Consider the following 59,096-nt stretch of genomic DNA (forward strand, 5'->3'; position numbering starts at 1 on the left):
AATGTTGTTCACTTGTCCATGAGTTAATAATACCAACAAAAATTATACTTGGGCCAACAGCTTCCTAATTCTCATAGAAATAAAATAGATCCCCTACTCTGTTGAAGAGATACGTAAGTAGATCCCGAACGTGTAGTTGATGTCTGACAATTTATTCTTGCACGAAGTGAAAGTCGATAGCTATGTGTTTTATCTATGAGTGGAATACTAGATTAGCACATAGATAAGTGGCTCCAACATTGTCATAATATATTATACGAGTAGATATGATGTTAATGCTAAATTCTTTGAAAAGATTCATGACCCAATTGAGTTCTGCAACAGCGGTGGCTATGACATAATATTCAGCTTCAGTTGTAGAACGTGCAGCTATCTTTTGCTTTTTAGAGCTTCAACTGATTGGATTAGATCCAAGGAAGAGAATATACCCCGACGTGGATGTTCTGTCATCAAAATTTCCTACCCAATCAGCATCGGCAAAGGCGTGGAGATTAAGGGGGGAGTGTTTGCAGAAAAAGAGGCCATGATTGATAGTCCCGTGAAGATACCGTAAGATTCGTTTGATTGCAGACCAATGCATAGTAAATGGTCGATGCATAAACTGGGATAGTTTATTGACCGCAAATGAGATATTTGGATGAGTGAGAGATAAGTACTGTAAGGAGCCAAGGACTTGACGGTATTGAGTTGGGTCTGTAGTAGGGCTTCCATCACAAAGTTTGAGTGACTCGCCAATAGACAAAGTTTGTGCCACCTACTCCATCACATATACATCATTGGGGTACACCATCAATCTCGAAAAGTCTTTACGTCCCGTCATGTTATTTTTATAGAAACTATATTTTCATTTCACAACCCAACCCTGAGTCTCCTACTATGCCACAAACTTTTTGGGATACACCATCAAGCTGTCGTCTATCTCATTAATCGTATGCTCACTCCAGTCCTTAAGTATGAGTCATCATTTGAAAAATTATTTCATAAATCCTCGAACCTTCAAAAACTTAAAGTGTTTGGTTGTCTATGTTATCCATGGTTGCGTCCATATGCCTCACGTAAGATAACATCAAAATATAAACCTTGCGTTTTCATTGGATACTCCCTTGATCATAATGCCTTTTGATGCTATAAACCCCTTGAAGTTATTTACACTGATGTTTAGGGCCCCGCTCTAATTACTTCCTTTGACAAATTCAGATTTTATATTATTTTCGTAGACTATTTCATCAAATACACATGGTTATACCCTCTTCACCATAAATCTGAAGTTTCAATAGTCTTTACCAACTTTCGATGATTGGTCGAGAACTTCTTTCAGTCTAAAATTAAGATTGTTTACTTTGATGGTGGCGACAAATATCAAGCCCTCACATCTTGCTTATCTGATTGTGGTATACAACACCTCAAGTTACCTCCACACACTCCTCAACTCATCGGCTCTGCTAGTTGAAATTGGTCTCACTCCTCCACTCATTTTTATTTCTCAATTCGACGAACAGAATCATATCTCAATTGAATTCTTTCTTAATTCCTTTAAGTAATAAAAGTCATACATATTAATTGGATTAGATCTGGGAAGATCTCATCAAATTCCCTCCCAATTATTAATTACATTGGATTAGAACCTAAATTTAGAGTTGACATGTCTTCCCAAGAGAGGATATATAGCAGTTGCTCACCATAGGCCAAAGAAGGAGATGCTAAGAACCCACACTCACTCCATGCAAGATTTGAACCCCAAAAATATAAATTGTATAACGTTATTATTTATTATGATGGATATATATATAATTGATCCCTTACCTACCCAAGTGCTAACTATATGCCTTGTGAAGCTTGTGTGAAGAGTGATGTCAAGACATGGAGCAGTTTGTGTGAAGCTTGTGAGCTTATCACTCATGGGAGCATTAATTGAAGGCTGCAATGTCGGGTGGAAAGAAGAATAAATGGAAACAAGTAGAGATTGCCTTTGAATTCGAAATGACCCAAACACAATTATGATGATGTTTTTGTATGTATGTATGTGAAGAAAAGAGAAATATCGAGTGAAACAATGATCAAGAAAGAAAGAGGTTTTTTCTCTTAATAAATAGCTGCTTTTTTTTTCTTTTAAGAATTCTTAGGTGTAACCATATATGCCTTCAACTCAAGAATAATCATAGAATTTGGATAATTTTGATCTTCCAATCTACTGCACACTTCAAATAAGGTTGGGGTAGAGTATAGTGAATCTATTTGATGACATGTCCAAAAATCTATCTACGATCCTCTTTCGATGCTCGAGTTGGTAGAGACGACGATAGTATAGTACTAAAAAGAGAATAATATGCATGTTGATGATGATAGTAATCGTCGATCCACCTTAGAATATTCTCTACAATCGTAAGATCGATTAGTAGTACATACACATAGGACATTAGTGATGATGGTGTACCAGATATACTCATCAAAGATATACTCATCGAAAAATTAGAATAGAATTTGTTGTCATGGTGATTTTGTCTTGATTGACTACGACTACCATAGTACAGTAGCAATGTGTGGTGTTGGTGAGTGAGCTCGACGATGAAGAATGTTGGTGTAGTGCCACTTTCTCAAAGTTTGAACTTCTCGCTTGTAAGGCCCGATTGGAAGGAAATATGTCGCATTCGCTTGATGAATCGGTCATAAACAACAGCTCATGAGCACCCAAATCACAGTCATGTGTCCAATCGGGCTTGGTGGAATGAATGGCGATGGAGAGGATTGAACATCACTTTGAAAAGGAAGATTAGGTTTGAGTGGCACAAAAAGAAAGTTGGTTTTAGAATTCCTATATTTTTAGGATGACATATTAAATATTTATTTCAAGGTGGATTATGATTAACCTCTTATCTCCGAATCATATGTGTGTAAAGATGTCGTAATTGAGGTGCTTCTAAAGGGAAAACGTTAAGTTGCCACTTACATAAAAACTGAGGTCGTAAGATGTTTCCCAATCTTATCTCTTTAATATCCAAATTAGTAGTCCGAAGTAAATAAATATGTAAAAAATGATCTATGCTATAAGAAAATTTTATACTTAATTATAGAGAGACGAAATATTATGTGAAGAGGGCATCCTTAATTATCTCTAATAATCTATCTTTATCCTTTTGTCCACACAACTATTCCTCGAAATTTTTGACGTACACAAAGGATCAAAACTCAAGATATAATTTTATCCATTATATTTGATGATTATCTCCATGAATGTAAAAAAAAAAAAACCAAATCATGTAAATATTATATTATCTTCTCTGATCTGAGTCTTATCGCTGATTTCTGAATTTTCTGCTTTGGTTCGAAGGTCTTTTTCTTCTCTCGAACACTGGCTCGCTCTCGAATATCGAGGAGGATGGCGGTGTTAGATTGTTTGGTCACTGTTTAAGCGGATAATTGAAAGGATAATGTTAGAATAAGTAGTTTCGCCTGTGGAGAAAGAAGCAAAATACAAATGAACGCCACCGACACACTTCATCATCCCCATGGCGGCCGCAGTGCGTGCATGGCCCGCTACAGCTTTGAGAAGGAGACTTTTTTGGCGTCGCCACCAGTGGTTGCATGCACCAACTGCCACGAGATGAGCTCCGACAAAGAACAAGGACAGCTATTATCTGCGTTTGTATATATGCAGATGGTTGCAAACGATAGGTATCAGCACATGAAAAGACGAATAAAGTGATGGCTAACTTTAACGACCAAGTCAATCTTAGATCAATGTCTTTCTTCTTCTTCAATATTCATAAAGACCTTCAATCTTAGGTCTTTTTTGTCGTCTGCTATAAGGTGGAAGACATGAAGAAGCATGTCACTCTGTCTAGATGAGGAGACTCCAGGGTGTCTCGGAGATATACCGATCTTTTAAGTCTCTTCCCACACTTCAACTTATATCTTTATGGCTTCATTTTTAGATAATTTTTTTATCTAAAATATTTTAATATTTTCTCTCTCATCACATGAACAATAATATATATGATTGTGATGATATCGGTGATGTTCGGATCAACCCGATTCAATTTAAACCGAGGTGTGTAAAAAGTTCAATATGGTCGAAGGTTTAAACGCTTCCATTATGAATGAGGGAGGCTCGTCGACTACGAGGTGTATAAAAAATTTAATGTGGTCAAAGGTTCAAACGCTTTTGTTATAGACGAGAGAGACTCATCGACTACGAGGTATGTAAAAAGTTCAATGTCATTGAAGGTTCAAACACTTCCTTTATGGATGAGAGACTCGTCCTAGTCGACTTATACAAAGACCAATAGTAAACAATAATTGATCTCGATTATCATATCCAGCTTTTTATAGTAGGCAAATCAAATGATTCATTTGACCTATTATTTTGGACTACGTTTGAAATATATTTCGACATTGATTGTATTGTCACGTGTCGAGTTGCGACGGGAGTAAATATTTTTTTTATTAATATACATAACCACGAAGAACTTGGAAAATTTTAAATGTGTTACATACACGTCTATGAAAAGAAAAAGATTGATAACGTCTTGTCGTCGGCTAGCTCATGCGGTTAGCTAGTCATTTAAAGCGTTCGTCCCAACACATCTCGTCTCGCCACCAATCATGCACGATGACGAAAATTATTTCTCATCTTTTCTTTGATATGTTAATTTCTATACGATCATGACTCAAAAAAAAAAAGAAAAGAAAAAGGAAGTGATGAGACAAGACAGATCACCTAAAGATGCCTTCATCCTCTTCCACGGGTCATCTTTGTATAGATTAAGTGATATCTCGGACTCAAGACATGCTAAGATTTGTTCTCAAGAGGCTTTCACTGTTGATCCTTACTATATTATATTAAATCTCAAAATAAAATTCTTAATTTAGTAAAGAACTCCAAGTTTTTCTTCTCCTACGACATTTCGTAATTCAATTATCGTGAGTCGTTTATGTTTTCTAAATTTATTTTAAATATTTACTGACTTGAACGTCGAAGACATGTTGAAAGCTCGGAACTTGGCCTTCTATCTCCTCCTCCACCGCCTAAAAGTACTAGTAGTTAGAAGGACCACCATCAATTATTTGTGAAGAAGAGAAAAGAATGGTTCCTTGAGCTACAAGATAAGAGCAATGGCCTCGGTAGGCCACGTTCCCTCTCGTCGACTATGAGAGCGACTCTACCTCGTGTGTCTTCGTTTTCACTATAAATCTAATTTTGACGTTCATTTACTCTCCACATTGATCTTTGATTCCAATTAGTTGCAACTCACCAGTGTTTTGGTAGTTGTTCATAAGTCAAGTAGTTGACGAAAGATTCCTTGTTAATGTTGAGGCATATGATTAACCTATGTGATCTCTTCATAAATCTTTTCTTAGGTCTTCACTGAAAGATTATATCTATCCATATATATATATATATATAATGTAGTCTATATAAGGGGCAGCAAGTGAAGCTTATGTTAGCGGAAAAGAAGACTGGCAGTAGAGGAAGCCTCATTTGGAAAGGGGGACGCGACCAGAGATGATGAAGCGGAGCTTTCTTCTCCTGTTGGCCGTAGCGATAGCTCTTGGAAGTTGTGCGAGAGACCAAGCTGAAGGCTTGAAGAAGGGCTTCTACAAGAAGAGTTGCCCTCAGGCTGAGGAAACCGTTCGGAGCATCATATGGAATCACGTCTCGAGCAACTCGGAGCTGCCTGCAAAGTTGCTGAGGCTGTTCTTCCATGACTGCTTCGTCAGGGTACGTACGAGTAAGTTTTGTTCGAGGAAAGGGAGAGGTCGGCAAATAACATGCATGCGCATTCGCATTCTCGATGACAGGGTTGTGATGCCTCCATCTTGATCGAGTCGACCTCCGACAATGTTGCCGAAAAGGACGCAGGCCCGAACCTATCGCTAGCAGGCTTCGATGTCATCGAAGAGGTGAAGACGGCATTGGAGACGGCATGCCCGGGGACGGTCTCGTGCGCAGATATAGTTGCATTGGCGGCGAGGGACTCTGTCTCCTTCCAAGTACTGTTCCTGAGCTAAAACTACAGTGGTTGTGGTCATCGATGGTGGCGCTCACGGATGCATACATTTGCAGTTCAACAAGCTTCTGTGGAAGGTGAAGACCGGGAGGAGGGACGGCACAATCTCCCGGCGATCGGAGGCCCTCTCCGACCTCCCTTCGCCGGCCTCAAACTTCTCGGTGCTGGCCGGGCAATTCGCGAACAAAGGCCTCCACGTCAAGGATCTCGTCGTCTTGTCAGGTATAGTTGGGTCGACCATAGGCCGATCCCGTAGTAAATTCGAGTCGGCGTCACGCGTCTACTGCTTCATGCACTGTGCGAGGTAAACAACGGTTGTTGATAACGTTCGCTGTGACGAGGACGACCGCTGGCGTCGTGCAATCATACACAAGAAGCACTGTGGCATGATTCATGGCGGCCGGTGGTCGTTGGGCTGTCTCATCGACGAAACCGGGTTCCGTCGTGCAAGCAGTGCCGAGGGGAATAGCCAAAATTATTTTGGATCTGTAGCGGCGTCGCTTGATACGACGACAGCTTGTGGGGGGTGCAACGTGGGCTCGCCGAGCGACTAGACTATGTCGACATTGCTTTTACTGTTGTTGCTTTAACGAAGGGGAGGAGGAAGGAAGAAGAAGAGGAAGGGTACTAGCAATTCGTGTTGAAAACCTACTTTGACTGCAGGTGCACACACCATCGGGGTCGGGCACTGCAACCTGTTCAGCCAGAGGCTGTACAACTTCACCGGGCAGAACGCGGAGAACGACACCGACCCGTCGCTGGACCCGACCTACGCGGCGTTGTTGAAGACCAAGTGCAGGAGCGTGGCGGACAACACCACGACGGTGGAGATGGACCCGGGGAGCAGCACCGACTTCGACAACCACTACTACGCCAACCTGCAGGAGAAGAAGGGGCTGTTCGTGTCCGACGCCGCACTCCTCACGAACCAGCGGTCGGCCAAGCTGGTGGGCAAGCTGCTGCACCCGGGAGACTTCTTCGACGACTTCAAGAACTCGATAACCAGGATGGGAGCCATCGGCGTGCTCACCGGCACCGACGGGGAGATCAGGAACAAGTGTAGCGTCGTCAACTCCTGAAACCTGATGTCACTTTCTCATGAACAAGTGTAGCTGTTATCTACTCGTTGGATGTCGTAATTGATAAGATGGTTGTTTAATAACGTTAAGATGGGTCATTACACATTTCTAACTTAAATAGGAGATCAGAATTTCTATGTTACCGAAACAATACGTTGGTTGACGACATCCTCATGCACTGAGTATACATACACAAATCGATCGATCAAAAACTTCACATGTACAAGAAGGAATTTACCAGTAGTGTGTTTTGTTGTAACTCTACTTTTACAAACATAACAAGATTGATTGGTAGCTTACCGATGATGTACAGGAGGATTATTTCGAAGGTGATATGACAAATTACATTACCGGAGGAGGGAGGAACAATACTAGTACAACATTGCACACTAGGCAAAAGCGATGAGGTAGAAATTTCTCCTGTTTAAGGTCGGTGCTTCATATGTAAGCAAGAGAACTCCTGTCATTAGCAGACTGTGGCCGGCCTCGAGTGGGCGTAGGCGGTCTCTGAATATTGAGCTCCTGCAAAAACATTGTATCCAAAGATGAAGGTTGGTGGGTCAATCCAAGGAACATCTTTTTTATCCGAAAAAACAAAAGCTGATAGAAATAGAATATCAAACATGTTCTGGTAAAATGGAATAGACTGTTGTGTCCGAGCTAAATTTTTCTTTTTTAACTACACCTTTTGCAATTTCAGATTGTTTCTAAATCTTCTTATATCAGAAAAAAAAAGTTATAAATAAGTAATTTATCACGAAAACAAAATAGAATATTGAACATGTTTTTAAATCTTCTTATATCAGAAAACTCTGAAATTATGTTCTATATTGAACATATCGAACATGATATCAGAGTGTTCCTCCTTTGGCCTAAATGGTATACAAGGTAAAACACAAAAGTATCATGATGGCACTATTGATAAGGGCCGAAGAATAACTTCACACAAAGATGATTCATATTCATGTGATGTGACCGTTAGTTCTGACCTGCATCCATGTGTCCTCTACGGCATGCTCAGGTGAAGACTCGGGTGACTGAAGCGGTGGTGGAAGCGGATGAATCAACTTGGGAACTACCACTAACCCCCTTCCAACAACGAGTATTGCCCCAGCATTATTTGCCGTACCTGATGCAAGTTACATCGCAGTGAAAAAGCAGTATTTACGAATGCATTGTAACAGAAGGAAAGACGATGACAACATTACCACAATAATTAGTTGCTGAAAACAACGTGATTAACTGTCCCTGAGCAAACCGTTCGAAACCATCCATCACACATTCATGAGCTCTTATGATGAGCTGTAATTTGTTTCTCTTACAGAATTCAGTGACTCGGTCAGGCTGCAAGTTCAAAGGACTTCACGATTACTTCTAGGCAGCTACAAAAAGATAAAAGTAGAGCCTAAACATAATCGATCCATTCAAAACAATGTTGCTATAGGCAAGCAAGTGAATGGGGCACAGAAACAGACTTGAGACAATGTATACTATCATGTGCTATGTATATCATCACATGAATAAAATGAGAATAAAAGTAGACAGCATCCTTGAGTGCATTTTACAATTACTTGTGAATCTTGCAACCATTGTCATCAAGTCAAAATTAGCATTGTTGAACTGGCTGCACACAGATAATCTGGAGTAAGGGCCACATTCACATGGGTTTGTCATTTATAAGTCTGTCACCTAACTTCTATGTGTCAGAACCATTTCACAAGTATCTGAGTCACAAAAAAAATACAGGCAACCATGGATTGCCACGGGACATGTTTCTTATTACCATGATTTTCTTTTCTCATCCCTTTTGCCTATAAATATACAATTGTGTTAAAATTAAGCTTATCTCTGGACGTAACAATGTAGAACTTATTATCACTGTTCAAGTCAATGGCATGCGAATCCTCCATAATATAACATGGGAACTGGCTAAATTGTGTTCCCAAAGGCTGATGTGAAGTGTAAAGGCATAATGTAAATTTAGCAATGAGCAGTTGTTTTTGTAGTTTGGTAAGTTTGCATCAAGTCTGGTTAATACCCAGAAAAGTGAAAGGAAAAAGGAGGGAAGGCCACACTAAACATATTCATAATGTTTGAAAGTCAAAAAGCAAGACTTCAAAAAAAAAAAACAGAAAATTGCATATGTTTGCTTTAAGCTAAGACCAAATTCTCAGGCGTTTTTAACTCCAGTTTCTAGGTAGTATCCGATGTTTTTAACTCCAGTTTCTAGGTAGTTTCTTAGCATGAAGCAACCATAGTGATAGTTAAGCATGTAAAGCAATTTATAGGACATCAACTAATGATTGGTAAATTATGCATCAAGCATCACAATTTAAGAGTAACCTTGTAGTCATTCAATAAGCAAGCAGTCTCATAAAAAATGATATATAAATATACCCCAAAAGTGACCAGGCCAGGTCCCCTGGCATTTGGTCTCAAACCCTCTATGCTATCATTCTCTGTGGGATCAGACCTGAAAATTGAACGATCATCAGTATAAATTTTCAAAGGTGTGACAGATATGATGTAAATAGGAGTTGCATAGGACTTAAGTACCAAAGAAGGTCCATTAGAATAATAGATCCAACATCCATGGTAATGGGCCTTTCAAGCTTCTCTATCTGCTCGACAGAGTTTATAGACCTCCCAATACCACCATGCATACAGATAATCTTCTTCTCTATGAGAGCAGCAAGTGGAAGGTAGTTGAAAAGTTGATTAAATCGAGTCCATGCCCATATCCCATCATTTTCCCCCTGAAAAACTATCTAATTAGCAATTTCTGATCATACAACCATGAAGGTATTTATAGTCATTTATCTTCCTACCATTCTCTCAATGCATTCAAGACGAAAACCAAAAAGAGCGTTGATGTCAGCTGCTTCATGGTTTCCTCGGATCAGATGGACATTCTCCGGATACTCTATCTGTATCCATTTGTTAAGTTTTATTGCAAAATTTAGAAAGGTGCATATGATAAGAAATTTCAAGAGCCAGAACTTACTTTCAGTGCAAGTAGCAATGTTATTGTTTCCAAGCTATGCTGACCTCGGTCCACATAATCCCCCAAAAACAGATAGTCTATGTACCTGAAATACAAAATGACCATAGATACAGAAAAGCACAAAGCCACTGCCTATTATCACAGCACAAAAAATATATAGGCAAGTATTCCGGTCTGCATGATTAAATTTCTATTAGTCAATATATGACGAGGAATAAAAGTCCCATGTCCTGCTTGATCTAGAATGTGAGTTCTCAAAAGAGTTATTGAGGGATTAGAATCAAGAAATGGTCATTTTGCGTGTAGTCGCTCTTCGACATAGCTAAGAGCTGTATGAAACAACTAACGTAAAGGTACAGTCATCCAAGGCCACAAAAACCTAATAATTTTCAGATGGCTGACCACTTTTGCTCAAAATGATTTTATTGAACTATGCTAAATAAATAAAGAATCCATTCCCTGCATTGAAGATTTGATGGTGCCACAAACAAACTAGAGTTACTAGATAACCTGCAACACCTTCCGGTGTGCAATATGGCTTTACCACATTAAAAAAATAGCATGTCAGAGAATGACAAGAGGGAGCAAAAGGCAAAAGTTGCCTAGTGATGCAGTTAAAACACCAGCTGCATAAGCTTGGTCTTCTTGACGGTGATATAGAGAAGGTTTTTCTTAATTAAAGAAAAATTAATGCTTTCAGTAAAGAAGCATACAGCAACATTTCCGAATCATCAATATTCACACATTAGCCAGACCACCAATAATCCATTTAAAATGCATAATTATTATTAGTTTATTATGATCAAAAACCAATAAGCTTTCAGGATCAGATATGTAGCCGAAATCGACTAATCAAGTTCCTTCTACTCATTATGTTTTGATCATGATACCTAATTGTATTTGTTAGTCTCTTGGTGATTCAGATAATCTCTTATCAAAGAAGGCCAGCTAAATTGGTTTCCCAATCCCAAGGAAAATAAACACCCTGAGATACTGCCAGGTCAAATTTTTGTTAAATGTATAGAACTGTTTTGTTATATTTTTCATGCTTTTCCTGTCACTTTTTACCTATTCTTTTTCTTTTTCATCCTGGTCACCACCAATCTCAGCATACTAAAGATGTCATTCATTCCAAGATACCAGTCTGCATGCTGACTGGAACTCTGATTGTATCAAGATCCGCTATTCTAGTCTCAGCCTATCCTAAGATAAGAAAATTTTGAAAATAGAAAATATATTTATGTAAAAACCATGATATGACGTTTCATGTATCGGACCCGAGCTGATCCCTGGCCGGACTAGCATGGGTTTGGTATGTGCCAATGTATCACACTTGGTACACAGATGTGCTGTGAAACTTTTTTAAGATCCGAGTATATAAGGTGTTGGAAGGCATGTGCCATGGTCCGTGCCGCCAATCTGATAGACTGCCAAACTGATACATACTTGTTCGGACAAAATGTACAACCATGATAACCACTACTAAATTTGTCATAAATTCCATCAAGGTTTTACTCAATATGTACCACTAGTTTCTAACCTTCCTTTCAGCACATATACTCTTACCTGATCTACTTGCAATACCACTTTATGAAATTAACATAATAAGCTTTTATATAATATCCTGCTTCAAACAGACCTATTTTAATGAAAATATTAACAAAAGAAAAAGAAAACAGCATATCAACAAGTCAATTTTTGAGTCTTACGTTATGTCTCCCGCAGTCGAGGGAAAACCATACTCATCAAATAGTCTCATAAGATCACCAAACTGACCATGAAGATCACCAAATACTTTAATTGGAGCTTTCAGCGGCAAGACTGTTGGTTCTTGCCTAAATATCTGCTCAGCAGCATGACAAAGTTCACCAACTTCATAGGAATCAAGAAAAAATCTTCTGTTAGCAGGGGCTTTCCAACATCTTGGCCTGAGCAAAAAGGATATTATCTGCAACAAGATACCTTACATTAAACATTTCTGCTACAACTCCAGAAAGAATAGCTAAGTCACATGCTTGCCTTCTTATGCAAGCCTTGTGGAGATTTCTGCCTATTCAAGAACTTTTTTGCTGAGTATGACTGTTCACCATTTGTAGGATGCACTCTTCTACTCTCATTCTCGAACTGGTCCAATGAAAGCTGCCTTATAAGCCCTCCTAGGCTGCCAACAGTTTCCTTAGCAACCACCACCTGAAATGCCAGAATATTAATGATCACAGATTCATAAAAATGGGTGAGAACTGAAAAGTTGGCAAAAAAAAAAAACATACCGCTCGAGAGTGCAACCGTACATCTGGCTCAAGAGAATAAGCAACATCTGAGGAATCCTCTGCATTTGAGAATTCATCATTGACTTGAGATTCTGACTCTTTGTCATCTGAGAGGCTTTCAATTGATGCTTCCTTTGCAGCTCGCCAGACAGCACTGACAGCTTCAGCTTCAGCAGCAGAAGCTTCAGTGAGCAAGTCAATAGATTTCTGATCCACACTGACAATAAAATCAAGACCCATATCAGCCTTCAGAACTTTCCTCAAGTTCAGCAAATATATAAAACGATATAAAGAAAATGAACTGAAAACTGAAAAACCTCAAACTGGCAGACGAAGCCATCCCTGATTTGTTATCCAATTCTTGTTCGACAGACTGTGAATCCGAATTAACACTTTGATTAGGTTTTTTATTTACAGCAGGGACCCTATCAGAATTGTACATGGAGGAACTAATTTCAGATTGCAAAGGAGAATTTTCTGCTACAAGAAAATCACCAAGTAGCATATCTGCAAAAAGGTCAACACTACAATTTCAGAGGTTAAGAAAAAAAGTAACAAAATTCAGAAGTGAAATAAATTTATTCAAAAATAATAATAAATTGATTCATGAAGAAGACACATAGCATCTCTCAGTTAATTATCATTGTCAGCATGACCAACAGAAAAATGCTTATGCATTCAAAGCTCAAATGCTTGTATCATCTCAAAAGCAATCACGTTCACTGATAAAAATATATTTTGTTCCTGATAGGGAGGCAGTGTTTATAGCAGTACCAAAATGTATATTGTGCTTTTGGAATTTGATTGATTACACTAAGTGAGAGAGAGAGCGAGAGAGTGAGAGAGAAAGAGATATCAACAGCTTGACAGCTGTTGATGATACAAGAGGGGAGAGGGGAAAAAGGTTAAAGAAGTCTTGATACCAGGCGGAAGGCATACCACCCAACACACTTGTTTGTATTGGTCATATTTCAACCAGACTGCCCGGCACATTAAGTTTACCAGGCTATAAACGCTATTCCAAGGTAGACCAAGCAAAATTACCCAGTCTAGACCAAGCAAAATTACACAGTCTGTGTACCACTCATGGCTCAAACCAGTAAAAGCCTGACACATACTTACCGCTACAGCTGTTTTTCTTTAAACCTTGATGGTGATCTTATGAATAATATCTCTATGCTAGACATGCTAATGAATATAGAACTGCAACAATAAAGTGAATAAAGTCAATGAACTTTAGCTTGGATATTCATGCACTCCAGAATTCTTCCCATGCAGCTATTAGAACAGCCAGCAACATGAAGCAAGAAAAATCGCTTGTGACTGATAATGCCTTATGATAAGTCATGCAAGCAATATGTTCACGATGTAATATAATAAGCCATCAATCAGTTTTGTATTCAATTCACAATGACCAAATTATTGGACTAAATAACAAGAGACCAGACCTTTCCTAGAGTCCAATAAGAATACAGCCAAGACCGGAGTAATAGAGAAGTTATACCCATAGCTTTGTTCCAACCAAGCAACCTTGCATGTTCACTTCTACAAGTAAGCATTAAGAATTGGAAACACCAGTTATGGTCTAAAATCTAGACTAGATGAGTGACAGTCATTTACGAGTATCATATCTGCAAAATATCTCTCCATCTTAGTTGCATACATATAACCACAGTTGAGTCATATTCTGCATTCGCAAAAGCCAATATTAAAGGTAAAGTTGACAATCATTGTAAGTTGCTTCTTTTATACCATAAACCTAAACACTATATTAGCAAGAAAATCATTGAGAGTTAAAAAGGGTAAATCAATTTATAATAAGGGTACAAAGATAATCATATGATCTCATATCAGGGGAACGAAAAGGCCTGCTACAATTGCTTGATCTAATGCAATATAAGCTACTAAGCATAAAAAAGTAATAACCAGTTCCTTGTACAATTAAGCGTTACAATTTACCTCCCCTAAGGCCACCATAGACGTATATTTGAGTGCCAACAGAGGCTGATGCATGGCGACACCTACGCAGAAGTTCCAAGGAACCATCCCGATCAGTTGGTGACTTGTGAGTGCGAGCGGACGTTACAATTCCATTTCGGTCCAACCACACCCCAGCAGCAGTGTCCAGAACTTCAACCAGAAATGTGGTTACACAATATTTTTGGATAAAATAAGCAGTACACAACTTGCAGCAAATGGTTGTTAAGGCTTACCTGCAATAGCACCTTCACCTTCAATATTTCGCCCTCCCTTGAGAGCACCTCCCGTAACATGCAAACGAGCCCCTACAAAAACCTGTAACTTGGACAGTCACTTTAACTGAAAGTGTACTACAAGAATTTTAAATTACTGCTAGAAGTATCTTTTTGTAAATATGCGTGATCAAGAAGCAAGCAGCAAAACATACTATGGAAAAGCAATCACTCCAAACTCATAAAGCCAGTAGCCGTACCATGTGCTAAAATTCTCCCATATAGAAATAGGTAACACCAGAAGAAGTTTAAATGTTTTACATAGTATACATAAGAATTGTAATGCATCTGATAAGACCACTTACCGCTGCATGCTGATACCTTGGAGATGGTGACACACCAGGAGCTAGAGTCCACTCCCATTGGCCATTTGTATGCATAAGCAGTCCATAAGCATCGGACAGAGACTGCAAGCACAGTAAGCAGGTTTATTCAGTAGATATCCTGGAGAAGGCCTTTAGAACTCCCACTTATACACTTGGTATTTCGTATCAGAAACCTCGCAAAACTTAAAAACAAAAGCATAAAGAACAGAACAAAAGGTGGTTAAAGAACATCTAAAACTTGGCTGGATTAACAATATCATTTATACTTCAAATTTTAGTTAGCCAAGAAGTAGTACAACAACAAGAAACAATTATTTTTTAGTATATGGGGCTGGCTACATGGTTCATTTTCCACCATTGCGCCCTATTAGGGCAATGTCACTGCTTAATATAAAGCTAGAAAAATCTTTCCATATCATGGCTAGCCACAACTTCTTTGGCCTTCCTCTACCTATCTGGACGCCACTTATCTGAATTTGGTCAGCTAAATGAAAGAAAGTCAATTCTACAAGGCAACAGCTAATATACACATCCTGACAGAATGCAATTACAATCTTAATGTGTCAAGAATTTGTGTGCATTTTGTGAACTCACCTTGTGCTTAAGAGCTAGACCATGTTTGTCTCCTTCAGGTTGAAGACAACAATCCTCGTTACTGTAAGACTAAACAACGTGGTTCGGTGAACAAGGCTCCTGCTATTGTGGGTCAATGTTTAGAGCTTTAACCTTAGAATTGGAGGCTATTCCCATGAGTCAAACTCTTGACACCCAAATCACAAAGGAATGTCATTATCATGGCTGTCTGACTTCAATTTAAAAATCATGTAACAAAAGATGCATTATATTCAACACCAAGAAGCAGACACTGACACGGGACATGGGCACGACACGATACAGACATGGCAACACATCATTTTTAAAAAAAATTAGGACACGGACATGTCGAGAACACGTGTATTTTTTAATATATATATAATATTTGATTAACATGGGTTTTGTAGTATTTATACTTAAACGTTATAAACTAATATTTGCTGAAATTTTAGATCCAAAAGTCTCATATCAGGGTTTAAAGATCAGTTGATATTTTTGTTGGAATTTGGATCCCTATTTGGGACTTTCTTAGAACCCCACAATTAAAATATCCCATGCTAACTTTAGCTAATGCTCATTTTAAGATGCAAAAATATATTTGGTAGTGATCTGTGAGCTTGGATATATGATTAATGTTACATGAATTGCCTACTGCTACATGTTAGTTCTTGATAAACCTCTAGACATTACATTTCTGCTTGAAATTAATCATAGGTATAATAAAAACTTTTATGTGGTTAATAAGAAGTGAAGGAAAATGTAATTGTATATTCAGCTGTAGATAACATATTTTTTCTATTAGAATTAATAACAACCACCGAAGCATGATTTTATAATCAATTAAGAGAAAATATTAATTAAAGCATAGTAATATAGGGTCCTTCAATTAAAAGTTTATTTTAAAAATAAATCAAAAAATTATTAACTAATTAAGATCTTAGTTTAGAATTGATTAATAATTTAATTTATTTCTAGAGTCCTAATTACTTTAACTAAAATACAAAGTGCAAACCTGCAAGATTTCTTAGCATTGAGGGGAAACACGCCACCATGCATCCCATCATGGTTTGGGGGGGAGCACACCACCATGCATCCAATCATGGTTTTGGGGGAAGCATGCCACCATGCATCCCACCATGGTTTGAATCAGCATTGTACCTTGCGACACAGGAGAAACCTGACCTAAATCTGGGAAAGTTGAAGATGGGCAAACTGTGAAGGATGGGTCTGGGTCAGCATCGTGCCTTGCGATGACGTTCGCCGGTGAGGATGAAGGGTGGGTCAAGCGATAGAAAGGTGACGTCGTTTGCTGGTGAGGAAGAAGGGTGAGTCCAGCAATAGAAGGTGAGGAAGAAGGCTTTGCGAGTGAGCCGAGATGTCGCCGAGGACCTGAGGGCGAGGGACGGTAGCTTACATTGGACACAGGTGGGCTCGGGGCACTGGGCAGAGCTGCAGCAGTGTCGTCAGTGCCCCTCCCCGAAGCTGATGGCCCTCACGTGAGGGCCATGCATGCTCAGCGACACACGTGAGCAGCACGCATGAAAGGGCGCAGAAGGCCCACCAAATTGGCGTGTCCATGCTTCTTAGATTCAATAACAAATCTCGTGCTGGTGGCTTAGTAGCGCTTGAAAACAAGGACTCAGTAGCCATCAAGTTTTGTAATGATCAAGGTTTGCCGTACCGGACTGTACCGCCTGGTACGGCGGTACATACCAGTCCGACAGGCCAACGGTACGCAGACCACCCCGTACCGTACCGAGTACTGTAGCAGTGTACAGTAACACTAACAGTGTACAGTGCTCGGTACACGTGAGTGTACCGCTCGGTACACCTGGGTGTACCGAGCGGTATACCGTACCGTACCGTACTGGTACCGAGCACGGGTCGAAACGCCGGTACGGTACGGCGAACCTTGGTAATGATCAACTATAGACATGATACAAGCTATTTGTTTCCAACTTTCGGAGTTCAGACACAAACATTACCACCATATTCACAATTAAGGGATATGTCATAAGATAGTTTTGGCCTGTTTTATTCTGTTATTGTTTCTTACCAGCCCTTTTATTTTAAGTAAAAAAACAAATTGAATATACCAAGGCTGACGCTGTTCAGGCATATGATTGTGACCAACTCTTAATACAAGACTACAAAAAACAAAGCCTGGCTTTCACAAGAATGACTAAGTAGCATACAAATTATATCAGAAGAAAGCCCACAGGTTACGAGGTATATAGTTCATGAGTATAACCACATCTATGTGAGAAAAGAAGTCAATCAAACCAAAGAAGAATTTAGTAGACACCTTTTTGTTAACTGACATACTTGAGTTATTTGTGAAGAATGCTGATCAGTAGAAGGAACCATAAAGGCATAAATTATAACAAAAGAAAAGAATAAAGCAGTTTGTACCATCCCTGAAGAATCTCTTCCACCACAAAGCAAAAGCATGCCATCAGAACGTGCACTTGCAGTGGCATACCTGTGAAACAGCATAATGAATGGAAAACAAAACCAAATGTCACAATAGTCAAGCTAAACTACAATATCCCAACTTCACATGGCATTCACACTTTGGAATTTCCATCACATGTCAAAATGATTTAATAAAGTACAAACTGCATAAGTAATAAAAAAGTCAACACTACTTATTAGTTGCAAACTCATATAGTTGACAAAAGTATAAATGAACTATAGAGTATAGACCAATAACAAAGTGGTATATAAAATGGTATTGCTAAGTTACCACAGAATCTACTCAGAATAAATCAAAAAATAATATCCTTCAAATATTAACAATAGAATCATGTATGCACACAACTTCAAAAGAGAATGTCCACAAAATTAAAATTTTAAAAAATACATTTATCCTTCCTTTATCCAGAGCCATGCTGCACCTTTCACAAGTAAAATCATTGAATGATGCCCAAAATAGTTATTGCTCAAAAAGAACCTAACAAACTTTGCAAATAACAAAGAGAAAATGGACCCACTGCCTTCACTTTCCAACTAATACTACCAAAGGAAGCAAAATCTCACATTCGAGCTGAAGGTCTGTCGCCTTCAGGGTTTAGTTTTTGCCATCTGTAGGGTTTCTGTGCAGTGTCCAAAGCCCATGCATCAGAGAGAACTCTCTTGCCTGAACAAAAGAACCAAATTTCAATTAAACAAAATATTAATGAATAACCAGTAATGACTCAATCTTCTTCCTGTTGCAAAGCACCCAAAGAAAGACTTAAGTAGAAAACATAGTAGATGCTTATTAAAGAAAGCATTAATAAATGCAAATGAAAGATGCAAAAGAATTCCAAAATCTGACCCAATCTGCAGGTGTGGCCTTGAGATGACCAAAGAAAGATCAGTAGATGCAAACCTCAATAGTAGAATTTAGACAAAGTTTGCACCATCACTTAAGGACATTTAGGTATATATTATCATTGATGCGTTCCTCAACCATTCTAAATCACTCACTTTTAGCAATTACATCTAGGATGCTAGATGAGACATTTATAGCTTCTATCAAGCACTAATATGATCAACGTATATCAAGTGGAACAAGACAAATCCCTCTTCACTGTTATGCAATGCAAGAATGTCAATAGGTCAATATATGTGAATTTATGGCCAAATTTGAGGTATGTGATTGAAAATAAATTTTTTTTCTATTTATTGTGCTAAAGTTAGCAAGAATTGAAGAACAGAATTCCGAGAAAGAAGTTAAACACGAAAAATAAAGAAAAAAGTGACATCCATTTCGAAATTGTTAAGATGCATCAATTAAGTTTTCAACTACAGAGGTCAACCATGATTTTTCTCATGCTGCACATAGGGCTGTAACCATGAGACAAGGAAGACAAACCAAAAGTCTATTAAGAAGCTAATTTACAAAAGAAAACATATGATTACATAATTAGGCATGTTAGGCCCTTGTTTGTTTGGCAAGTGTTTCATTTGTATCCTTTCAAACTCTCTTGCCAGAACCACCAATAAAACTGAACACTTAGAAATCGACAGACAACTTTATGTTTTTCACTAATTCTCAATAATTCATTTGCACTCTTGTACCACATAATCGTTAAGCTGATTGAGCATAATATTACGGTTCAAAGAAACAAACTCACCATCATTGCCACTGATTGTAACAAGATAACGCTGAGCTACCAAGTCCATGGTATGGCCATAGCGAGGACCTGGCCCGGGTCCTTGAACAACCACCCTGCAACAGACCACAACAGCGCATTATACAGACACTACTTGTTTGACACCCTCATACGTAAACCAGAAAAGGCTCGTAAAAGACTGACAAAGGACAGTTTGATCTTCACCTGTGCCACTTGAACTTATCATTTGTCAGGTCAAGAACATAGAGATCATCCGTCGAGTGCCCGGCAGGTCCAATGCCACCCTAGTAGAACCAATCACCAGCTATTTGTTTCAGATAAAGAAAATTGAAGAACACTCAAAGCCCAATAATTCACGATTGGTACGTTCCTGTCCAAATCTTGTTACCTGGAAAACAACCATTGTCCCAACCACTGCAGCGGCATGCGCAGCCCTCGGAGAAGGCGGCTCTCCCACGGGATGAATCCTGCCAGTCGAAAAAGAGGATTGCTGCATTCGCATCAACAAAATCAACTTGTAACCGGAGATCATCGACGACGATAAAGAGAAGTCCACACCTGGTCCATTTTCTGGTATTAACGTCATACGAGTGAACGGAATTCGTGACTCCCGCGAGCCCTTCACACCAACAAAAGGGGCACCACCATCAGTCGAAAACACCATCGAACTGCAGGCAAAGCGAGAGGAGGGAAGAGAGGGGCGGTGAGTTACTGATGCCAGGGACGGCGGAGGACGCGCCGCCCTCGATGGCGGTGGCGCCGCCGAAGAGGATGAGGCGGGGCCCGCGGGACTTGGTGGCGTCCACGGCGGTGAGGGAGTGACCGCATCGGGGGCCCGGGGCGTCGTCGTCCGTCTCCCAGCTCGAGTCCAGCCGCCGGTAGTTCGGCGCCGGGATCAGCCACGGCTTCGAGCCCATGCTGCGCCGCCACTCCGTCCTCCTCCTCCTCCTCCTCCTCCTCCGACCGCCGGGAGAAATCGCAAGACGTCGATTCCGATGAGGAACGCGGACAGGCGAAGTGGAGACGACAGCTGGAAAGAGAAAATAAGGTCTTCGGGGGAGAAACCCTAGTGTGGGTCCCGCTCTAAGTTAAGCTCCCCGAGAGGACCGGCATGGGTAGGTCATCGCGTTTCAAGAACCCAAGTCGTAACGTCACTGGTGGAAAAAACAACGCCCCACACCGTGCCGACGTCCGGTGTCCGTACACGACGATCCACCACCACAGTTCACGCATCCAATGGCCCACACTCACGCACGCCGTAGGCATCTGCGCGGCTGCATCATGTCGCTTGCAGTCGGAGAGAAATCTCGGATGGTACCAAATGACCGGCTAAAGCCCTTGCAAAAGTCAAGTCAAACTGTCAACAACAATTCGAGACGCGGACCAAGGCGACGTGTTAGCCGCCTCCGGGAAACCTGTTACCATGATACGCATGAGATCCACGAGTCGGCAAGTCTAGTGGTTGATCAGTATGAGATGGCAGCTTCCCTGTACCAGAACTACTCTCCATCAATACAATAGTAGCTCTTCTTCGAAATGAAAGAGGTCGTGCGCACAAGTTATACCTCCTACAGTTCGTAATAGCGATAACTAGATAGTACAAAGTATACCAAATTACCGACACGGTGCATTAATGGAACTGTCGTCAGGGCAAGCTAAGGTAAATTCGTCAGAACAAGTTAGGTACTATCGAATTAAATTCATAGAAATTGTCACCATCAGTTCAGTTCATAGGTATATAAGCAAGCGAGGAGAAACAATGGCAGACAACTTAGTTGCAAGGTTAAAATAACTATAAGCTTCAAAAGCAGGTCGTCCTTTGTCCACCCATCAGTCACCTCGTTTTTATTTCCTTCTGTTCACAACAGGTAAATAAGCATCTGTGAGATGAAATTGGTCCAGGTAAAAAAGTAGAACAATGCATGATGCTTATATTGTAGACACTTGGGTAACTTCGTCGAACAAAATGCAAATAAAAGTTGAGCAATCAACACGACCTGCTCCCTTTAGCTCGTGGAACAAGCAAGCCCCTTTTCTCCAGGCTTTTGAAACGATCTCTTGCGAGAGTACAGCAACCCTTGTTAACGGAAAAGAACAAGGGTCAAATTCAATAATGATGAAGAAGATCTAAAGTTGGATCTAAACATACTCGAGAGAACCCAATAATTACCTTCAGCTTCCTAAGGGATCCAGAAATCTCCTCTGTCAGAAGAACTTGAACAGGAGCTGGTTCAAATCTGTAAAAAGAGCAGAGAACAAAACTAATCAATCGTATCTTCCTAACGGATCAACAAAACTGCATTGGTAAAAAAAATTATTTAATTTAAAAATGGTTGCCAAATGAGCCAGATAGGGGAATGTACTCAGAAGCATCCTGTCGTCACCAAATTGACGAGATATCAAGATACATGGAACTATCTTAAATCAAACACAAGATAATTATAAATAGTGCAAAGTGCAGCTTATCAAAGTAGTGCATCTTTGCTCGTCGGAATCAAATCAAAATGGGCCAGGACATTTAATTGTGTACCTCGCTCATCAACCAAGATTCCCACATGGAACCAAAAGTTAGATGGTGAATTCATTTGCTGCCAGCAGACTGGCATGCTAAGAGGCAGGAAGTCAGCGTCAACCTCCAAGCATCATAAAAACATACAGCTCAATTTTAAAATTTATGCAGAGGTGTGGCGTGCACAGTGAACAATAAAACATGTCTATTCTCCACCAAGTATTCATCAATGTTCATGCATAAAGAATGAACACGTTAAAAACTTTAATAGTTCATTAGAGCAAATCATTACAGACATAATTTCCTGATAGAATCTAGTTAACCATGTCGGGCTAAATTAATTAAAAGAAGTATGTTACTAGGAAAAGCTAAGTAGTTTACTAAAAATTCTAAAAAATAATGGCCAAATAGTATTCCATACCAATTTCAGCAAACCATGTCGGGCTAAATTAATTAAAAGAAGTATGTTACTAGGAAAAGCTAAGTAGTTTACAAAAAATTCTAAAAAATAATGGCCAAATAGTATTCCATACCAATTTCAGCAAATCCCTTATCGCTAATAATTACTAAAGTGTAAAGTCGATTGGGATAGCATAGATATCTAGTAGAATATTGTTTTCTGTACAAAATACAGGCTGGCTGCCAGCTAGTAAAAGCATCACATAACAGTGTGCTCTCGGATAACAGCATGCGCTCTCATTGCAGTATTTAAAAATGACGGTGAAGTGAAATCCAATAATATAGAGCAAGAATATGTTTCATACTTGTGCTTCCCAAGGCGAGGTGGAGCAGATTTCAATCTTTCCTGCCGAGCTACGGCACGTCTCATGTGTCTCCTATGCTTTTCTTCATCCTCTTTAGCTATTTCCTCCATTATATCTGGTAAACTGTACAAGTGCCTAAAGATGTTAATCTTAAATGTCAAAGAAACCACAGGACCACCTGGGCCATGAGGACAATCATATTACCTATCAAGTTCCTCGGAAAGATTCTTCCGCTTCTTAGCTTCTTCTTCTGCTTTTAGCTGCTCCTTATGCCTGGCTCTTCGATTTACCTCCACTCGAGTTACTCTCTTTGTTTTTGATTTCCTGCTACAAGAATAAATATGATAGGTCTCATGATCTAAGATGAATAAGATTGCAAATCATGTGAGAACCAATTGTGCTACAAACTTTCATCAAAGACCTTTCCTCAGAAGTTGGCATCCACAACCACGACAAAATATGTACCGAAATGCAAATCGGCATTAAAGGTTGCCTTCAATAAAATGTTTTGCAATATATGGCACAAGAATTTTGGTTGCCAGCTGCAGGTGTAGAATACCCTAATCTAATCATTGCAAAAATCTCAAAGATAATTCTTTAACAAAAATTGATACAGCAGTGCTCCTAACACTAGACAAACAACCCGTCGATATGAGCAATCATAAATAGTTAAATTTTCCAAATGATCACAGATGTCCGTCAATTTTTTTAAACCACCATAGAAGTCTACAAATAATTAACATAATAAACAGCACATCCAAGTTACTGACTTTTAAGAGAATAAATTACATGGTCAAGCTTCGTTAGAAGATCACTGGAAATCAAAATCAATTAGCTTAATATATTAGGCAAGTAATAGCTTAATATATTATGCGAGAAACTAATCTGCAATATAAAATAAAGTCAACTTCAAGATACCTAAATTCATGACATTGATTAATGAAAAGAATGATAGTGCATCTTCAACAATGGACCAGGGCAAAAGATTGACAAGCATGTGTCCATACCATTTTAGCATGGCATAATACAATTAGCATTGGTTAAGTTAGATGAATGGAAGAGAATTGCACACATTCAACAATGGATTATGGCAAGGATTGCCACTTTAGAGCACACAAAGACATGACAGCTTGGTGTGTCTTGGAGCTGTATAATAGTCCAAAATTTGGCATGGTCGTAGGTGAACATGGCCCGGCACTATAATACTTGCACTAAGGCAAACATAGAATAGACAAAAAACATTAACAGTAATAGTTTGAATTATTTGGGGTCAGCAAAATAAAATCCTTTCACCACAAAACTATGTTGACTACAATATATAAAAAAATGGAAATTTTATTAGATATTCATTTTATTAACTTCATTTATGTGTCATGGTGGTTCTTAGCATATTCTAACTAGGAACATGTCAAAGATTATATCAGCATGACATATACAAATGGAATTCTTGCCTTATTACTCATAATCACGGTTAAAGCAGCAGCGATGGAATCTTGATCTCTCAAAAGCACTGAAGGTAACTCGTGAATCTGATATCAAACCAGAATGCCTTCCATTGACATGCATCTTGGGACGAGTGGATTAACAAATTTGATTGCTTGGATAGTAGAATAAATAAATTAACTTTTTCTAAGTAATAACCCTTGTTACATTTAAACAATCTCTTTAATTTATCAGGTCTCTTAAACTTGCCAGGAAAAATGAAGAAAAAAAAGTAAAAGGTACAAAAGTGTACTTATGAGCAAGGTCCACAATCTCATGTACTGGTCGTGTACCAGTCAAGGCTTGGACCCTTACCATACTGGCTCAGACCATTGTATTGAGTGTCTACCTGTGTGAAACAAGTTTCAAAAATATCCTGAAAAAAGATTAAAAAAAAATCAAACAAAAAAAACTCTGATACAAGGCCTGTACCACCCTGTACCAGGCAATACAGGCCTTTAAACTGAGCAGACCAGGTGATAAACCTTGTATGGGGCATACTGCCCAGGTCATCTTGCGCAACGTATAGCTAAACCATTAAAAAGGTAAATACTGTCCATACCGTACCATACCACATGGTATTACAATCCTTGCTCACAAGTTGCAACTACATCATCTAATTCATACACACTATGTCTGATACTCAAACAAAGAAAAATGATGCAACAAGCACACTTCTTTCCAATGTGTAAAACCAACATTTAGAAGTCAGCCTACGGAAAGAACTATCCTTCGGTGCCCATAATTATAATCATAGACTTTACATTACAGGGAAAACCCCACAAACTAATAACTTGAAGAAAGAAAAGAATCGATTCACAAAAGGATACCTTAATTCAGGTAGCTCACTGTCATTGTTGCCTGTTTCCCCTTCTATGTCACTTTCGTTTCCATCATCTGCCTCTAGAAAATATTTCTGAAAAAAAAAAGAAGACGATGGCAGATGAGCATAATTACTAGTCAGATTATAGTTTGCTATCAACTTAATAGAAAGATGATAGGAGAGGACCATGCCCACTAAGATCAATGGGTGGCTCTGGAGCTCCTGTCAAAGTGTCAATGAGATGCAGGCATATCCCGATTGATAGATAATATGCTTTCAGATTTAACTATATCCATGTTACCATTACAAAAGTAATCAACAACAACTGAATACAAAATATCATAAGTGCAGTCATTATAGCATATATTATCCACAATCGTAAAACTACCACTTCTTTTCAAATAACTTTGCATGACAAATTTGCAACCCTATTAACTTTATTTTGAACCTAATTATAATACCCAATCCTATTAGACTTGCATTATGCTAGGCTATAATTACTCTCGAGTTACAACCCACACCCATCTTGTGAGCACCATTTGGGTGCATAACATCGTTTGCAACTTTAAATAGGCAGTATGTGGTCCGACTAGCCACTGAGACTTGGACCAAATGAGTTCGACGGATTCAGGTCATACAAGCGAATCCGTCGAAATCGGATGTGCATCAGGCAGCAACTATGACCAATTAGTTGCGGTAGAATTTGCATCAAATCACCCAATGTGACAGTTGGGAGCTGGATCGGGACTGGTTGATGGTGTATTTAATCACCCCCTTGCTCATTTCTCCTCTCTCACGCTCACTCGCTCATCCTCATTCTCAACCTATTTCTCTTGATTTCTTGGGTAAAAGATTTAGATCTTCTTTAATTGCCTTGAGAGACAATTAGGGAAGGATGATTGGCACTCGTAGAAACATTAAATCTTAGGATTCAATCATAATCATCTTCAAATCAAGGTAATCTGAACCCTCATCTTTAATCACATGGAATTAGAGCTAATTAGGGTCTCTCTTTCATTTTTACCCAATTAGGCACACAAAATATTTATGAACTGATCTCTTTTTCTATGGTACAAAGCTAGCAACTCCATTGTAATCAAACAATTGTGAATAAATAGAGCAGCATATTTCATATTTCATTTCTCAAAGTGCTAGCAAAAAAGAACAAAAAACCAAACAACAAGCAAGCAGTTTATTACTTGAGACAAAATTAATATCTTGATTTATCAGATCACTTCAATATTATAAAAAGAAAAATACAAAAATGGTCATTTATGCTCACATCTTCTTCTGTCACTGGTTCACCAGGAACTGTAACTGGCACTGGTTGAGGCCCTAGTTCTTTTTTGTAGATATTTTGCATTTCGTCCGCAACAGCTTGAGCCAATGAATCCTATATTTTCAGTAGTGAAGCAAAATTCAGCGAGATTTGCAAAGAAAAAAAAAAGAATTGAGAGAGCTATTCATTCAGAAAACTATAAAAAGTTTGATCTAGATAACTTTAAGAAAGCCAATTAGCATGAAATATAAATAAACAAACAGAGTATTATTACTTGATGAGCCTCAAATGGAGGATTGAATGAACACCCTGGCGGCTCCACTTCAACAGCTGGAATGAGTGTAGCCTTCTGCTTCTGCAAGATCAAAAAATTGGGATGATAAGACGAAAAAAATGCTAGGCACCTAAGATACAGAAGAATATTCTCGAACCAGAGGACTACTTACCAGTCAATATGCTTATTTTAAAATAACCATAAAATTTTACAAAGAAAAACACAGTCTAAAATATAAAACAGAATTATTACACAAGAATGATAAGGTGACATCATATATGAGTAATCTATCTCATTAAGATAACAGAAACATTTTGATAAGCATAAGTATATGCTTCCGCACTGCAGACAATAACTGATTGACTCAACCTCTAAATCCCCAATCTCTTCAGGCTTTATCTTCCTTTACATATCATTTTTGTATCAATTCATTTGGGAGTTTTGGGTTTTCTAGACATTCTACCTGAAAAAAGTTTTACGTCTCCACGACTATATGCTAGATAAGGGACTAATATCTTGTTTTTCATATGCTAGAAAGAACAGTAAAACCTTGTCTCATGACTTGAGGTGGTAGACATAAATTTTTCAAGATGCTCCATCTAAAACACTTAGTAGCTTAAACTTGCTTTAGTATGTCAAGGTATGATTACGAGGCGTTGGCAGTACAAACAAGCATCACAATCTACACTTTCTTATAAGTGCCAATGACTTGATACCAGAATTTATCTACTAGGATATAGATATAAGACATGACAATTTCACCTTTCTGGTCTTGCCAGCTGCTTCCCCTGCAAGATTGATGACGAAATTAAAAATTTTACTTCCAAAATTAAAAAAAAAATATTGAGGAGTATATAAGTCACAGAAGAAACCTTCATCGCCCCAAATGTCAGTTAGATTAGAAGTTGTATCCTCTTCCTGAAGGCATAACAACATAAGATAGGTAAATAATAAAAATTCAAAGCTGATTGCAGACCATGGAAGCATCTTAAAATTAATTGCATACCTTGGGGTCCGTTTGAGCCTGAGGTTTTTCTGTATTAGCTTTTTTCTTTTCCCTCTTCAGTTTTTTCAGGGTAGAAGATGGAACAGCTTGCACGAAAGGATTCTTCTGTAGCAAGCTCTCATAATGGAGAATTTTCTCCTTATGCTTCTCAATCTTTCTTTTTGGCGGAATTTCTGTGGTAGCACCAAAATTTTCAATAATACCTCACAGTATAGAGTCCGAAGAGTGTGAGGAGTGCTTGTGTAGAAACAATTATCGAATACAAGCATCACCACAAGAAAAGTAGAGATGAACTAAAGGGTGTGTCCTACATGGGAACAAAGTGGATCGGTCACTTGTGTAATTTTAAGAAGGGGGAGTAAAACAGTCCTGTAGATGATTCTCAGCCAAAAAGGGAGCCTTCATCCTCAAAGACATCCGAGGCATTTCAAGAAGATATACCGTATCCTAAGCTAAATGAAAACAAATTTTCTTCCTCAAATCGTATGAATGTCGCATTACATGATGAGCCATAGGATGACTGACAGCCCAAAGAAACTATATCCACAAATAAAATTTCCTGAAGACAAAACGATGCACACTAAGTAGTTATTCAAAGCCCAAATAGTGCAAGCAATTATATTTGACAGCCAAAACATCAAGTGAAAAGACCTAGGAGCGACCGTGTGTATTATCTCGGAAGCAAAAAGCCACAGAAAACAATGGCTGACAATGTCTTGAATACTCGTTTTCATTCAACGAGCACCTGATGTGCGATGACATTGGCGGAAACAAGGGAAAGGTAAAGAGGGAACAAGAATCCAACATCGCGGTCGGATCTTTACGTAAAACGAAGGAGAACCGAAACCCTGGGGTAGAAGAAGCGCACCGGCGTTGGATTTGGTGTCGAGGTAGAAAAGGGAATCGCTGGGGAGGGAGGCGATGGTGGCGGCGCGGCCCGTGAGGGCGTCCTTGGTGGACTTGTCGAAGTAGTCATCGATGTCGTGGGTACTGATGTTGGCCCTCCACGCCTTCTTCCCCTTCCGCGATCCCTTCGCCGCCTTCCCCATTCTTTCGCCCCTTACTAGCCTCCTCCGCCGCCGCCTTCGAGATGCGAGGAAGGGTTGATGATGGGTCTCGTCAATTTAAATACGCCGTGAAGTGAAGGGAACAATAACTCAGTAATATTATTTATACCCTTTTATATCTTTAATATTTTATCAAATTTGATCATGTATTAAAACATCTCACTCATTTCTCTTATTACATAAATATTCTCAATATAATTCAATTAGATTTAAAAAATAATTATACATACTAATGAGTTGTTCTTTTTGTTTATATACGATTAATCCTTTAATAGAATTGGATCGCTCTTATAATTCATTGAAATCAATCAAAACATTGTGATAGTCATAAATTTCATGTATTCGATGACTGTACGACTATTAATTTGACTATGATCTTAAATCAAATAAATGGTGATTTCTAACGCACCTAATTGCATGCGACGGCGTCATTCAAAGGTATCAACAGCCAGCAGCAGCCGAGACAAACGACCCTACCGCCTACCAAATCCCACGTGAGTCGTCCACCGTTCGCGTCCAAAACCCGCGCCTCCTTAAGCATTTCGGGCCCACCTTCTGGAATGGCCATTCTTATCCGACGACATCGCCACCCGTGCCGCGTCAAGCCTCAACCAGTCTTGACCCGGCCGTTCGCCACATGGCGGCCCTCGTGGAGGACCTCCGCCCATAAATCCGCCCCTACAAGCCGCCGCCGCCGCCGGCCCAGAAGAAGCCTCGTCAAATTCGCCTCGCAGTTCCTTCGAATCCAATCACCGCCCCCGATTCTCGAGGCGCCTAAAAAGCTTCGATCTTTGCCCGCGATCGAGCTCCATGGTGACCCCCAATCACAGCCTCGGAGTGCCCGGCCTCAGCCCCTGGCCAGAGCCACACCGCAGGAAGCAGCAGGAAGAGGCGCCGACGGCCACGGCCCACGCGGAGGTGTACTCCGGGTCGGGATTCTGGAACTCGCCGTCGCCCAGCTCGCTGCCGCTGCCGAGGTTCTCGCTGAAGAAGGACGCGCCGGCCGTGGGGGAATTCCTGGCCACCGTGGCGCTTAGGCGAATGCTTCGGCTGGAGTAGCACGCACTCCTAGTCGATATGCAGCAGTCGATGTTTTTGAATGACGGAAAAGAACAGAAATGATTGTCGAGGAAGAAAAAGAAGATTAGATGCACAGTTTTAGATCTCTTCTTCTTCTTCTTCTTCTTCTTCTTCTACAGTGTGCATTGTAACGTTATGTAGTGATGTTAGACTAGATTTGATGAAATGTTGACTTTGATAAGCAACATTTGTTCTGCTATATATTTACTTTTTATTGAATGAATGCATGGGCTAATTATCTCATATTTTTCAGCAAGAAAAATTGAAGTATAGTCAAGAAGAGAAAAGACATGTGGAAACCATCTTTGAATGGTAGATGCGTGAGAACTTTGCATTACAACGCCGCCGCTAAATTAATCAAGTTCTCATGTACATATTAAGGTAGACGACGAAGGCGATGCAGATTTCATGTACATATTAAGGTAGATTAATCAAGTAGAACAAAGTTTCCTATGTGCTTGGGGTTTGAAACAAGAGAATCGAAGGTAATAAAGGTCCATTGGCTGATAGAAATGCCACCTCGGAAGAACCCATTAGCCGCGTGAAGTTACACCAAACACATTCTGCAGTTGGTGTCTTCGTGAAGCAGCAAGCTTTCACCTCATCACACGAGATGCTTAGAATCTCGTTCTGGTTGCAGGTTGACGAGCACAACGTCACCTGAATGCGCTGCCAAGGAAAACTTTCCTCGCAGTGTTCCCGGACATGGCACTCCTCCCTCATTTATGTGCATTGCGTACTGTTCAGGACTAAGGGTTTTCCCTTGCAAGCATGCATGCATGTCAGCATCAGATGATCTGCTGCGAAAGCATCGACTGTTAGGTGAAGTTTTAGTCCGAATCAATAGCCTGCATTTGACACGAAACCTGCGCGATGTCAACCTCAGATTCACGACAAAAGGTGCGTGGAAAGTTATCAGAAAAGTACAAGTTCATAAGCACTTTTCGAGCATAAGGAATATGGGAGGGAACACAGTAGTGATGGCGGAGAGAAGGGAAAGAACTAACGTTCAAGCCGTATCCACCAAACAAGCCTCAGCTTTGGCATCACTTTGAAGGATAACCAGCGACCTTTAGGTGGCAAGCATGTCGTTCTTGCAAGCAATCATCACCATCTCCACCACCACTTACGGTCTCCCCATAAGTAGAGGTGTAGAGTTGGAAGGATCGCAGCTAACAGCAGCATGGCGGGAGGAGACCAAACAGAGTCGCTAACCAGCTCCTCCAAGGCCACAAAGACCGTGGCGGACAAGACCTTGAAAGGCTTCGGCAACCTCATCCGCGTCCTCCCCAGCGGCACCGTCTTCATCTACCAGTTCCTCAACCCGCTCCTCACCAACAAGGGCGACTGCCACGTCGTTAATAAGTACCTCACCGGCGCCCTCCTGTGCTTCTGCGGCTTCTTCTGCTGCTTCTCCTCGTTCACCGACAGCTACACCGGGAGCGACGGGAAGCTTCACTACGGCGTCGCCACCAAAGACGGCCTCTGGCCGTTCTCCGACGAGAGCTCCGGCTCCGTCGACCTCTCCAAGTACAAGCTCCGCTTCGGGGACTTCGTGCACGCGTTTTTCGCGCTGGTGGTGTTCGCAGCGATCTCTCTGTTGGACTCCAACTCCGTCTCCTGCTTCTACCCCTCCTTCGGGTCCCAGCAGAAGGTGGCGCTGATGGTGTTGCCTCCGGTGCTGGGCGCCATAGCGAGCTCGGTGTTCGTGGTGTTCCCCAACACTCGCCACGGCATCGGCTACCCTCCCTCAGAGACCACGTCGGATTCCTCCTAAGAGTGATGGGTTATGTGCTGCTTCGTGCTAACAGCGTAACGCGCGAGGACGTGAGAAACTATGCATGCAGTTCTCTGCTCTGTATGTTCAGCTCATTTCAGTAAAATGAATCAACTCACGAGTTACCAGTAGCAGTTTGATGATTCATCTAATGTTGTGATCTGTCCTTTGATCATAATTGCTAATTTTGGCATTAAAATAATTAGTAATATTAAATTGAAATTATGGTAAGATAATAAGAAAAAGTTGATTTAATAATTTTAATAAAATTGTAATTTCTTGTTTTACTCACCGCATCGCTTACTCGTACCACTTTCCATGTGCTTCCGCCTCCCCAAAGACCGCCGTTATCTGTCGGACGTTGGCCTTTGTCTATGAAGCATTTGACGGACGTTATTTGCCGTCATTCTCGTTGGAAGACGCGGGAAAGAGAGCGCCGCCACTGGTCTGGCGTAACCCACGTGTCGCGTTGACCGTGTCCCCCATCGACCGCACGCGCTTGGCCACTTATGATCAGAGTTGACCGGACGATTGCATTTAACGATGATTAGGATGTCGTTCTCTGTTTCTCGGCTAAATCGATTCCCCCCCAAAATCCAATAAACCAAAAGCTTTTATGGCGACGTGATAGCTCTATTTTGGTTTTCGTTTTTGTGCGTGTCAGGCACTGCCTCTCCCAAGGCGGCCTCCAAGCTCGGTCAAGCCGCCGCTCTCTCCTTTTCCGTTATCTTTCCGCGCTCTCGGTCTCTCTCCCTATATAACCTCATCCAAGTCTCCCCTTCCACCTCAAGGCTGCCTCTCTCTCTCGTTCGCCTTGCTTCGAAGCTGAATCCTTGGTGGGGAAATTGCGATGGCTCCGAGGGCAGCGAAGGGCGGCGAGGCAGAGAGGGAGCTTAAGGAGGCGCGGTTCCGGGGCGTGAGGAAGCGGCCGTGGGGGCGGTACGCGGCGGAGATCCGCGACCCAGTAAAGAAGACCCGCGTTTGGCTCGGCACCTTCGCCAGCGCCGAGGAGGCGGCACGCGCCTACGACGCCGCTGCCCTCCGGTTCCGCGGCCTCAGTGCCAAGACCAACTTCCCCTGCCCCGGTCCTCCCCACGCCCTCGCCAACCCCTTCAGCCCCACCAGCAGCAGCGGCACCGTCGAGTCGTCCACCCCTTCCTCGAAGGCCACCGCAGCCGCAGCAGTCCTCACGCCGCTCGATCTCGAGCTGGGCCACGCGTCCGCCCGCTCCTCCCTGCCGCGCAGCCCGGTCGCCATGGATCGGGCAGTGGCCTTGACCGGGTTCATGGGCGTCGGGATGGGGGGTTGTTCCTTCGCCATGGATTACTCTCTCTCGCCGGCGGCGCCGCCGACGAGGCTTCCCTTCGACGTCGACCTCAACCTTCCGCCTCCGCCCGAGGTCGCCTGATCCAAACGCCAGCGTTGCCGATGTCGAGAGATTTGGATCACAAAATTTGCCGACGTCGACCTCAACCACATACAAAATTTTCAGCTTACGTTTGACAAGCTGTATCTATCATTTTTCTTTTTTTTTCTGGCACCGAGAAAAAGTAAAAGCCATCTCAGAGATGGAACTCATTGTTATTAAATTAAATTGAATTAAATTATTGTTTGGCCAAAATTTATTATTTTTTTCTCCCCTTTTCCTTGCCAAGTGATTAATTAATATATTGATTTTTGAGGTAATAATTAAGATTATATGCATCGACCCAAGAAACGCCGTCGGACACGACTAAGTCGCCGGTTTGGGCACACGGAAACACGACAAGTAACTACTATTGCGCGTCCTGGTGGGCCATCCGTTACATTCTACGCCATGTAAGAGCCAATGTGTCGGTGGATCGCGATCGCATCGCTGGATGTGCTTTGCGATTCGTGCTGGTGTGAATCGATCGGTAGAGAATGACGGATGAGCAATTATCGAGCAGATGCGGTGGGCAAACGGGTGTGCAAGCGAATCGGTGAGCAGATCGACAGCTGCAGCGGGCGATGGATTAATAGAGATCGAAATACCAATCCTAATTAACTATCAGAGATAAATATATAATTATCTCTAAATCCAATTACTTAGTCTAACTTAGAATGAAGCTTCCCATAGTCAACCCTTTTACTGGGGGCCAATGCCCACAGATTCAGCAGCCCCGACTCCACCCATTATTAGTCAATTCAAGATTTGTTCTTTCGATCGATGAGTGTAAATGATCTTATTTTAAGTCCATCAGTCACAGGTCCTAACTTATCTTTTCCTGTTCTTATTAGGGACAAATACCACTGGTTTATGTGTGTCTTCGACTTGGTTCGAATCGATGCAGTAAACTCACCGTTTCATATGGGATAAGGGAAACGCTGGAGTACCCGATTCTCCTCCAATCGGGAAGCGGTAATCACATCCATCTTCTTATCCGGAATAAATAACACGCGCATCCATTCCACGGCATACCATCACCACCCCCACCTCCTAAACCAGGGGCCGCCGGCGGTGCCCGGAACTCCTTATAACCGTCTCGCCCCTTCTCCTTAATTCTCCATTCTCATTCCGTCTCCATCTCTCGACAGCAATGCCTGCTGCCGCCGCCGCCGCGTCTCTCGTCCTCTTCGCCCCATCGCGTTCCTCCTCCTCCTCCCAGCGTACCCTCAGACGCCCCTCCCTCCTCCCCCTCCGCCGTGCTACCGTCGCACCTTCCCGCCCCCGAACCCCCCGCCTCGTCGCCGTCCGCGCGGCCGTCGCCATCGAGAAGGAGACGCCCGAGGAGGAGCGGCCGGAGACCTTCCTCCGCGCCGCCGATGGCCACCACGGCGCTGCCTCTGCCTCCGTCCGCGCCCGCTTCGAGCGGATGATACGGGAGGTCCAGGACGAGGTGTGCGCCGCTATTGAGGCGGCCGATGGCGGCGGGAAGTTCAAGGAGGATGTTTGGTCGCGGCCGGGAGGAGGCGGTGGGATCAGCCGGGTGCTGCAGGACGGAGGGGTGTGGGAGAAGGCCGGGGTTAATGTGTCCGTGGTGTATGGTGTTATGCCGCCGGAGGCCTACCGGGCTGCCAAGGGAGATGCTGTATCTGGTAATGGGAATTCTTCGGTCAAGGCTGGACCTGTGCCGTTCTTCGCTGCTGGGATCAGTTCGGTATGTGTTGGAAATCTCGTTGAGCTACATTCTTTTGCTTGGTTGGTTCGAATGAAAGTGACTGGCGTGACGATGTTGAGAATTAGGACTCTAGTTGTTAAAGAAGCAATTTATGCAAGAACTTAAAGCTCTGAGCTTTAGATCATTGGGTTCGTTTTTGGGATAGAGTATTGGATTTCTTTCATAGGGATTATAAGAGCTAGACTTAAGAATGTCTGAATAAGAATGCGTTAACAAATTTTATTTAACAAAGATACCCCTACTCTCCTTTCTTATACTTCCCGGTATCGACACGGGAAAAAAAAAAAATCTGACATTGAATTAGAGAAGTATTTGGTGGTCTGATCCACGAATGGATTACACTTCAGGGGAAATACTAGATCCTTCAGTGAGTCATAATTCGATTTTGGTATATGTACCACAGTCTTGTTGAGGGGGTTAGACTGTAGAAAAAGTGCACGGTCCCAAGTGCCTAGAAGTCACCAAAATAATTGTTTGTGGCTTTTAAGTGTTTCTGAGTATGGATAATTCATCCCTCTAATGACTTTTTTGGCATTTTAATTCTGTATAAGCTACACTTTGCATTAGGAAGACTATCATGGCTCTTCTGAGTGGCACTATATTTGATCTCTATTTCTTGTGCCATTTTCTGTCACCTAAAATTTTCTGATGTCTAAGGTCTTCGACTTGATCTTTTTCTGCTACCAAATGCTTTTAACTTAAAACCATATGTATTATACCTTCTAAATACATCATTAATTCCAGACAGATAATTTTCTCTGTCTTATAGAGAACCAACTCATCTCTTCTTGGAGAATTTCAAGAGTTGGCACAAAATCTATTATTTGATTAGGCTGTTGCATCATCCAAGTAAATATACAGATGATTGTTTGTCGACTAGCCTAAGCAGATTGGTTCTTGTTTTGTAGGTTTTGCATCCAAAGAATCCATTTGCCCCAACATTGCATTTCAACTATCGATACTTTGAAACTGATGCAACAAAAGGTACCTATTGCAGAGTTTTTTTTTTCTCTGTTGTGAACAATTATAAAGGATTCATGATGATTCCAACTGTGCAGTTGAATGTTATTTATTTAGAAATGTTTTTCTCATGTACGATAGCTTGTTATGCTTTGAACGAGAAGCTCCAATGATGTCTTTTAGTTCTGGTAAAGGAATGTCTATGAGCTTAAATCTGCATACCTAACAGTAGGCATGCTCTAAGATGATATAACAGTAGGTCACTTTAGTCAAGGTGAATTGTATTTCCTGTGAAACTGATTTAGTTTTCATTTTTCCCATTCATCATAGTCATTTTGCTTCTTATGAAACTAATTCAATTTACTAAGGCATCCTCAACTTTTTGTAATTTGACTTTCCTTTAACATTTCAATCTTTTCAGTTCTTTATCTCACGATACCAGCACCGTGTCTATCTACATAAGAGGGTCTTTTTATGCCTCATGCTCAATTTTGTTTCCTCAAATGTGTGAGAAAGAACTAATTTAGCAAGTATTATAGGATTTTCTGCAAAGTGGTCATGCTTGATGACTTGATGTAATGCATCAATGTATCAGACCATGTTTAACTCGTAGACATATCTTATAAGGTAATTGGTTCAATTCTTTACTAATTGTTTCCAAAAATATCTAAACAAAAAAAAGAGACTTCTGATTGCAAGAAGGAGGACTATTTCCCTATCTTTGTTGGGCAAATGTCATTTTGTTGTATTTTAAGAAGTAAGGTGCACGTTGTAGCATTTGTTGATGAGTTTGTGATTATCATGATCATCATGACTCATGGAGACTTAGTTGTTAGCATGGCTTGTTCTCATTAGGTTTTAAAAGCAAATTAATGCAAATGTTGTTTTCAACTTTGCATCAACAAGTGGACCTTAATGCTCTTTCATCATATCATCTTAAAGAGGAATATGTAACATTGTTTTCTTTATAATCGATTTCATCTTAGTTCTCTGCCACAATTTATAAAACATGACATTAATGAATACATATAGTGTTTTTTATTATCTAATACTTGTATTTGTCTGCAGATGCCCCTGGAGCACCTAGGCAATGGTGGTTTGGTGGTGGCACAGATTTCACTCCGGCTTATATCTTTGAGGAGGATGTAAAACATTTCCATAGGGTATGTTTAAACTTTAAATTACCCGATGTCTATCATTATAATTTTGGATTATATTGATCATTTACATCAGAAATTGCAATATGATTAGCAGAAAAGTAAAGAAATGGTTTCACCAACGTATTGCCTCTTTTTTAGCTATATATATTGTTTTGTAAAATTTTGGAAGTGGACAGAGTGAAGACATACTTTTGCTCATCTTTCAGTTAATAAGCTGATTACTTAAATTTTTCAGTTTTTCTACTTCTCACTTCTGTTTTGTGTGTAATGTATTGTTTTGGTCCAGCAACCTGTCTGGTTTACTAGATTTCGTCATTTCAGCATCCTCTAAATTATATGCATCTGTACCATCTGACTTCAAATTGTCTTATGTGAGTTCAACATTTTATGATTTTAGCTTGTGTCTTTTTAGGTCCAAAAGGAAGCATGTGACAAATTTGATCCAAGTTTCTATCCCAGATTCAAGAAATGGTGTGATGATTATTTCTTCATAAAGGTACATCTTCCGATGTTTTTCTTTTCTTTTGTTAAGTGAGTTCCTATTTTGTTTTAGTTACTAATGGTACTGTTTGGGACCATTTTGGTGAAAATTTGGAGAGATCAGCTTTATTTAGCAAGCTTTTGTTCTATGTAGGCCTAGGTCTGATGGTTATAAGTGGGAATTATGTTTTTAAGATATTATCCTACTTGTCTTATGCTTTAGAAATGTGATGCTTAATTGCTGTTTGCCAGCCGCATGATGTATAGATAGTTGACAGTGAATATCTGATGATTATGAATTTATTCATTTAAATATTTTTGTGATGCTGCTGCATGCCACATGGCATGCACAAGGCTAGCAATGAACATGCATGGGCATGTGAACCTCACGAGCCAGCAGTGTGTGACACAATTTAACATGGCATGTGACATAAGTCATGCCTAATGCCAACCCTAGGTGCATGTATCCTTAGAAAGTTGATTTCATTCTTGTGTAGCTTTTCTTTTAGAAAGTTCTTCTCTAGCTTTTTCTTCGTTGTGGAAAATGAGTTAGTTAGGTCACAGCATCTGTTTTCTGCTCACATTCGATGCAAAAATAAAAAAAGTTTTCTAAATTTAATTTCTTCTTCCTTTATCATTTGATGTTTTCTGCAGCACCGTGGTGAAAGGCGTGGGCTTGGTGGCATATTTTTTGATGATCTTAATGACTATGATCAGGAGATGCTTCTGGCTTTCTCTACTGGTAATCCTGCACATAAACTCTCATGTAACCAATAGTGATAACTATATGCATCATTTTGTCTGTATCCGCTCATGTAGAGCGAGGGAAAGACACATGAAATATATTTTAGAACTATTCAGCAATTGTGCTAACTTTATTTAATGTCTTTTTCAGAGTGTGCAAGGTCTGTTGTTCGAGCATACGTACCTATTATAGAGCGAAGGAAAGACACACCTTTTACCGAGCAGCATAAGGCATGGCAACAGTTAAGAAGGGGACGTTATGTGGAATTCAATCTGGTAAGCAAAGAGAAAATAACATGCATTTGCAGTCTAGGAGTCTGTATCGGACTGAACATTAGTTGCGATGTGTCCATTCTGAAGGTTTATGATCGTGGTACAACATTTGGACTGAAGACGGGTGGACGAATTGAAAGTATTCTTGTTTCCCTTCCGTTGACTGCTCGGTGGGAATACGATCATGTATGCTAATCAACTCCCCTTTCTTTCCATCTCCATGCCATGCGCATGCACAAACTAACGAATGGAATGAACTTTGCCACAGAAACCAGAAGAAGGAAGCGAAGAATGGAAACTCTTAGATGCATGCATCAATCCAAAGGAATGGATTTAGTCTCAGCCAAATGGCTAAGTGAGCACTCTTAGCCTTCCTGTTCTACAGTGATAATACAAAGTTCCTGGTCCAATTTTTTGGGTGCAGTTATGATAGGTGAAAGTTATGATCTGAATTGTTGAATAAGTTCAATCAGGTTATGTCGGATAATATTCACAAATGAGTTATTTTGGAATCAGTGTTGGTGATTATGTTGGGATGGTGTTGGATATGAATGTCTGGAATCTTTGATTACAAACCGGGCGGATTCCTTGGAAAAGAAACAAGAAATTGCACTTCAAATCAGTGAAAAATATAGACACTAGATATAGATCAGAGACAGAGTTCAAGATCAAATGATTATATCTAACCAATAGAAAGGTTTATGCCAGTGTGGAACATTAGCAACCCATGATAATATGGTTGTCACTTGGTGATGCAGTTTCAAAGATTAATTAATGTCTTATTTTGGGGGTAAGCTATACACCCTCATTCCAGCAGGATAAATGTGCTTCCAGAGATCCTGTTCCCTAACACCATAAACCTCCATGATCCCATGCTCTTTCTTGTGGTTCAGCATCACAAAGTTGTGGCTCTATAGGCTTCCAAGAGAGTGCTTGACTCTTTCAGAAGCCACTTGAACTTGATCCAACACATTGACCCTTTCCTTCACAAAAATAAAAAGAAAAGAAAATAGAAACCAGGGAACCTGATGATGACCTTGTAGATGGACAATGGCCCTTCAAAGAAAAGTCACCATTAGTTGTTTGTCCATCACAAACTCCATTAGTGGAGATGAAGAAGCCCCCACCACTTTGTCTCATCTAATGTGCAGCTCACTGACCATTAGAATCACTAGCTACTTCTTTATACAGAAACCTACATATTCCACTCATTTATGACACAAAATACTCAGCTTTAGCTCACACATAACTTGTCCTCCACTTTCTTATTCTTGTCTTAGCTCACTCCTCTCTTTGAGTAGGATAGGGTCTTGTACCATTCATTTCTTTCAACAGGTGCTTGCAAACATGTCCATCTTGTTTAATGCTGTTGTTATTATCTTATACTTTCCACTGGCTTGATCTCCAAGCTACCACAGAAATGTTCCCTTTGTGCACAACAGTTGCATTTGTCTCTATAAGCGGAAAGCCTAAAAGCCTCTTTCAGTGTCTACCCTTTCCATCTTCTAACACTAAACCTGTATACTCTTTTATCTGCTGTCTACTTTACAGAGATGCATTCCATTTCGAAGAAAAAAGGCTTGAAATGATGTACGCTACGCGATGTCACCGGTGGAGGCTGTGCTCACCTCATTCTCATGTCTACATGGTTTGCAGCAGATCTTTATCCCCTCGGGGATGCCCCGAGGAAGAAGAAACTGTCCAGCTCCATGACCTCACGGTCTTAACAGTAACAGAGTTTCTTTAGCGGTGTCATCGGATCAACACAAGGATATGCCCAGATCTTGGCGGTGGTGAGGGGCGACTAGATTCTGCCATAGGGGTTTCGGACAACGAGGAGCTCCCCGAAAGCGGCCACCGCCGTCACCTCCCTTCACATGCATTCACGAGGGTCCTAACTCCCACGGATGCTTGCATCTCGGAACTCGCTACATTTACTACGCCCGCTGCCTCCGAAGGAAGCGCTCGATGTGAATAGTAGCCAACAACACCTCTTCCCGTCCAAGGGAGCGGAGCGCGAACGATTCAGGGGTGACGCGGCAGGAAAGCCAGATGGGGCCAGCTTCGAAAGCGGGGGCCCGCCGCTGACATCCTCTAACGTGTTCAACCGTGGCGGCCCTTTACCGCTACGTGGACCGTAACGGAGCAACGTTCCCACGTGCGAAACTGTGCGCACGTTAGCGCCGCGGCGGTTAATTATTTATTTTCGTGTTCTCCGCGCCCCCACCGCCTTCGTCGTCGCCTTAAGGAACTCCTCCTCGCCCCCACCCGGAGACCGGAGTCCCGCGACCGCCTGCGCCTCCTCTGCCTTCTTCCTCCTATATTTGTGTACGTATACGCGTACGTACTACTACTGCTGTGAACTTGCTTTATCGCTTCTCTTTTTGTGATTTCGGATTGGGGAGGGAGGGTTTTATCGAGTGCTGGAGACAGCGAAAGATGCCGCGACCCTGCGCTCGTGATCCCCGTGAGGCGGTCCGTGAGAATGCCCCATCGGCGGCCTCTCCTCCCTCGGCATCCCACATCCTCCTCCAACTACCCCCCGCCTTCTTTTGATCACGAGAGCCACCCGCCCCCGTCGCCGAAGAAGCTCGTGGAGTCGAGCGATCGGGCACCAGCGGCCGCTTGGAAACCCGGGAACCGGTTCTTGAGCACTCGCCCGAGGTCCGGCCTCGATGAGGAGCGCCGGCCCTTGGTCGGACCCCGGGGGGGCGGTGTGATGCCCCCGGCGGAAATGTTCGGCGACCAGGACCGCTTCCTGATTCCGTTGCAGCGGCTGTCCAGCGGCGGCGGGAGCAGCAGCTTCGGCGGCAGCTTGTTCACGGTGGACGGGAACGTGCTCTCCGGGACGACTGCCACCGTGGAGGGGAGCGGCAGTCTGTTGGCGGCAGTGGACGGCGGCATGGATCTGAGGGATGAGTCGGCTGATCGGAATTGGGCGCAGAGGGCGCGGGAGAGCTATTATCTGCAGTCGTCGCTGGCAACCAGGTTGACGTCGCAGGCGTTCTTGGCCGGACAGCCGCTCCTCCTGCTGGAAAACTCTCAGGAGATTTGCGGTGTCTCGGCCGATTCGGAGACGGTGTCGTATCGACTATGGGTAACGTTTTCCTCCTTAATGACTTGGTTTCTAATAGCTTGATCACCAGATCTGGCTTTGTCGTGCAGGTTCTTGTTGAGGATTACCAGAACATGGCAATTAAATCTTCTTTACTGGCTTTTAGTCCTTTTGCTTTTTTGTTGAGGAAGACGACTTTAGGCTTTCTATCTATAGATGTGCGAGTGGGGAACGCTTAAACATTTAACCCTTCTACAACCACCCGCCTCCCACCCCGCAAAACAAAAAAAAAAAGAAAAAAAAAGAGTTCTCATTTGTGTGTCTATATTCTTGCATAATTAATTATCTGATCGTGTCCTTTTTATATCGTCTATTTCAAACTGATTAGATAAAGTGAATTGCTGAGATCAATTTCACATGTTGTTATTTAAACCTGATACATGCCTAAATTTGCAAATCGTTGCTGTTAAATCATTTGTTCCTCACTTCCTCTGATGAGTAAAACCAGAAATGTATTATGTTTGTAGCTATGGCTAGTTCAACTTGGATTCTTATGACAAGTCAATGTAGACCCTCTTTTAGTTTCTTGTTTGGTTTGTTTAAGGCTTACAGTTTGAAGGAGAACTCCTATTGGAGCTCTGTAATCATCGTCCATGTGCTTTGGGCATCTGTTTATGTTCTTTTTGCATATACTTTTTTATTATAATGATGTTTTGCCAGATAGATCTGGCTCTTTGCTCAAAGGAGATCTGAGACAGGTTTTTGAATGCATTTTGGGTTCAGGCTTTTTTATTGTGTTTTATTACTTCATTTTTTGATTAAACCTTTAATATGTGTTGTTAATTAGTTCTCATTTTATCTTTTCGTGACAATCCAAAATTCCAAAGAGTAAACAGGATCTAGTCCACTTGAATGGACTGTATTATCTGCTGACATTATGAAATTCATTCATCGAGTTCTTTTAAATAAACATGATAGCTTCTGAGAAATTGAAATCTCCGCAGAAACCCATACGAAGTTATGCTTGAAAGATTTTATATACGTCTTTCAATCCCAAAGGTCCAGGCACGTACGTATGTTTTTACCTTCTATGTTCAGGTGGATTGGACAGTTGGACTTTCTGATCCCAATCTAAATTGGGATTCTCCCCCTTGGTTTTAGTTATAATTTCTATAAAAAAAGGTTGAAGTTTCATATGTTAGTGTCTTATTCCAGTAAGTTACCTGCTAATTTATTACCTCGTATCCATTCTTAAGCATAGATTGTGCTTTAGCATGCACACAACCCCCAACAACTAGAAAGATTACAAGACATTTTCCACAGTAGGTTTTTAATTATTCAAGATAGGATGGTGTTGCACTGATATGATTAATCAGTTTCATTGCTAATATCTGATGAAGAAGTTGGAACAAAAATTAAAAGTATCAATAAGTAGGTAAAATCAAGCCATACAGCATACGACAATAACATCATCAACAACCCGAGTCCACAACTATTTGTAGTTCATTGCTAGAATCCTTTTCTGCCTTTGATTTCTCCTCATGGTAGAAGTAGGGGTAATCAAGTCACTTTTTAGAATTCTATTTAAAGTTTTCTTTGGTCTTTCTTTAACTCTCCTAAAATAGTTAACCATAAGTAACTTGCTTTGCTTAATAACTACATTTATAGTTCATTGATATCCAAACTACCTTCAGTAGTTCTGTTTCATTTAATTTAGATATTTCCTTCTATATCCTTTTCAGTAATGGCACACCTCCTCAATGTTGTCATGCTGCAAATATTGACTTCTTTTGATAAGTTGTCACCTGATCTTAGATGTTTTTTGTTCTTACATATCTTTTGATTTCCTTATTCACACAGCATTAAATCACAAGTATTGCATATAAATATTGGAAAGTAAACACGAGTAGTCTGATTATCATTAAGCTGATGTTTGATCCCAAAACAAGAAATTATGATAAATTCGTAACCTGTCGATGTGCTCTATGTGGGTTAGACAAGCATGGTGCAAGGCGAAAGTGTGATCGAAGTTTTGTCATGTGTATTAATATTGGACAGGATAGTTTATGACTTTATTCATCCTTATTCTGGTGTCCTGGAGGAGATGGTTTTGTAAAATGCATGCCATTTAAATGCTAAATTCTGTCATAAATTTATTGACTATTTATGTAGGACAATTTTACTATCTATTATTTTTTGCAGGTCAATGGTTGCTTGTCTTATTCTGATAAGATAGTTGATGGATTCTATAACATTATGGGAATGGATCCTTACTTATGGGCAATGTGCAATGAACCAGAGGTTGGTAAAAGGTTGCCCTCATTGACGGCTCTCCAAGTAGTTGATCCGAGTGAGTCCTCGATGGAAGTTGTCCTTGTTGATAAGTATGCTGATCTTAGCCTTAAACAGCTCGAAAACAGAGCTTTGGAGCTTTACCATGCATCAGAAACTAAGTTAGAGCTTGTAGAAAAACTCGCCGGACTTGTTTCTGGCTTTATGGGGTAAGTCCATGATAATTTTTGCCCAACTACTTGGAAACTTTCTATTAGCTGTTGAAACTGAATATATCTTTTGGGAGTTTGAAGGGGTGCATTCAAATCAGAGCAAGGTGATCTTCATCGATTGTGGAAGTCGTATAGCAAAGAACTAAGAAAACGTCAAAAATGTGTTGTCATTCCTATTGGCAACTTGTCTATAGGACTTTGTAGGCATCGTGCCATTCTCTTTAAGGTAAGCTATTTTCTTTTCTTCATATCACACACACATCACAACAATCAATAACACACCCCACTCAAACCCCCTTCTCTTTTCTCTTTTCAATCGTAGCTTTCTTATGCTATCAGTAGGAGTTTCCCTTGATTTCTGATGATGATAATGGATTGAAAAGATGCTTCTAATTTTTTTCCAAATACTGGATACACCGACTTTGTTTCTGTTGATATGCAGGAACTGGCTGATTACATAGGAATTCCATGTCGTATAGCTCATGGCTGTAAGTACTGTTCTTCAGTGCATCCTTCTTCTTGCCTAGTGAAAGTTGAGGATGCCAAACAGTCATTCAGGTAGTCTTTCTGTACTGTCCTTACCAAGAGTTCATTTGTATTACTGCTCTGATTTCAAATCCTTATAAAGGACAGACATCTTAGATTTGCAGATTATTTAGTAGTCTGGATGCTGCTTTAACCTCAAGATACTTATTTAGACTTACGTAGCAGTATCAACCGTGCATCTCCTCAAGGCCATTTATAATGAGAGCTGAAAATCTAATAAGTTGTTATCTAGGAATGTCGAGGTAAATTTCCATAAGCCTAAAGTTGCTTTATGCTCCATGATACTATGACTTGCACATTTAAGTGTTGAATGTTTGTATCGAAGAACTTTGGATTTAGGTCAAGATACAAAAGTGTCTAGTATATATTCCACGCCAGTCTTGTTTCTGATGTGAAGTTGTGCACCTAATTAAAATGTGGCCTGACATGTCAAACTAGGTTGTATGGCTCAATAACTCAAGTGATTGGATGAATCATTTTAGATTATCTTGTATAATCAAGATTTAAAGTCACGATTTCTGTTTTGCAAGTTCTGAACCCTGCTACTCATGTAATTCCCTATGTAAAATTGTTTATTAGTCACTATTGATAGCTCTTGATTTAATAAAAAATCTGCCTGGTTCGCCAATAAGTCCTTGAAATTTATGGGGAGCATAAAATTTGATGTGACATGAGTTGAAACATATACATATATAAATGGTGAGGACAACCTTGTCTATGATCGAGTCATTATACTTTCAAGATCAATAATAGTGCAACCATGTGCAGATTGGATGTTCAGAAGATCCTATTTAACTCCTCACTGTATAGGCTGCTCTATGTTGAGGTTGACTCAAATGGTGCATCTGAGGGTAGGTAACATTAGGTCGAACCACTTGGGTGCTCTTACATCTTTTAGCATCTTTAGCTTTACAAGTTCAGAAACAATGAACAAATGTTGCACCTAAAAAATCATGGACCTAGCCTTGTAGAACTTGGGTCTAATAGCACTTGATGGAACTATCTCGAGTTAGAACCACAGGAAGGATGAATACTGGATTAGTAGTCGAGTACGTCCAACAACTTAAGATGTCTACCTATTCCAATAAGATGAGTCTAGAAACAGGTAAGATTCTTTTTTTGTTGATTTGTATGAGGTCCACTGAACTATATGTATGAGAGTATATATTCATGTATATAAGTATGCATGGCTGGGTTGTAGATTAGGTATAGGCAGGTCTGTGGTTGTCCTGCTGATGTCCAGCTGGGTCCCTCCATGTGGAGTGTATAAATTTGGTTGCAACTGAAACACATATACGTTACAAATTGTTCTGTCCTTGTGTTCGAGCCAAATGCTACTAAGTGTCTGTATGACTGGGTAACTGTCATAACTTTCTCAAGTTCTACTACTGCCCCACACTTTGCAGTCAATAGGTTCTTTTAATAAAATTGCCTAGATCTTCAATTAGGTCAACTATTTTCATTTGTGGCTTTGTTGGTTCATTCTTTTTTTTGAACTTATGAGTGGTCATTTTGTTAAGCTTAGGGTTATTTTGCGATTTTCCACATAAAGTATCTCCTTACATCAAACAAATCTTGAAGAGAACAACAGAGTTCCGGTGTGATGTCCTATCATTCACTTAGTTGTTAATTTAAGTGACCACACATGCAAAAATGAATAGAGAAAGGACACATTGTATTTGATGAACATCCATTAATCAACCTATGGTCTTCTATCTGCTTTATTTTTCTTTGGCAGAACTGGCTGAAATTGCTGGTACTTGTCATCTGACACTTGATTCATGTTTTCTGCATAGTTTGGTTAGATTATTATTATTATTATTTGATGAAAGAGTGCTTGCTGTATAAATTTGGTGAGTCCTGTGTTCAGCATGTTATGTCACGAGCTAAAAGTTTTATATTTCCATTGTTACTTTCATCTTTTCATTACTTGCATATTAGTTGACAATTCTTGATATTTTTCACATCCTTTCCTTCCTCATTGTATATTTTAACAGGGAATATGTGGTAGATTTAGTTGGTGAACCAGGAAGATTCTATAATCCAGATTCATCCATCAATGGCAATTTGCTTTCGTCTCTGCCCTCCCCGTTCCAAGGTCCCCATTTGCTTGGTTGTAAGAACTTGTATACTTCTGAGACGACATGGAATCAGATGCTAGTTCAAGAGCAAACAGGTATGTTTCTTGCAGATTCTGCAGTTTATTCCTTATCTCCACCTATCAAGAGTAAAAAATGTCATTAATGAGACATGACAAGTTTATTTTATTTTTTTTCTTTCTAAGGTAATCTTTGCAGTAAATTTTGCACAGATCATTTGCCTTAGGCACCTTGTGGTGTTGCAATTATATGTAGTTGACTTTTTGCTTTTCTTAAAACAAAACTACAAACAGTGACAAATTTTCACTATGGTTGTGAGGTGGAATAAATATATTGGCAGTATGACCTAGACGTGGATCCATTGGCTGGACCATACTGAGCAGTAGTTTGGATCATTATAACCTAGATGTGTTGGCTGGATCACACTGCCCATGACCAATATATATGTATCAGTTAAAAAAAAAATCTTAGAATACTTTTAGTACGAAGTGATTGGAAGTAGTAGTTAGGCTAATCCTCTTATATAAGATGATGAATCACTATAGCTGTTGGCATTATCATCTAGACCAATTTTACGTGCATTACCATTAACTTTCTCACGTATGTTTGGTACTTCTCATCATAATCTTTCAGAAGTTCAATCCATAAAGATTCGTTGTGAACTTGTTTTTGTAACACTGTCTATCGGAAACAAAATGAAAGTATGTATATGGTTTACGTGTTGGTTATTTCTTTGGTAGTGAAGATTGAGAGTGCATGCACCAAGTCATAACCGAAAATACTTGTTAACTTCAGAATGATTTCTAGTAAACACAACTTGACTATTTTGGTATAATTACTTGTGGTGAAATTTTCACATACATATCATGAGATGGTTGTATGAGCCATTTGCTCCTTGTGGACAGTACTTCCCTTGGGAGTCATTATTACAGCTGCAAAATAATCTGTACATGGATCTTATATGATGGATAGGGAGATTTTTAGGTGGCTTGTGTTGCAGGTATGATTGCAAGAAACTGTTATGATCCATCTGAAATAGAAGCTTCCAGACAATTAAAAGTAAAGGCAATTGGTAGCAAGGGTGAGAAGAAGGGGAATCCTCCAACAGTACCTAAATACTTGAATCTGGAGCCTTCTCTTGCTATGGATTGGCTTGAGATATCATGGGACAAGTTGGAGATCAAGGAACGAATTGGAGCTGGTACTTCTTATATTGAATACCTTGTCCTGGAAGTTAATTCTTTCTTAGTATTTTTTGTTCCAAAATGATTTAAACGAGTCTTCATAATTTCCTTGATATGGTCAGCTTATAAGAACTTCTATCTTTAGGTTCATTTGGGACAGTTTATCGTGCTGAATGGCATGGATCAGTAAGTACTCTATCCTTTTGAAGTTCCATTGTTTCTACAAGTTAATATCAGTTGTGTGTTGATATACATGTTCAAAATATAAATTTTATGTTGAAGGTACATTTTAGGGAAACATACCGTGCCTAAGATTTCAGATCATATATCTGTACCGTCAGATGAAATAATTCCTTTTGTCTTTTCTGTGACAAATAGTTTTATATTGGTTGACCTGTGAGGATGAAGTGCATGTCCCATGTTAGACTCTAGACTCGTCTTCATATATAATTTTCTTGTATATGGTTATTAGACTTGATTTAACAACTAACTTGTCAATTATAGCCCGGAAGTTTCCTTGTTTAAGCAATTTAGATACTGGTGCTTTCTTTGATATGCCATTCCAGAAACAAAAAAAAAATTGCATAGATGTGTATGCTCCATGGGTTTAACTGCTGGTCCATGTTATTCTGCACCATGACGGCATAGTATTGGTATCAGGATCTTGATCATGCTGAGTGTGTGTGAAAATTGTGGTGGCTTAACAAGACATGCTGACCAGCACAAACTCGATTCTTGTCCTCTATGGGCATCTATCATGCCGGACCACCAGCACAAAATAGTGATGTTCTTACCTGTACTTCTATGAAATTAGGGACCTAATGTTTCTTTGCATTCAGGAATTGTGTTATGTGCAGTTTGCCTTGGCATGTGCGTAGCGACATGCATATCATGGTCTTGTATGAGATAGTTAAAAAATCACATGTCAGTACATGGCAATTAACTTTTTTGTTGTAGCTTGGCAAGTTGCTTTTCAAGTCTGAAAGTGGACACCTGATTTGTAGCTTAGAAGTTCTTTTGAACTCTGCAAGTTTGGAATCATAAGTAGCTGGCTGCTCGACAACATTGCTACTTTAATTCTTTTCATTCAAATGCATGGTATGAGCTAGGTGGTTACCATGTCTAAAAAGCAATTAGATAAAAAAAGTTAAAAATGTAGCAAGTAAACTTGTTGCCTTAGAAATAAAAACTATGTTATTATGGTATCTTTTTTTACAGAAATATTCTGATATAGCAATCAAGACTCACTACGCCACAAGTTTACTGAACTCTTTTGTCAATGCATGACACAGGATGTTGCAGTGAAGGTTCTTGCTGATCAAGACTTTCATGATGATCAGTTGAAGGAGTTTCTGAGAGAGGTAAATCAAACTATTTGAATAAATTGTCAGTGATAATATAATCTTCGACTCTAATTTGATTGACCGTATAAGTACGTTGTTAAGTAATAGATTGACAGACATACTGGATAACTTTTAGCAGCCTTGGCACATTCTATAAATCACAAAACCATCTAATATTTGTTGATGCTTAATAATTGCCGTTGCATATCAAGGATTGGAAATGAGAACTGTCTTAGTTTTTAACTATTCAGCAGAATTAAGATAAGAAAGGCGATGACGCATGACTTAATATGAATTTAGTTCTTCATGTGTAGTAGTGATTTGGTGAGTATTGGCCATTATTCTCTCTTTTTTCTCACTGTAACTAGTTATGATAGGAAACTGTTGTGGTGAATATTTAATTAAACAGACTAGTGATATAGAGGGTAGATAACAGCCCAGCCAAAGAGTTATAATGGGTTGCAAGGGTTTCTAGGATGTCTATCATGTCACTTTACGATAGGTTGTCAATGGCTTGTCAAGTCTCGATGGCTTTTGCAGCTAAGGTTGGCTTTGTTTCCTTGCCCAGTCTGCAAACTGTGAAGTGTGTCTGCAGTTAGAAGATTTCTTGGTGAGGTTTGCTTACATCCGGAAGAATATTTTGACTAAGAATTTGCATCTGAGGGTACCTTCCCTGCAAAACTGACGGGTAGCTTCAAGAAAAGAAATGTACAACAGCAAATTGATGAAATACAGAACTATAAAGAAAAAAAGATCGAGTAGAAGCTGCTGCTTGCAAGTTCTTAACCTGCAGGCCAACTTTTGCCCGGTGAAACAAACCAGGCCTTTCTTACATAATTTATGCATTTTTTACACCATCATATTTAATACTTTTTTTTCTTTGTGGCATACAACTTGATCATCATCTCATGTATGTGGCTACCCTTGTATCATTTTGGGCTGCAGGTTGCTATAATGAAACGAGTTCGCCATCCAAATGTTGTACTATTCATGGGAGCTGTCACAAAACAACCATATTTGTCAATAGTGACCGAGTATCTGCCTAGGTATCCCCATGTAATATTGCTTAAGATTCAGAAGGAACAGAAATTCGGTCTTAAGTCTGATTATTTAGTGTTAATTTTTAAAATTGTATGCTTGAAAACAGGGGAAGTCTTTACCGTCTCATAAACAGAACTGCTGCTGGGGAAATTTTGGACAGGCGGCGTCGGTTGCGGATGGCCCTTGATGTGGTTTGTTACTTTGCTTGGTACTTAAAAGGCAAAAAAGTTGACCATGATTTGCAGTTCATGATTCGTAAGTAAATTACAGGCCAAAGGTGTCAATTATCTTCATTGTCTAAATCCACCTATTGTGCATTGGGATCTGAAGACTCCTAATCTTTTGGTAGACAAGAATTGGTCAGTGAAGGTAAGTTAAGACCACTTGTTGATTGTTTTGCCTATTTTTAACTGATAGTGATGCTTTTGTTGAGCTTTTGGCTATAGGTTTGTGATTTTGGGTTATCGAGATTCAAGGCTAATACTTTCATATCATCAAAATCTGTTGCAGGAACAGTAAGCATTCATTTTCCTTTAACTTCTACTCACTTATTAAGTAGTCATTAACATGTATTATAAGAATGATAGAAATATATCATATAATTCTGTAGGAATTCCAATACATATTGCTTCATATGGCATTATGTTCTCTTTTGTTTCATGGCTAGTGTTTTCTACATGGCTGCTGCTTTAAGAATCGACATTACATTCTTCGTAGTATCTATGGTATTGGTCCATCCCAATGTTGGATGATAAAGTGGATGAGATGATACGTTAATGGGGATCCATATGGTAAATCAGTTTGCTAGCATTATACCCTAATTTGTAGAAATTTAATGTCAGTGCTGCAGTCAATTGGCAAGTCAATATCAAAGAAGGAATAAGTTACCTTTGGATTGGTGTACGAGCTATATACATTTTGTTTTCAGCTTTTGTGATGGAAGATGTTGACTTACTAATTTAGTCTTGATACACCGAGTCAGAAAGCATATCTTCTAGAAATTGACTTTCGATATTGGCAACTGTGAAAATGTAGCATCATTCTTTGGTATTATCAGTACAGTCAGCATGCTAGTATCATCAGTACAGTCAGCATACTACCTTTTGGTTTTGCAGCCTGAGTGGATGGCTCCAGAATTTCTTCGTGGAGAACCATCAAATGAAAAATGTGATGTTTACAGCTTCGGGGTGATCTTATGGGAGCTATTAACAATGCAACAACCTTGGAGTGGGCTTAACCCTGCGCAGGTGGTTATTGTAGTAGTTTTTCTTCTTTGAGGAACTATTTTTGCTTATTTACAGTAATGGTTTTTTTTTTTTTTTGTAAATTTACACCACAAGTTAGACAAGTTTCCACAACTTGTTTTATGTGGTATTCTTTTTAGTTTCACACAGAATGTTCATGGGATATGAAGGTCTGACGGGGGATATGTGCAGGTTGTCGGAGCAGTTGCCTTTCAGAATAGAAGGCTGGCAATTCCTCAAGATACTTGTCCCGTGTTAGCAGCTCTCATGGAATCATGCTGGGCTGAGTAAGTACATCATTCTTGTGACGTTTATCAATAATCAGCATCCATCAATAGCATTTCTTGAAATGGATGAGATGGTTCAACACCTAGGTGCACAAATAAAGTAGTATCTTTCTGGAGTTTATGATAACAGCTTGTGCAGTTGTTGGCCTTTTTCTCTTTGAGAGACATGATGATTTCCAAACCGAGAAACTTGTTGCCTATAGGTCGCCAACGAGCTGTTCTATGGTTGGTTGGAGTTGAGTTTGTGGCAGATGAAACTTCATACTGCGAACTCATTTGTATCACCATCCGAGTGATACTCGTTTAAGTTCAACCTTGGGCTAGAAGTTCTCATGAATTCTAGGAACTAGTCACTATTGATGATTATATATATCTTAGGTATGTTATATTCTCTTGGAGTCTCCAAGTGGTCATCTGTAGGCAGCTTTATAGGTTTCTTAATTTACATTTGCTTCTACTGGCTGAACCTTATCTATTTCGTCCTTTGACATGTAATCCGTGTGACTTGGATTACTCTGTCGTTGCAGCAGTAGCAGTAACATATTGTTTCTTCCCATGTAGTGATCCAAGACAGCGGCCTTCCTTTTCGAACATCGTTGATACGTTGAAGAAGCTACTGAAACCACCTGTGCCACTGGAACAGATGGCCAGCCCATAGCCTGCCTGCCTGTCTGTCTGCCTCCGCCAGCATGCGATGCTATTATTCTTTTCTCGATCCATCCACAAGTAAATCGCGTGAGTCCTACCGAGCTTATATTATTTTCACTTGTGTAAAATATGCCGCAATAATGTGCTTAGTTTCGTCGCTAATATGTTCCTCTCGATGAACAATGCTATACCATGTGGTCACATCATTAGCAAGTCGCATTATGCCCTGTAGAGCTTGATGCGTAAAGTAAGCCATGTGAGTTGCAAAATGAAACAGCAGATACGCTGCCGAGAAGAAGGTTACTCTTTAAAATTATGAAGGTAATGTGTATGTATGCACTGTGAATAGCAAAAATAGAAAGGCAGGATAAATTTTGGTATTAGGTTGATAACCCGTCTCAATCTGATCAAAAACAACATGCTGATATGAATTCGTTCTTGTATATGGAGACCGCTCGATCAAGGAGCTAACCCATTGACTTCTAAGCTTTTCATAGACCACCCATCGGTTCTCTACATATATAGATTGTGTACATAAAACGTTGATGGATAATTCTCGCTACATCAGTCAAGCTTTTTGTTTTGGCCAAAAAATGAAAGCCATGATTTATCAGTCTGTAATCTTCGACCCGAACATTGGAGGTTGGTTGAGATAGGAAGTGCGGTTTCTTCTCAACTCTGATGATTTGCCAAAGATAAATGATCGATAGGTAAAAAAATGACAATCTTCTTTAAATTATCAACATGCTCGCTGATCCATATCTAAAATAGCATTGAATTCTTTGTAGTAATTCGTGTCCGGTTAGTCAATTAATAAAAGATTTCAGATCAGATCAATGTTGCTACTGCTAAAGCATCAACCATAATCTGTGGACCTTTATTCGATTTAATTATAATATATAATGATATTAAGATTTCCGAAAGGCGTGAATGAGTATTAAGGAACATTAAAAGAGCTTCTAAGGAGAAGATTATCCATAATAATTAAGTTACCATGTCAAAATAGTTACGATAGTTAACAATAGCTAAGTTTTATTTTAGCTACAATGAATTGTCTATTTTAATGGTCCTTTGAATGTGTCATGAATTCCATATGGAGTCTAATAATTTCTTTCCAATTCTTTTGTTGGAAGGTTATTTAGTCATGGATATCAAAAATATTTTGTGAAATTTCAAACAGGTCAATTCACAAAGTAGCAGTCAATTCCTTATTTGATTCTTTTGTTGGCAGGTGATTTAGTCATGTATGTCAAAAACATTTTCTGAAATTTCCACACATTCAAAGGTCGATTCAAACCCCCCAACCCCAACCCGCGCCGCCTTTTTTTTTTTTTGGAACCAATTATTGAATTATTCTTAATTCCAACTGCAATTTATCGTTTTTGTTTCTAGAATGCGAGCAAGGCTAATTATATAAGACCTTTTAAATATCTTTAACCTTATAATTTATATTAAATTTTTTATAATTATAAAAATAAAATATTTAGTTTTATTTATCCTAATATTATTAATTTTATCGACGAAAGTACGAAAATGATAAACAAAAAAATAATTTCAATGTCCTTTTCGATGATGACAAATAATGATGTCGCTAGGGGTCACGGATGACTATTGTGAATGATGAGGGAGACCGATGACGAGATGTGAGCCAATGACGTAGATATCGATACTCTACATTTACATCAGCATTGCTCGGCAATTGTATCGGCGCCAACACATAGAGTGTCGGGATTTGCATCATCATCTTATCTCTTGTCATCACTCTTCCTCTTCATCCACAACAGTTATTCTTAACCCAACGACGTCGATATCTGTCACCATCTAAAATTTATTGAAATGTTCAAATTTTTTTTAATATATCATTTTCATACTTTCATCGATAAAATCGATGGTGTTCGAGTAATTGAAACTAGATGTTTCACGACATTTTTATTTAAAATTTTTAATCTAATTTTATAGGATAATATATATTTAATTAATTCACACTTAATTGTACATGATCCGCTCCGTTTCTCACAAGAATTCGAAATGCTCTATTCCCAGTGTCACACCTTTAAACCCACAGATCTTAAAATCTCAACCGTCCGGGGACACGCATGGCAACCATTATATACACGCCACTGCTGTTGGGGATCGCCGCTCTCGATCGACTCACTTGCGTATTACTTAAACCATGATTTGTGTGATGTTCACCAATCTTAAAGCAATCGGAAGGTTGTAGCTGGCCCATACCAAACCCTGGCTCTCTTTTTGCGAGTCGTCCCCATCACCCGTCTCTCTCTCTCTCTCGCTCTCTCTCTCTCTCTCCCCGCGGTCAACCCACCATTTTGACTACGCGACTTGCTGTGAAGAAGCGAAAGAAACGCAAAGGTTTTGTATCAATTCGCCTCCGCTGATTTGATCGTGTCTTCGATCTCAAGACTCCACCTTTCCTTCCTGCTGCGCGATTCCTCGTGTGCTGATATGAATAGTTCCAGCGGTTCTGCCGCTGGTCCGAGCTCCGGATCGGGGGATGGATCGGCTCCCAGGAGGAATTCGAAGCGGCCAAAGTGTAATCTCACTTCTGAGATCTTCTTTTTGCCGTCGTTTCCGTATGGATTTGTTGTTGTTTAGGCTTCTGATAGTTGCCTTATTGTAGAGATTGTTCTTGTTCGGGGAGGTTTTAGGTTTTTGGGCATCGAAATCGTCTTCATCTTCTTTTTGTTCCTTCTGCTCCGTCTTGGGGGTTGTTTTGCTTGGTCCTCTCCTTTTCCCCTTTCTAGTTTGCGATTCTGGATCTCTCCTATGGGTGATATCCTTGTTTGATAGAGAGCGCTACAAATGTTCGGTTGAAAACTGATACAGTCGCTTGTCTTCCGTTGGGTACTCAGATTCCAAGTTTACACAACAGGAGCTACCAGCTTGCAAACCAATCCTTACTCCAAAATGGGTAACCTTTACGTTCTTTACTGCTTTGCATGCTGTCTTTGCATATGGCCAGATAGGTGTTGTAGAGACAGAAACCAGGCAGAGCAATCTGATGCTGGATCGTGTAGGTGATCTCTGTGTTCACACTTGTTGGCGTCATCTTTGTCCCCATCGGTATCGCCGCGCTTATGGCCTCCAACAACGTATGCTGAATGTCGTCGATACCATAGAATTCTTATGTATGTCGATGTCTCGTGTGCCTGTTTGTTTCTCACTATGCCTCTTTTCTTTGTAGGTTGTCGAAATCGTGGATCGATATGATACAGAGTGCGTACCAGCAAACATGACCGGTGACAAGGTTGCATACATACAGAATGATGATATCATCAAAACTTGCACTAGAAATCTCACGGTAATCAGGCCTCTTAGTAACTATTCATGTAGTGGAGATATGAGGGAGTAGCTTATAACTTTGTTTTTGTTGATCTATGGCAAAGAGGTTTGGTTTCCTGGTGATGGAAAACTTGCTTACGATAGAAGCTTTTAATTTAAGATTTCTGACACGGCTTCTTTTGGTCTTTTGTCTTAGGTACCAAAAGATATGGATCAGCCTATCTATGTCTACTATCAACTGGATAACTTCTATCAGAACCATAGGAGGTACGCATTTAGTAACCTTCTGAAGTTGGTCTTGGTATTTTTCAGTGCTCCTAGCATAATAAATCTTCGCACCATTTGCTTTTGCTCTTTAATGCAATTTTCATATCGCATAAATATCCAAGATGGCTGATTCTGACACAAAAAAACAAGTCAATTTTGATTTCTAGGGAACAGTTTGTCTACAACTTCGCTGACAGTGATTTCTGAATCTAGGTATGTGAAGAGCCGAAATGATGCACAATTGAAGGATGCTGATCAAGCAAATAAGACTAGCGGATGTGATCCTGAAAAGACCACAAAAGATGGATCTCCAATTGTTCCTTGTGGTCTTATAGCATGGAGTTTGTTCAATGACACTTACAACTTTACCCTAGGCAACAAAAATTTGTCTGTAAACAAGAACGGCATTTCTTGGAAGAGTGACAGGGATCACAAATTTGGAAAAGATGTCTACCCAAAGAATTTTCAAAATGGAACTTTACGAGGTGGTGCAAGCCTAGTTTCAAATAAACCTGTGAGACTCCATTCTATAATTTCATGCTTTTCATTGGCATCTTATTTTTGAAGCGTGTGTTTAGATTGTGTTGGTTGAAATAGTCCCATGGTAAGGAGACTTAAATCAAAATTGCTAAATTCCTCTTCCGTTGTCATAAGAAGTTTGCAATTGTCACTCCTGAAGGGCAGATGATTTGTGTTTGAATTCTTCATTAATACCATTCTTTATTACAAAATTTAGTTATTTCCGAAATACCCTTCTGCTAGCTGATAGGGACCCATCTCTATCTTGATTGCTTGATGATAAGACTTGGTGTTCCATGATGCTAGAGCTTGGATAAAACTGGTGCAATCAGATTTTTACCATTCTATTTATTTTTTTGATTGGATAAAACTGAACCAAGTTTTTACTTACTTTTTTCGAGTTTGAATTGTCTGACTTCCTGTTATTTTTATTCTGGATCTTCAGTTGGAATCGATTAGTGACAATATGTTTATTATAAATTCATTCATACTCAGTCTTGAGCTGCCTATAAGCATCTTCTTTTATTTGCGGCCGATTCACATTCCAGATTAAAGATTTTCTGATCGCATGGTATGCCATGTTTTACAGATTTAGATATTGGTCTGTTCTAGTTGCATTGAAGTTTCCCTTGTAATGTCATACAACCGAATAACAACTGATCTATTATGTTTTTTGTATGGGCAGTTGAACGAGCAGGAGGATCTCATTGTATGGATGCGCACTGCTGCCCTTCCAACATTTAGAAAGCTTTATGGGAAAATAAATCAGGATCTTAAAGCAAATGATATTATAATGGTGACACTGGAGAACAATTACAATACATATAGTTTTAATGGCAAGAAAAAATTGGTGCTATCCACCTCAAGCTGGCTTGGTGGGAAAAATGACTTCCTTGGCATAGCATATCTGACCATTGGAGGGCTATGCTTCTTTTTGGCCACAGCCTTTACCGTCGTATACTTGGTGAAACCTAGGTACACTCTTTTACTGAATTTCATCAGACAAACTAATCTTAGAAGAAAAATGTCTATCGGACAATTCCAGTGCTGTCTTGGAACTTTAAGTCTAATCTTAACTTTGTGAAATCTGAATTCTTGAGTGACTTTTAAAATTTATGTTTGTGCTCATGGGCTGCCATGTCTTTTTATTTTGCTCTGGATACATGCTGATGGCTGTTAATTAATTAATTTTGTAGATTGAATTTAATACTAAATTGTTTCTTCTGTTAATTGAAAACAATATTCACATTCTTAGGATTTATCGTATGAATGAGCTCATTACTGTCTTCAGCTTTCAGTTATTAACTTCAGTAAATGTACATTTTGGAAGTGCCTATTTCTTGAAATAACTTCCAACCTCTTCACCAGGTATTGAGTTGGATATTAATAGTGTTACTTTTCTTAAGTTGGTCATCTTTTGAGTATTTACTCCTGATAGAATGGCTTGGCACAATCTAATACGGTACCATAGTGAGCTATATACACCGGGCATCAAACCCCATCAAAGTAATTGAAAACTCTATCAACTCTCTTAATATCATCAGATAGCCATTATGCAGTTGTTTCCCCCGGAGATTTTCGCTGTGTTCCATTGTATGCATGTTTGATACACAATTCCCAATATTTGGTACTGGTTGAAACGACATTTTCAAGCATCACTGGGTATAGATGTCACTAGAATTTCTACTCTTCTAAACATGTATAGACTATTTTTAATGTTCTTTCCCTGATTGTATTTCAGAGTACTATCTTCATCTGTTACAAAGATGATCATTTGCTGTTCTTTCTGTTCTTATTATCATACTAGATATTCTTCTGAAAATTCGTCTTTGCAACTTTAACCTTTAAACACTAGCAACCAAGAAGAGAATGGAAAAGATTAACAAGTTGAATGATGTATGCTCACATCTATAGGCCACTATGTTGTATTGTATACCATAGCGATGGGTTTGTTGACTCTTGTACTTCAAAACATGGTGTTAATTTATGATGGTTATTTGTTGTTTGCTAATTTACTTGTGTCCATCTTGCAGGAAGCTTGGCGATCCTTCATATTTGTCATGGAATAGGAATCCTTCTGGGCACTAAAAGCTTGCAAGCTTGTATAAATATACTATAAAGTTTTTGCATGTATTAGAAATTAATATACTGTTGTACACGGATATATGCTTTGTGTTTCATCTATGTATGTTATGGTATTCTATCAAAAACCGAACATGACTAGATGATTAGCTTAGGGTTTTATTGAACTTCTCATTCCTCCTATAGTTGTTCTTCACAATCATAATTCCAAACTCCAACATCTTTATGTGGATTAGGTTGCCAAGGAAAACATTGGCCTGATACATCAACTGTTTTCGATTCATTTAGAGTCGACTGACATTTTGAAGGTTAGTTTTTTTACATCAGGAGAAGAGTGCTCCTTTGTGATACGGGATGATTAGGGTTCTAGTCATGAAAATAACTGTGGTTTGTTTGTTCAAAGCTTTATGCATCGAGCGGGTGTTTTGTTGAGGAGGAGGATATGCATCAAAGGTGGCATCTCGTCTTCTCTTCCACTTCCTTGTGTATTTATATTGATGATGCC

At 39.9% G+C, this 59,096-nt stretch overlaps 8 protein-coding genes across 10 annotated transcripts; 6 read left to right on the forward strand and 2 right to left on the reverse strand.

Moving 5' to 3' along the window:
• Positions 1–5,304: 5,304 nt before the first annotated feature.
• Positions 5,305–7,190, forward strand: LOC135653390 (peroxidase 39-like). Its single transcript, XM_065175315.1, has 4 exons — positions 5,305–5,719; positions 5,800–5,991; positions 6,065–6,230; positions 6,672–7,190. Exons 1-4 carry the CDS (start codon positions 5,504–5,506, stop codon positions 7,085–7,087), a joined length of 990 nt encoding a protein of 329 aa, XP_065031387.1. The 5' UTR covers positions 5,305–5,503; the 3' UTR covers positions 7,088–7,190.
• Positions 7,191–7,290: 100 nt separating this feature from the next.
• LOC135653389 (serine/threonine-protein phosphatase BSL1 homolog) lies at positions 7,291–20,690 on the reverse strand. Its single transcript, XM_065175314.1, has 21 exons — positions 20,367–20,690; positions 20,213–20,273; positions 20,043–20,121; positions 19,859–19,938; positions 19,655–19,749; positions 18,573–18,672; positions 17,946–18,015; positions 14,919–15,020; positions 14,575–14,656; positions 14,321–14,491; positions 12,679–12,868; positions 12,362–12,578; positions 12,111–12,281; positions 11,801–12,039; positions 10,092–10,176; positions 9,916–10,014; positions 9,644–9,843; positions 9,485–9,560; positions 8,296–8,431; positions 8,077–8,216; positions 7,291–7,609 (listed from the first exon to the last, which is right to left on the reverse strand). Exons 1-21 carry the CDS (start codon positions 20,569–20,571, stop codon positions 7,526–7,528), a joined length of 2,682 nt encoding a protein of 893 aa, XP_065031386.1. The 5' UTR covers positions 20,572–20,690; the 3' UTR covers positions 7,291–7,525.
• Positions 20,691–21,319: 629 nt separating this feature from the next.
• LOC103972419 (ribosome biogenesis protein NOP53) lies at positions 21,320–28,897 on the reverse strand. Of its 2 annotated transcripts, none has more exons than XM_009386755.3 (12): positions 28,660–28,897; positions 27,792–27,964; positions 27,658–27,703; positions 27,548–27,573; positions 26,786–26,866; positions 26,515–26,625; positions 25,240–25,325; positions 23,132–23,251; positions 22,928–23,050; positions 21,825–21,891; positions 21,652–21,731; positions 21,320–21,509 (listed from the first exon to the last, which is right to left on the reverse strand). In XM_009386755.3, the coding sequence occupies exons 1-12, from the start codon at positions 28,838–28,840 to the stop codon at positions 21,500–21,502; spliced, it is 1,104 nt and encodes a 367-aa protein (XP_009385030.2). In that variant the 5' UTR covers positions 28,841–28,897; the 3' UTR covers positions 21,320–21,499. The 2 variants fall into 2 exon arrangements, with proteins under 2 accessions (XP_009385030.2, XP_009385029.2); XM_009386754.3 differs by having other exon boundaries at positions 23,132–23,254.
• Positions 28,898–30,916: 2,019 nt separating this feature from the next.
• On the forward strand, positions 30,917–31,846 carry LOC103972420 (protein DMP2). The gene has a single exon (XM_009386757.3). The coding sequence runs from the start codon at positions 31,122–31,124 to the stop codon at positions 31,713–31,715; it is 594 nt and encodes a 197-aa protein (XP_009385032.2). The 5' UTR covers positions 30,917–31,121; the 3' UTR covers positions 31,716–31,846.
• A 719-nt stretch (positions 31,847–32,565) lies between these two features.
• LOC135653033 (ethylene-responsive transcription factor 11-like) lies at positions 32,566–33,123 on the forward strand. Its single transcript, XM_065174444.1, has one exon. The coding sequence runs from the start codon at positions 32,566–32,568 to the stop codon at positions 33,121–33,123; it is 558 nt and encodes a 185-aa protein (XP_065030516.1).
• Positions 33,124–34,105: 982 nt separating this feature from the next.
• On the forward strand, positions 34,106–39,000 carry LOC103972421 (oxygen-dependent coproporphyrinogen-III oxidase, chloroplastic). The gene is made up of 8 exons (XM_009386759.3): positions 34,106–34,834; positions 35,764–35,839; positions 36,884–36,978; positions 37,388–37,471; positions 38,110–38,197; positions 38,351–38,475; positions 38,560–38,658; positions 38,741–39,000. Exons 1-8 carry the CDS (start codon positions 34,274–34,276, stop codon positions 38,807–38,809), a joined length of 1,197 nt encoding a protein of 398 aa, XP_009385034.2. The 5' UTR covers positions 34,106–34,273; the 3' UTR covers positions 38,810–39,000.
• Positions 39,001–40,664: 1,664 nt separating this feature from the next.
• LOC103972422 (serine/threonine-protein kinase CTR1) lies at positions 40,665–52,806 on the forward strand. 2 transcript variants are annotated; one of them, XM_009386760.3, is made up of 15 exons: positions 40,665–41,569; positions 43,730–44,028; positions 44,113–44,257; positions 44,474–44,589; positions 46,575–46,753; positions 47,677–47,877; positions 48,006–48,046; positions 49,153–49,221; positions 50,149–50,249; positions 50,351–50,435; positions 50,515–50,613; positions 50,691–50,759; positions 51,360–51,491; positions 51,681–51,775; positions 52,337–52,806. In XM_009386760.3, exons 1-15 carry the CDS (start codon positions 40,958–40,960, stop codon positions 52,431–52,433), a joined length of 2,340 nt encoding a protein of 779 aa, XP_009385035.2. In that variant the 5' UTR covers positions 40,665–40,957; the 3' UTR covers positions 52,434–52,806. The 2 variants fall into 2 exon arrangements, with proteins under 2 accessions (XP_009385035.2, XP_065031488.1); XM_065175416.1 differs by lacking the exon at positions 50,691–50,759 and having other exon boundaries at positions 40,822–41,569; positions 52,337–52,674.
• Positions 52,807–54,697: 1,891 nt separating this feature from the next.
• Positions 54,698–58,774, forward strand: LOC135652156 (ALA-interacting subunit 3-like). Its single transcript, XM_065172906.1, has 8 exons — positions 54,698–54,974; positions 55,294–55,352; positions 55,459–55,533; positions 55,626–55,742; positions 55,920–55,990; positions 56,204–56,504; positions 57,195–57,484; positions 58,543–58,774. Exons 1-8 carry the CDS (start codon positions 54,887–54,889, stop codon positions 58,595–58,597), a joined length of 1,056 nt encoding a protein of 351 aa, XP_065028978.1. The 5' UTR covers positions 54,698–54,886; the 3' UTR covers positions 58,598–58,774.
• Positions 58,775–59,096: the final 322 nt, after the last annotated feature.

The sequence above is a fragment of the Musa acuminata genome, chromosome BXJ3-11 (assembly GCF_036884655.1).
Source record: "Musa acuminata AAA Group cultivar baxijiao chromosome BXJ3-11, Cavendish_Baxijiao_AAA, whole genome shotgun sequence".
Classification (NCBI taxonomy): Eukaryota; Viridiplantae; Streptophyta; class Magnoliopsida; order Zingiberales; family Musaceae; genus Musa; species Musa acuminata.

Coding starts and splice junctions, on each gene's coding strand:
- LOC135653390 (XM_065175315.1), top strand. CDS start 5,504: ATGATGAAGCGGAGCTTTCTTCTCCTGTTGGCCGTAGCGATAGCTCTT. Junction 5,992..6,064: donor GGGACTCTGTCTCCTTCCAA/GTACTGTTCCTG, acceptor ATACATTTGCAG/TTCAACAAGCTTCTGTGGAA. Junction 6,231..6,671: donor GGATCTCGTCGTCTTGTCAG/GTATAGTTGGGT, acceptor CTTTGACTGCAG/GTGCACACACCATCGGGGTC.
- LOC135653389 (XM_065175314.1), bottom strand. CDS start 20,571: ATGGGCTCGAAGCCGTGGCTGATCCCGGCGCCGAACTACCGGCGGCTG. Junction 20,122..20,212: donor AATACCAGAAAATGGACCAG/GTGTGGACTTCT, acceptor TTCGACTGGCAG/GATTCATCCCGTGGGAGAGC. Junction 9,844..9,915: donor TTGAATGCATTGAGAGAATG/GTAGGAAGATAA, acceptor ATAGTTTTTCAG/GGGGAAAATGATGGGATATG.
- LOC103972419 (XM_009386754.3), bottom strand. CDS start 28,840: ATGGGGAAGGCGGCGAAGGGATCGCGGAAGGGGAAGAAGGCGTGGAGG. Junction 25,326..26,514: donor AACCAGTGACAGAAGAAGAT/GTGAGCATAAAT, acceptor TTTTTTTTTCAG/AAATATTTTCTAGAGGCAGA. Junction 23,255..25,239: donor AGTGAGCTACCTGAATTAAG/GTATCCTTTTGT, acceptor TTATTCTTGTAG/CAGGAAATCAAAAACAAAGA.
- LOC103972420 (XM_009386757.3), top strand. CDS start 31,122: ATGGCGGGAGGAGACCAAACAGAGTCGCTAACCAGCTCCTCCAAGGCC.
- LOC135653033 (XM_065174444.1), top strand. CDS start 32,566: ATGGCTCCGAGGGCAGCGAAGGGCGGCGAGGCAGAGAGGGAGCTTAAG.
- LOC103972421 (XM_009386759.3), top strand. CDS start 34,274: ATGCCTGCTGCCGCCGCCGCCGCGTCTCTCGTCCTCTTCGCCCCATCG. Junction 35,840..36,883: donor TGAAACTGATGCAACAAAAG/GTACCTATTGCA, acceptor ATTTGTCTGCAG/ATGCCCCTGGAGCACCTAGG. Junction 37,472..38,109: donor ATGATTATTTCTTCATAAAG/GTACATCTTCCG, acceptor TGTTTTCTGCAG/CACCGTGGTGAAAGGCGTGG.
- LOC103972422 (XM_009386760.3), top strand. CDS start 40,958: ATGCCCCATCGGCGGCCTCTCCTCCCTCGGCATCCCACATCCTCCTCC. Junction 44,029..44,112: donor CTTGTTTCTGGCTTTATGGG/GTAAGTCCATGA, acceptor GGGAGTTTGAAG/GGGTGCATTCAAATCAGAGC. Junction 51,776..52,336: donor ATGGAATCATGCTGGGCTGA/GTAAGTACATCA, acceptor CTTCCCATGTAG/TGATCCAAGACAGCGGCCTT.
- LOC135652156 (XM_065172906.1), top strand. CDS start 54,887: ATGAATAGTTCCAGCGGTTCTGCCGCTGGTCCGAGCTCCGGATCGGGG. Junction 54,975..55,293: donor GAATTCGAAGCGGCCAAAGT/GTAATCTCACTT, acceptor TTGGGTACTCAG/ATTCCAAGTTTACACAACAG. Junction 55,534..55,625: donor CGCTTATGGCCTCCAACAAC/GTATGCTGAATG, acceptor TTTTCTTTGTAG/GTTGTCGAAATCGTGGATCG.